The sequence below is a fragment of the Amblyomma maculatum genome, chromosome 3 (assembly GCF_055883805.1).
Source record: "Amblyomma maculatum isolate TAMU_Amacu chromosome 3, ASM5588380v1, whole genome shotgun sequence".
Classification (NCBI taxonomy): Eukaryota; Metazoa; Arthropoda; class Arachnida; order Ixodida; family Ixodidae; genus Amblyomma; species Amblyomma maculatum.
The window spans coordinates 136,028,066-136,098,147 of record NC_139346.1 but is presented as its reverse complement, the minus strand read 5'-3'; the positions used below and the strand labels follow the sequence as shown (position 1 = coordinate 136,098,147).

The 70,082-nt window shown below is 46.7% G+C and overlaps 1 protein-coding gene and 1 pseudogene across 1 annotated transcript; both read right to left on the bottom strand.

Annotated features, from left to right (window-relative positions):
- Nucleotides 1–14,127: 14,127 nt before the first annotated feature.
- On the bottom strand, nucleotides 14,128–32,913 carry LOC146196152 (COMM domain-containing protein 7-like). Its single transcript, XM_084598101.1, has 3 exons — nucleotides 32,676–32,913; nucleotides 28,476–28,646; nucleotides 14,128–14,824 (listed from the first exon to the last, which is right to left on the bottom strand). Exons 1-3 carry the CDS (start codon nucleotides 32,832–32,834, stop codon nucleotides 14,618–14,620), a joined length of 537 nt encoding a protein of 178 aa, XP_084454227.1. The 5' UTR covers nucleotides 32,835–32,913; the 3' UTR covers nucleotides 14,128–14,617.
- An 18,777-nt stretch (nucleotides 32,914–51,690) lies between these two features.
- LOC146196151 (uncharacterized) lies at nucleotides 51,691–63,688 on the bottom strand (annotated as a pseudogene).
- Nucleotides 63,689–70,082: the final 6,394 nt, after the last annotated feature.

Here is a 70,082-nt window from a genome sequence, read left to right as displayed (position 1 = left end):
ATTTGGTGGCAGGCTAGCACCCGCTGCAAGCGGCGGTGACCTGCCTGCCCCAGCCCTATCAGGGGAGACCTTTTGAATCCTCTGTCTCAGCGGTGGTGGTGGTAGTGGTTGGTATGAAGACGAAGGGGGAGTGCACTGGCCGGTTGACTGCCGACGGTGTCGACACCGCCACTGCCGAGGTGCAAATCTCAGCGGAGTCTGCCGCTGCTTTTTATACGCTTGTCAGTTCAGAGGGGAAGGGAGAGATTTCGTGTCCGAACAAGACGAGATGACTCAATCGTCGATGGCACGACATAAACCTCCTCCACCTCCAGCAGACGGGCGAGGGCGACGCACTCTCTCTCATGCGCCGGGCTTGGCAAGCGTTTGCACACACACGCACGCACACTCGGCGCGTGCGGACCGCGGGAGGAAGCATTGAGCAGCCGACCGGATGGCACCGAAATGGCCGAAACTCTCGCTGCTTTTCCTGATGCTGCACTGCGGCCTCGTCGGTTGTCGCCCATGGCGGGGGCGAATCGTAAAAATACTTAAGACAGGGGAAGATTGTGTAAGCACCCCGTCCATCACACTGCACAAAAAGAAACTTGCTTACCTCGACGACCTGTTTCATCCTTGATTTCCATCATTTTCGTCACTTTTGACGCCCGCAGTGATTTTTTTTTTAAAGACACAAGAATCATTTTGCTGACAGTTTTAAACTTTTTTCACACGCGCCTATTGTGCGTTAAGGATTCTGCATTAAGGAGTATCTACCTTGAAGCACTCTGATAACAGCCTGACTCGTATTTGTGACTATAAATTCTTTCTGTTCGTAAATAAATATCATTTCCTAGTCAGCGCCTGTGTCGCGTGGTCTCGTCTTTGTTTTCGCTGTTTTTTTTATTAACTCCCGTTGTTTTACATATTGGCCGTTTCGTATTCATGATGAGTCATACCTTGTCATTGATTGTAATCAGTATCACTCATCGCTGTTTTACGCGTTTCCATTCAGTTGCGGCCATTGAAGTCGTCGTTTGACCTATTGGGCCTTTCGTAGTCATGAGGAGTCATACTTAGTCATTGTAGTCATTACCACTCAAAGCTAAGCATTTTTACTCATTTCAAATCAGTTGCGGTCATTTCAGGTTGCTGTTTTACATATTGTTTCTTAGTCATGATGAGTCATACCTATCACTGTAGTCATTACGTCATAATTAAGAATTTTTACTGATATCCAATCAGTCGCGGTCAATACAAGTCATCGCTTGTCATATTGGTCGTTTCGTAGTCATTAGCAGTCATGATGAGTCATGCCTAGTCATTTTACTCATTTTGAATCAGTTCCGATCATTTCAAGTCTTTGTTTGACATTTGTTGTTCCCTAGTCATGATGAGTCATACCTACTCATTGTAGTCATTACCACTCATAGCTAAGCATTTTACTCGTTTGCAATCAGCTGTGGGCATTATAGGTCATGGCTTTGACATACTGGTCATTTTGTAGTGATTAGCAGTCATGATGAGCAATGCCTAGTCATTGTATATTCATTACCATTTATAGCTAAGCATTTTTACTCATTTCCAATCCGTTGCGATCATTACAAGTTGAGTTTGACATAATAGTCATTACAAGTCATTATTAACCATCATTATTAGTCATTAGCGTTAGTCATTAACTATACCGATGTCTATAGCCTTTATTCATTCCCTGAGACCATCAATCGTTTTCATTCTTACTCTCCCTCCTCACAAGTCCGCTATTTGTGAGCGGCCCATTAGCGCACAGATCGTGCGCACACTTCACTAAACGAGTTAGCCTAGAAAGGATTTCGCCTTAAAAATCTTTACAAAAGACTCATGGAGGTTGCTGCAGTCGAAGGGGCTGTAGCCCAGCAATCTGCAGCTAAGTACTTCTTACAAGAAAAAAAAAACCGAGCAACAAAACCCAGACGCGGCGTCGACGCTGTTACTGTTTGGAAGCTTGATGGCGAAAGCGGGCCGCAGCGCACCACGTGACCCATACTGTCCAATCGGCGGCGCAGCGACGCAGGGAAAAAGAATCGCGGTACAAAATATAAAGAGAGGACACAGGGCTGAAACTGGCCTCAGGAAGTACGTCACAACTACGCAGGCGTCTAGCTAATATTCTCACCCAACGCCAGAGGGCACAAACGGGTAAAAATGTTTTTAAATTCAAATGTAAACATTCTTGTTGTTAAATGCTTATGATTTAAGTCCACTATTTTAACATACATATGAATATGTAACTTATTGAAGAAACATGCAAGACTGCAAGTCGTCCGCTCTGTCAGCTCGGTATTGCTGTGGTGCACTAAACGACTTTTCGCTTGCTCGACGAAAAATGAGACGTTTTTTTCTGCTTGAAAACACCGACAAAAACATACAGCAGATGCTAGTGTTGTGTTTTTACATCGCAGTGGGTTGTGTTCATAAGGCGCAGTACGGCATTTAAAGCGCGGCGCCCATGCAGGTTTGATTACAAAAGTAAGAGGATGGGATGAGAGCAATGAGGGGCCAGAGCGCACTTATTTCGCGGTGCAGCTTAAGGGCAAAGTCGTGCGCATTTATGAAACCCTGAGCCTGTTTGTTACTCTGACAATTCCGGGCAGATTGTTTTATGCAGGCGCTGAATTGGCGCGTATTTCAAATCCCGAAAGGGCTCATATTGGTATATTTCGGGTATGCTTCATCTGGGGGCACTTGTCAACTCCTATTTAGAGTCAAATCAGTGAAAACCCATTACGTGTGTCGTTGTGCCAGCGTTTCTGTATGTTGGAGCACTTTTCTACTGTGTTCAAAACAATTTTTAACGTAGTTATGACTTGCGAATATGGTTAGGTAATTCAGAGTAACACGTGCGTGCATTGACATTTTTCAGACCATTCTGCTATGCCGTCCGGCGGCCCTTCCTACGGCAGCTGCTGTTCTGTATTAAATAGTTTAAGGGCGCCAAAACAACTATCCCAGCAGCAAGTGCTTTTAGACTACATTTTCTGCGTCGTGGTGCCAGAACAACGGCAGAACGCATAAGAAGCCAGGAATTGGTTTATTCCGCATACCATGGGACAGCAGGGCAGTGAGGAATACAGTTCCTTTCTCTTCATATGTGAACTGCTGACGATGATTGACTGGTCACACAATACTCAAACTTGACAAAGTGGTGCATAAAAAAGGGAAACGGGCTGCCGACATTGGAGCAGCGTTTATTGTCCATCTTTGTGACAGCTCAGCTGCAAAGCATTACCTGTACTTCTGAGCATGTCCACCTCGTCTTAATTTTTTTTCTGCAAACACTAGCGATGTGCTGACTTTTTTGTAATTGTGATCTCTCTGTTATTATATCTATTCAGATTTGCTCATGTTAAGAAACACAGTTGCATTTCTATTAAGCCTTTCTCCGCCATGCTGGTCTTGGTTTGTGCCCAGATTTTGTGCTAATTTTTCCCTTTGCCCCGAAATAAAAAGGTTCCTCGACACTCCGTCTCTTCATTAAACATTGCATGCTGAATCACTACTTGCACCAAACAGTTTTTGTACATCTCCAATGTTTCTAATATTCGAAATAATTTCGGGACAACGAAATTAGCAAAAGGGATTAAATGAGACGTGCATTCACCTCAGGCCAGACAAACTTGAGTAACGCGCAATTTAAAATTTGCGCCAGTGAAACCGAAACAGGGAGCATCCGAAAGTGCGTGGGAAGGGGGGGGGGGGGGGGCAGTTGTTCTCACCCACCGCTAGGCGCGCCAGAGTCGATTGGCATGTAATTGGGATGGGAGTGTCCTCTCTTATTCTTTCTTTCTCTACGGCGGTACTCTGAAAATTATCGAGTGACTATACTTGACCGCCGTGACAGTCGCCGACTAGTAACAGGCTGGGAAGAGATTAACCACTATGGCATTTACTTAATTAACCACTTGGCTGCCATCACCCACATTTTTACCGACGAGAACGCCCAAGAGGAGTTCTTACGGGTAAAGCCCCTCAGTCGGATTCGCGCCACAGTCGTCAGCAGTGCGGCCTCAGCCGTCCACAAGCACCGCAGGTCGCCTGTCAACATCTGAGTTTTGGGGCACCTGCGGTCAACTTGGATTTAATGACGCGCTACCAGGCTGCACGGGACAAGTCGCGACCATCTACAGAAAATCAGGCAAGAGCAAGCGGCCCCAATTGCATTGCAACCGTTGTCGCAAGCAACTTGCATGGGAAAACTGCATTGCACGACGCAGCTGCATTGAGCGGGCAGTCGGGGCAACCAAGCTTCTTTGCGTTCGAAGTCTAGGTCGTCCCGATGTGAAAATGTCCACCGCTCAAGTGCTTTTCCTAACCTGGTGCATGACGAAGCCTATGACGCCGACCGTCATGGGATTTTTGCGGAAGGGATTGTTCAAACTGTCGCAGACAAGAACCGACTGCACCAATTTCACCCGGGAGCTAGGTGGCCGCCGCCGCACTCCTGCTGCAGCCTTCGATGGCTGGACCTGGCGAATAAATCCAAATTGATGAATGTCGTCATTTTCGGGATGACATGTCTTCACGCACGAGCTGCGTCTTTGTTGGGCCACGTACGCGCAAGTTGGGCCCCATTGATTGATTAAAACTTTATTTTCCACCGATTTAGGAGGCCCCCTACTCCACGCTCCTGGCACGCAGGCCTGAGGAATGGTGGCTGGAACCTACGCGACTAAGGATTGGCGAATATACATTGGTTATTCGCGGCCTCAGCCGCCAGCCGGACGCCTTTTTGCTGGTCAGCGGGGACGTCGCTTCGCAGCAGGGTTACCCAGGCTTTTCTACTTTTAATGTTGTCCCTAGCGCCCGGAGACTCATCATCGCCGCCAACGCCAAGCCAGGGACTATGGTCGCCTACAACTGTATGCCGCACCTGACGGACGCCAACGGAGTTGGTATGACTTTGGTTCATAAAACTGAGAACCATTCTGCCTATTTTGTTGATCCGGTCACCGGGGCCCACACCCAGAATATTGAAAGTGCCTCGCAGAACGCCAAGCATCGGCTAATCAGAAGCGCCAGAGCTGACTCAGTCCTACCTTGCATGGATTTGGTGAGAATCCATCAACGGTCCACGGTGCTGCGGGGACCTTTTCCTACGACTCATGGAAGCCATCGCTCGCCAATATCCACTTTGAGCGACGCCGTCGGGCAGTCTCTACTGCTTTACGTCGATGTTATCTCCTGCCCCAAAAGGCAAAGCTGCTTTGGCAGCTTCTTTTTTTCTGGTCCCTTTCGGGGACAACAAATGCTTGCTTTGGCAGAACTCGAAGGGCGCATGCCAACGTGCCTTCGTACCCCACCTCCCTCTCAAAATACCTTGATTCACAAAAGTGAAACAAACTGCTACAGTTCCTTACTTCCGCTGTCCGGTCAGCTGAAGCAACAACTCTTCTTTTATTTGATGTTCTCGTGGTTTTAATTTTGAACCAATAACTTCACTACACCATGTACGCCAAGGCCACCGTGCAGGGTGCAGGCCATTGTTTATCAAATAATATTAGGCACATACCCATGCAGGTGGATTGGCTAGGAAGTGGGCAGCAGAGAAATTTTTATGTACACTTACACGTCTAAAAAGGAATGATTGGAGGGCGTAGATGACAAGAAACGAAAACATGAAGAAATTCAATTAAGAATGAAAAGTCATAACGCGCACGGGAGATGAACACTGGGATTTGTAGAACAAGATATATTAGAAAAAAATAGCTAGGCAAACGATTTGATTGTAGCAAAAAAAACAATTGCATTGCAGTAAAAACAGACCTGTGTCTTTGGCCAAGGATGGTGGTGCCAAATGATATCGGCTACTTAAACGGAGGCCAAGCTGTTTCAATGGCTCTTCCGACGGGGTTTTCTATTCCCATGCAGTTTTCCAAAGGCGTTAATCTCCCCCCTTTCCACTCCCCACTTTTTCAAATTCCCTTTGTCAATCTTCCATTGCCAAAAACCCCTCCTAACGACACCCACATCCCCCCGCCCTTCTCGACTCCTTAATCCCCATGTCGTGACGTCCCGCATTGTAACGCCAGACAGGAGTGTGGGGGTGCGACGGCGGCGGGAGACTGGCATGTGACGCACTTTTTGTGAATACTCGTTTATTTCTGACCGCACACGCCGCCGTTGTAGAACTCCTGCGCCAAAGAGAAGGCGCAGAACTTGAAAAAGTTACGCTTGCCGCAGTAGCTCCATCCGCTGTTTTCTCTGCATGCGTCCTCTTAGTGAAGCTGTTTGATGTTGCCGGTGTGATATAACACTGAAGAAAGTAAATATCACACAGAATAAATAAATAAACAAAAACAATTTACTTCTGTTTGAGAAAACAGTTCATAAAAGCTAAACCTACTTTGCGTAAATGTCAGGATTAAAGCTCTCTATTAAAATGTTCAAAGAATGCATCATCAAATATCACAGGGAAAGCATATATGAAAATAGAAAAAAAAAAAAGTGTTGCTAATTTGTTATCCTGTCGCGGTGCCTGGAATATAATGTGGATGAGTTTGAAATGCCTAGAGGTCTGAGATACCTAATGATGTGCCATGGCAGAATCACATATCTGGCATCATATGAAAAAAAGGAAAGTGAAAGGGACCCCTGCCTTTAGCATTACAAAAAAACTGATGAAACATAACCAGCAGTTACAGCATGATAAGGCAAAGGTGAGTAGCCTGAAGAGAGGTTTTGTGAGGATGAAAGATGAAAATGGTGCCATTTCATTTTCAAAAATAAAAGAAAGGCTCCCTGAACTATTTGAAAAGTTGCAAGAACAAGTGCGAGCATGCTTCAAAGCATCAAACAGGAAGCGAACACAAATTACGTGATACTGTCAAGAGTGAATACTTGAGTGTATTTTGATGCGGCTGAAAACTATGAGCATATCTGGAAACACAGAATAAGTGCTTCCCAGCAAGGGCACGCTGGCTGAAATACATGACAAACTATAGGAGTGGCTTTGGTTTCAGTGAAAATGTGCTTGCCACAGTTCTGGAAAAACAAAAGTATGGATGAATTTGGGATGCATGAAGGAATCCTTATAGAAAACGGAGCTCTCAGAAAACCGTGAAGGTCACTAACAGTGGGTTCATTGAGAGCTTTGTTGATTTGAGGGCCTACACTTCTCCCGACTAAACCATGAAGAGATGCGACCATGGCTTAGTTGTACTTTTCCAGTAATTTTCTGGCCGGTTCTAGCAAATACTGGGTGTATTTGGTTCTCACAGCGATGTGAAGGTAGATGTGCTTTCAAAGATCCTTCTGGGTGCAACATTAGCTGCAGAGAAAGCTGGCCTGTTGGTTGACTATCACAAAAGATGGTGCTTCATGTAACCGAAGTATGGCGGCAGTTAGGCGTCAAAGAAGGCCAGAAAAAGTGAGTGCAAAGTGAAACACCCAGTAGATGACAGTAGAACCTTACACTTCCTTTCAGATTTTCCTCACTTGGTGAAATGTGTTGTGAAGACGGGCCTTCAGATACCGGAAGGAAGGGTGAGGCTTGATGCGTTAAGACGTGGAAGTGTGACAACAGAAACGTTGTTAGACTTCAAGTAACACCTCACGTGACAAGGGCTGTCATAGAACCCAATGGGTTTGTAAAAATGAAAGTGAATTATGCCTTCACTTTCTTCAGTGATGAAGTCCTCAGGGGGTTGTCAGCATACAAAAATGACACTGAAAATATGTGTGGCAAAGCAAAGGCTGCAGTGAAGCAATAGTATCCTTTATACGTAGGATGTCTAAAGTCATCTCTGCTATGACATCAAGGTGCGTGCTCAAAATTGCAAAACTCCCGGCAAGGTGGAGAATTTTCTTTGCTGCCTAAATGCTTGGGAAGCAGAAGCAAGGCTAGGCTTCATCAGTCAAGCAACAGTAGAAGGGCTACAAAGGGAAAGGCGCCGTATCTGTCACACTTGTTTTCTGTGGACCCCTGAACTGCGCCGCAAGGTGGGAGTTAAAGTGGAAAGAGGAGCCGTAGTGGAGGGCTACGGAGTAATTTCGATCACCTAGGGATCTTTAAGGTGCATTGACATCGCACAGCACACGGACGCCTCTTCGTTTCGCCTCTATCGAAATGCAGCCGCTGAGGTCGGGTTTGAACCCGGGTATTCCGGACAGTAGTCAGGCATCTTACCACTGCACCACGCTGGTGGGGCTTATAAATATTTGCTAACAGCACGTTTGAACCAAGACCCACTTGAAAATACTTTTCGGATTTTAAGACAAATATCAGGAAGCAACGACACCTGACCCCCACACAATTCCTGCTTTCAGTGAACTGTCTCTTTTTGCTGTTTAGCAACACCACCAGGCAACGGAAATGTATCGCCAGCCTTAATCAAAAGCCTCTTAGGGAAATCCGAGTGCCCAGAAGAAGACCAGTCAAAGCTCGATCAGTTGATGTACATTGGATGTTTTAACGAGGTGCATGAACTCCTTGAGTCATGTGATATGCTTCCTGACCACAGTTCTGCAGCAAATTAGCAAGATGTTTGGCAAGAAAAAATGTGAGTACGCAAGAGCACTGCTGCTCCCTACTGGGTGTGAGGCACCTAAAGAAGCCTGCCTCACAAAGGAAGTTGACAAGGGACTTCACCCCTCTGAAGACCTCCACTTCTTGCAGATTGAGGTCTCTGTTACTTATTGCTTTAGTTCCAACAAGCTAAAAGTAAACAGTTACCTTGATCTCATTTCTTGCCTCACACGAAACAGCTTAAACTTTGTCGGTTATCCCTACCAACACAGACAAAATGTCATAGTTTCATCAAGTTCCATACATTAACAAGGCTGCATTTTCTTGTGAAAGCTCAACACCGGGCAATGCAGGCAAGGAGGCAGAGGCTGCATTTCTTCAAGATGCACCGCGTAACTTGAGCTTGTGTCATACTTATCTGTTGCTTGTTTGCAAAATCTGCACAGGTTTGCCAGATGTTTGCTAGATTGAAATAAACACTAATTGTTTTCTGCCTAAATGCGATGCTCATTTGTTTCTTTTTTTCCTGCCCCCGAAAACTTAGAAGCCTCAAACATATTGTGCTGCCCATTACGCTCAACTTTGATTAGAATCGACAATGCTAATGGGAGCACTGCAAGTTGGTCATAGCAGTCTGTACCAAATAACATTAACCTATTTTCGACAGAGCAAACGTTTCAGATCCATTCTGGCACATCTGATATAAGGGCACAGAGCCCCACTATACAGCTAATTAGAATCATCTTAGAGCTAACAATGATGTTGCAAGTTCAATCCTCGCCATGGCGGCAACATAACGGTGGTAACAATATGGATGCTCCCTAATCGGTTATCTGCAGTCATCCACAACGGCGCACGTAGCCCATATTAGCTACCATGGAATATGTCATTTTGCCTGAATTTACAATGAATATTTTTAAACAGTCATCTGCCACTCATTTTCGAGTGAACTATAATACGCTCCTTTCTCCCATGGACAAATGTGTTCGGCAGCGCACATGGTCACTCCAGCCGGCCTGCCATGCGGGCAAAGCGACTTAAGTTATGACAGCAGTGCCGCTGCTGCTGGCTTGATTGCCAGCTTCGCTCTTCAGCAACCAATGTTCTCCCCTCCCGCTCTTTCTTAGAACCATGGCAGTGAGCGCATAGGGTGCCTGGTGCACGCATCAAGGCACCCTAGGAGTGCGCCACCTGTTGCTCTATCTGAGGCAGTACAGGTGAGGTTCACAAACATAGCAATTGAGTTTAACAAAACTTGAAGTTGGGCTAGATGGTGCATTGCAACTTGACTGAAGATAAAGCGCACAGGAAGACACAGAACACGCGCATGTCCTGTGTCTTCTTCTCTCGTGTGTGTCTTCCTGTGCACTTTATCTTCAATCAAAATAGTAATTGAGGAAAACCACTAGGTGGAATGAGCATCTGCATAACACGCAGCCAGCAAGACGAGACGCACCTCTATCAAAGTATCAAGATCGGTTACTACCCTGCCCAAAATGGATGCTGAATGCAGTGTGGCGGCTGTACTCAAAGGGACTTGCGCTGTAATTACTGTGTCTATCTATAATGCTCGATAAAGAAATGAAGGCTAGGCACACCCATCCTCCTGACAACCTGTTTCCACTCGGACGCTGTTCACGCGGGTGAACAAAAAACACGCACACTTGTGCTTATAGTGCGAAGTGACGATCATCCTGAAATGGGTTTCAGATCATCAGGTGTGATAGAGGGCACCACTGTCACAGACTTGGAGAAAGCAAAGCGAAAAAGCCATCGTGGCCCACCACCAACCGCCTTACTTTCCTGGCTCCCACAAAGCAGCAGTGTATGAACGTGCAGTCGAATCGGCAACCTGATCGGGAAGTTGATATTCAGGTGGGCAGCTGATGGTCAAACCAGATTATATACATCTGCGTTGTCCTCATTACGCACATAAAACCAATTTCCACAACAATTATAGACTTTCCATCTGAATGGTCTCTGATATATGCAGGGTTTTCTGCGTGCAAGACAACAAATATTGATTTTGTGAAATAGAGGGTTTACAAAAGTAAGTCTGGCAACCATGAGCGGCGCGCTGATACTGCGCTGGCAGCCATATTTTGTTCACTTTGTGTCCCTCCGTAAGCGCCCGCCGTTCTGTCCGCGCTTTTCACGTTGTAACCTAGTGTGCTGTGCTAGGACCTCTCTTTTGTCCCTGGTGGTGTCTGTTAGCGACGCCAAGAACCGTATTTTGACAGTCGAGGCATAGCGGGGCCCACCGGCCGCGCTGCCGAGCGCACTTACAAACTGCTCGAGTCGTGCATGGGCCCCTCGTCGATCCGCGCAGCGTCATCCCTATCCAAGTACATTATCCAGAGTTCTGTAATGTGCAGAATTTTTTTTATTGCCTGTATGCCTTTGCTATTTACTGGAACGACTATGAGAGATGATCGCGAGTTCGTTTGCTTGGTTTGCGCATTACCGTCGCTCATCCCACTGGTAGGTACTTGTTGAAATGAGCGAAGATGCAATTTATTTTGAGATGAAAGAATTTTGCGAAATTTGACGTAAATTGGAATGAAGCTTAGCACTTTCCTGCCTATACCGTCGACGCAGTAGTTGGCAAGGGTCTCGGAAATGAGCGGAGGCTGCGTAAAAAAAAAATGTTTCATGGTAATTTCTGCTTCCAGTGAGTGATGATTGATTGGTGTGCGATAGGCGATGATGAGTTATAAAATATTTGTAATTAATTGATCAATTGATGAAATAAAAAAATAAAATTTAGGATTTAAAGGTGTCAAAATGCTAGAATGAAAAACCAGTGCTTGGCAGTGCTAATGAAGAAAATTTAGAATGTGTAATTGATTAATTGAAATAATTGAAGAATGTGTTCAGAGGTGTCAAATTACTCAGAGTGGAAAGGAGATTGTTGCTGACCCTGAGTATTGGTGTATAAAAATATAAAACATTAAATAAAATAAAGACTCAAATGATAGAAATGTAAAATAAATAAAAGCTAAAAATTTAAAACCTGAAGAAAGAAAACGTGTGTGTGTGTGTGAAAGAGACGCTTGCGTAATACCCTTAACGGTGGAGCTTAAATGTACCCCCAATTTTTTATTACAGTATTATATAATATAAATCTGACTTTATGAACACAGCCAGTTGCACCAAGCACAGACACTTCGCAATAATGTGAGTTGACTTTTCAAATTTATTTTCGTTTCAGCCGAGTTCCTCTTCCTCCGAGTTCCTCGAAGCTTCCCATGACAGCGCTTTCATATGAGATTAAGGCTTCAAATGTCTACTATCTGACAGAGGGAATAAACAAAAAATCGGCATATATACAAAATCAACTGAATTTCAGGTGGCTGTCAATTAGCGAACCATCGGGTGACTCGACAAAACTCGACAAAAGTGAAGCGCACGCTTCGTTATTTTATCGGCAGCGCTGGCAGGTATGAAGGCACAGAACGCAATTCTGAGCTGCGCGCTCTGGAGACGGACCGGACTTCGCCTGCATTATCACGTGATAACATCTTTCGAAACGGGCTGGACGTGAGCATATTACAACACACTAGTGGGATGTCATCTTTTCCTACTTTACTAGATGCCGCGGGTTTGGCAGTGGCTTTTGCAGCATGAAACACGCACCTCGGGCGCACTAGAAAACCGTATTGCTCTCTGCACCAAGCACTACCATTTCGTACGACTGTGAAAAGCAGTTTCGGTAATCATACCCTTGTCATCAAATACACAATGGTAAATGCAACCTATGTACAAAAGGTTTCAAAGAACGTGTTTGAACTATAGCGTTCGTTATACATGCATTGCTCCTTCTCCCGTGTCCTCCATCGAAGCATAACTTATCCTTCAAGTTAACAAGGCTCCATAGCACGCAAAACAACCTTGCTGTTTTAGGTGATAGCACGCTCTATGAGCTAGCTCCCAGTCAGAGGGACGTGGAGTAATGCTTTACATGATGCAAGTGACACTTGTAAAGCTGATTAGGATTGCAAACGAGCGGTCGCATACACGCGTATACCTTGTTTCAGTGCGTGTCTACGACAGTGCGCTTGCCGCAGAAGGGTACGCAGCAACATGCTGGCATCATTCCGAATAGAGCTTGGTGCAAGCAGCGACTGCTGTGATGTTAAAAAATGAAACAATCGCTTGTGATCATTCCAATGCACCTTGCGGTGCAAGCACGGATTCCACGAAGGCGCACGTTGACAGCGTACTCGATGGGAAGCGCGGGCGGACTGAGCAAAATATGGCCGCCACGCACAGTTTCTGTCTCTTTCACTAGATCGCGCTAACTTTTGTAAAGCCTCTATTTCAGTTTAAGAAAGCAAACGGCAGATTTTAATGACTTCGGTATATTGTGGCTTAACTGTAAATGGTTATAGGCGGCCTTTAGCTGCCTAGAAACAAGAGAAAAGGAAGAAGGTAAAGCAGGAAAGACCAAAGAGGGTACAGAAATTTAAAAATTAACAGCAGGATAAGGAAATGCAACCACTAAGACCTACCCACAGATACGCATCAGTGCGCTTTCCATAAAAATCTGGCTACAAAGTGGAGAGACCAAAGCGATGCTTGATAAAGATGTTTAAATACTTGGTGTTGGTTGAGCCATCAGGGCTCCCTCATCACAAAGCAAGGCTAGATCTGCACATCCTAGGGTCACATGTGCCCACTTATTTTTTGTGTTGCAATGCACCAAACCACCACAAGCAAGACCTTTGACAATCGACAATGCCTGCACTGCAGCTGTCACATATAAGAGGCCAAAAAGAAGAAATAAAAAGGCTTGAAGGAGAGAAGAAGACAATAATTTTCTGTATCCTAATTGAAGGATAAAGAATAGAAAATATTCAGCAACATGGTACGAAGTGACCGATGAAGAAGTGAAGATGATGACGACGACAAGGATGACGTGCAATCAATGTCAAGGTTATAAAGCGTGCATGACGTGGGGGTGGAACGAGAGAAGCGGAGTCTCCGGGAGGTCAGGGACGCCTTGGCTGGGAGAGTGACCTCAGCTGCCGCTTCAGTGGTCTCATGTTCTACGGCACCATACCATGGATTCCCTGCTATTTAATCGTAGAACGTTACTCCATGCCATGGTCTAGACCCATGCACTGAGCCATCGGCACCGAACTGTGAGCATAAACTCCGAATGCATGTAGCCTAATACTGATGCAGTCTCGCATGTACATTAGATTTTGGGTTCTGGTGTTAGCGCTTGTAAACTAGGTTTTGTGAGTTAGTGTCTGTGTGGTGTAAGGTGTATTAAATGAGTGTCCATGCAGGTACAGCTAGCGTGTCGTCCACAGCAGCCCACGTTTCATTTACTGCAAAGGACATTGCGACCAGCTCTGACCTTGCTGCACTGTGAGCCAATATTTATTTCAGTCCGCCTTAGATTGAGAAGTCTGAGCCTTGGTGAAAAACAGAAATATTTATATACACTACAAAATACATATACATATGACGACCTCTTTCCTTAAATAAGACCGTTGTATGCATGCTAGAACAGAAAGGAATGCATAAAAAATAAGAGGAGATTGGCCACCAGGCAGAGTTCATGTTTAAATGGTTAGTCCATAACAGCTGGCATTACACCTGTGCAAAAAAAAAATTCAAGTGGAATACAAGAGATTAAAAAAAAACACGATTAGACAACAGCTGATAGTTTTCAGGTAATATGCTCATTAACAGCCTGCCTACGTAGCTTTACTTTTCCACATAACCACTCTGCACTAACATGAGCCCTTTCTCCCCTGCAATTTGCTCTCTCCGAGGTTACAATGGTTGAAAACCAACTTGTGGCCTGTACTACATATACGCAATTTCTGTTGCCAACAGCTGTAAACACACACCTGCCACTTTACATGATCTCCAATTGGCATCTCTCTGAACTGAACCCCTAACTAAACCTGAACCCCTACAAGCATTTCTTCCCAACCAGTTTCTCAATGTAATGGCCATCCTTTGAAGGACTGCCTAGAGGCTGCCACATCTTACAGATAAAGACTGGTTCTAGCATTTAAGACATAGTACCTTCTGAAAAATATCCCTTTCTTGCTGACCATATTGCAGCGTTCGAGTGCTCTGCACAGGCCTGATGCCAAATAGGATAGAGAGGGATGCTCAGCGGAGGGCCTCTAGCGTGAGCTTGGCCTGCTCCATCTCGTGGCAGAGTGAGTAGAACTGGGCCAGGTTCATCTCAACATGCACGTCCTGTCCGTTGGCCAGTGCCAACCGGAGCTGCACAAAGCTGCCACGGGGCTCCTGGGACGAGCTGGCCACTGTCACTCCAAAGCGCCACTCCACATCTCGCAGCTGCCAGGGCCGCACCTGACAAATGAAGCCCAATAGGCAAAGTCAACGAAGTGATAAACATAAATGAAATGAAAAACAAAAAAAACCAATGAAAAGAGGACAAACGAAATGCGGACGCTCCTGTTCATTCTTTTTTACATCCTCGTCCTGTGCATAACGAATAGCAGTGGCCAACCAAGCCTGAGAGTATAGTACTTGATTGAAGCAAGTGAGCTGGGATGAGGACGCAAGACGCTGTCAACCTTACTGCCGGTCTGAAGTTAGGACCTTCTGTTGGTTGATGGCATTTATTACCATGGGTCAACACATAAGTAGATGTACTATGCACAAATTTCACTGATGTAAGACAAGCACGCCATTACTTGGAGGTTATACTTGAAAGAAATCGGCAATCCAGCCACTATTCTGAGCCTCTTCTGCTGTCATGCACAGTGCATTGTGCATAAGCATATCACTAATTAACAGTAAAAAATACTCCAAAAACCCTTTAACTCTATCATCTTCCTTCTGCCTGCCTTTAACATTAAGCATTGTAGTCTAAGATAGCACTGGTCCGTAATGAAGCAAGTTTCATGCACAAAACGAAACAGTAAACATGGAATTTGATACAGATAACCACTAGCACTTCCTACTCTTTTTTTTTTCATTTGCAAGCACTGAAATTGTCCCATTGTCCATGTCATCTTCTTAGTGTCTAATTTCAACTGAGCAACACTCCCTTAATTTGCCAGCTTTGTCAAAGTGGTACAGCACTGCACATCACACACTGAGGCTGTGGCTGTGATTGCCAAGCTGAGGTGTTTTTTTTTCGTCCCCTCACTTTGCCTAGCAATAGAAAACAAACTAGGAATGCACTTCAGCTCAGGACAACTTTCACATCGCTGCATAAGCAATGTTCAGCTGAAAAATACACCACCAGCTTTAAATGCACATGCTCGAAGCTTGAGGAACAAAAGCAGAGTTGGAAATTTGTACAGAACGCTCAAAAGATAAGGTGCATAAGGCAAAATAAATTCCAGAAAATTTTCTCAAACTGCACTGCCTAATAGCTACATCAGACCAATGATTCCATTACCTGCAACAAACAAGGTCACTGCCAAGGTTACAGTGGACGCCCAATAAACGAAACTCGGTTAAATGAAAATTTTGGATTTTCATTTAACCGAGTTAATGGAATTAAGTAGCGTTATTTGGTTGGATTCCTATGCCAACACAGTAAAATTATTCGGTTAATTGAAACATCGCTTATTTGTTACCCTCGCTTAAACAGCACAAACGCTGAACATTCGGAATCTGGCCAGCGAATATGTTCTCGCACACTGCAACGGTAATCTCACAACCATGAACAAATACTTCACAGCCAGAACTACAGCCGAGGCAAGCCAATCCAGTAGCCATTGTTGTTGCCGCTGTGCCGCATCGTCGTTTCGTGTGTCGTCCCGTTGCTCTGCGTTAGGCCTACGCGAGGTCGATGTTTCGTATTGATGGAGAACGTTCAGAAACGACCACACAAAGCTCTCGCTTGAGAAGAAATTGCAAGTTCTTCAGGAGCTTGAGCGAAGCGGCCTGTTGAAAACATAAGTTGTGAAGAAGTTCGACATCCCGAAGTCAACGCTGTCGCGGATATTGATGAACAAGGCCGCTATACAAGGCGCTGTGAAGACTGGGACTTTTGCTTCAAGCCGAATGCAGATGAGGACAACGCCGCATGAGGAATTAGAAAAGGTTCCTTTTTATGGTTTAAGCATGCGTGGAGCGCTAATTTTTCGATAAGCGGTCCCATTCTGGAGCAAAAGGCGCGGGAGATAGCCCTGCAACTACGAGCCGACAACTTCAGCGCCAGTGATGGATGGCTCAGCCGTTTTAAAAAGCGCTATGGCCTAGTCTTTAAGACAATCTCCGGTGAAAGTGCTTCCGTGGACTAAGACTTGTGCACCGACTGGCAACAGGGGCCACTGCAGGATATTTTAAGCAGCTATGGGCCACGAGACGTGTTCAACATTGATGAGATGGGCCTTTTCTTTAAAGCACTTCCATCTAAGACACTGGCCTACAAAGGCGAAGCCTGCTCTGGTGGGAAGCGCAATAAGGAGCGCATTACGGTGCTTGTGGGTGCGAACATGGCAGGGGACGAGAAACTGAAACTGCTGATAGTCGGGAAGGCAAAGCATCCACGTTGCTTCAAAGGAACGCAAAGTCTTCCTGTGACGTACACTGCCAATAGTAAAGGGTGGATGAGAATGGCAATTTTTAAGAACTGGCTGCAAGAGGAAGACTCAAGGTTTACTAAGCAGGGCAGGAAAGTTGTTTTCATTGTCGATAATTGCCCTGCCCATGGCCAAGTGGAAGGACTGAAGTCCATCAGCCTCGAGTTTCTGCCTGCCAATGCAACTGCATTGGTACAACCTATGGATCAGGGGCGATACAGAACATCAAAGTGCATTACCGCCGCCAGCTGCTCCACCGCATGCTGCTTTGTGCCGACAGTGGCAAGGACTACAGCATTGACTTGCTGTCGGCGATACACAAGTGCAGGCGACAACAGTGCAGAGGTGCCTCCACCATGCAGGCTTCAAAGCTCGTGAACCATTACCTCATGAAGAGGCTAGTGCTACCGATACAGAAGCTCTAGAAGCCGACACTATATTCAGGCAGGTAGTGCCCTCTGCTCCTTTCTCGCGACAGGACTATGAGGCTGTGGATGCCCACGTGCGCACCTGTCGTGAGGAAAGTCTTCAAGAAATGATAGCCGAGGTGCAAGCCGACGACCAGTCCTCTTCCTCCAGTGACGAGTGTGAGGACCCTGAGCTAAGTGCAGTGCCAGACAGTGCAGCTAAAGATGCTGTTGCACTTTTGCAACACTACTTTGAACCTGAGGGGTGCGTTGAATTTCTGCCAAGCTTGTCGAGTATGCACACTTACTTCATTAAAAAGAAATTGAAGAATGTTAAGCAAACTAAGATTGATTCATTTTTTTCTTCGCACGCATAACAGTAAGGCTTGGAACAATTTGAATAAAGTTTTGCATCACGAAATATGTGTACTTTGCTTAAATGGAACTTCTGATAAATGGAACACTTTCTGAATCCCCTTCAAGTTCCGTTTATGAGGAGTCCACTGTATATACATTTTGTGTCTTGCCAAAAAATAAAAAAAAAATAATTATTGTCTACTTTTTCAGAAGCGACTAATACCACTTTATGAAGACACCCAAATGTATTTACCCACTCCTCATTCCCTACCCAAGCTCTACACAAATTCAATGCTCAAAAAGCGCATAAAGGTTTGCGTTCAATGTTAATAAAATTTAAATGATAAAAGTTGTTGAGTGTAGCCTGACCACAAGATTTGGTGAAACCTCATTCCATGCTACATTCACATAGGGATTAACAACACAGTATGTTTTAACGCACTGAAAACACACCAAGTGTATATGCAACAGTGAAGCACTTTGACCTCACATAATTTCTGCCCTACTTCATGCAGAATTAGTAATCAATCCTTTGAGCATAAAACAATGAAAACCTTTGGCAGACGATGTGGAATATCGGTAGTCAATAGTGCTGAATCCATTAAAGTGAATACCTTTCACAACCTTTCAGCACTCATGATAATGTGCTGCTGATTACAAATTCTCAGGACGAATCAGTGGCTGCAGAAACTGTGTTCCACCAGAGTGGCTAGGTACGTGCATTTAGCACCGAGATACGCAACCATGTCACAGAGCCTTAAGCTACCAAATTTTTGCAGCAGTCCTTGAGAGTATATTGGGCTTTATAGCCAAGGTGTCGACTTAAAACCTGAGAGTAGATTGGTATTTATCACGCAAAATATATTGGCAAACCTGTCTGCTGAGGATAGTTTATGGCCTACCTGACATCAAATTTGTGACTGAATTTTCACATAACACTGGAGATACAGCACCTCCCTGAAAAAGTGGTCCTCCTGAGATCATGTTCGAGACAATTTGACTGATGAGGTTCAACATCCCAAGGCAAATCATGTTATGAGGGTGGCTGCAATGGAGGACTCCAGATAATTTCAACCATTCTTAACATACACTGACATCGCAAAGTACTGGGGCACCTTTCAGCTAACTTGAAATGTGGCTGCCAAGGCTGGAAATCAACCTGACACTCCTGGCCCAGTAGTTGAGCACGCTAACCACTAAGATAGGGCTATTTTTGAGATTTTCGATTTGTAGTACGAGACCTCTTTAAATCCACCCTGCAACTCAACCTCGTGTCGCTGCATCACCTGATGCGGCCAAAGTACACCATCCATACTTATATACACTTTTCAATATATTCTACGCTCCAATCACTTGATCACGCATGTTAACAATCTTCAATTTCTGAGCAATGGCAAGTTCACACACCCACACAAAAAAAGTTGTGGACCTTTTAAGGGGAGAGCCGGGTCTTGAAGACGAAAAAATTGCGAAAAAAAAACGATTTTTCAATTTTATTATTTTTGGATTCCTTATGCTTTCCTGCATATATTACCGAAAATTAGGCCCCCAAAGATGTGTTATAACTGAAATAGTGACTATAATATAGCTCCAATGACGAGCATCGCGCGCATGCAATGCACCAAATTCGCCCGTTTTGTAGCGTCCGCGGTTTCAAAACCTCGCGGCGGATCGCGGCCATCTTGGTCTCATTCGAAGGAGCATCCTTTCGGCTTGCTTTCCCGCCAAGCAAAGGCATCCCAGACTGCCCAGCAAGCAAAATACAAAGCAAAAAAGAAAAGCAGCATAGAGCTACTCCATTGGTCCCTGCATGGCGCGAATTCAAACGGCCGCATCTCATTGGTCGGCAGCTGTTTCCGGCTACTCCATGCCGGAACACGGACGACGCCATTTTGTCAAGGCTTGGGTAGTCGCGATGCCTCGAAAGTTTCACACCATGAACAAATTTGGCAAAAAACGTAAGAAACGTGCCGAAAAGCGTCGAAAAGTGCCTCTGTCTTCAGCGGCAACCGCCGCGGACCCTTCGCGAACGTCGGAGTGCACAGCAACAGCGGAACACGGCTCGGCAAGTACGGCGACCTCGGACCCGCCGCGAACGCCCGAACGCGGTCCAGCGAGTGTGGCGGCCACCTCGGCAGTTCCTGAAATGGATGTTTCGGCTAGCTTCAGCTTGCAACCGGAACGCACAAGAGTGAACGCGCACTTCTTGTCAAGCGAAGAGTGCGAAGTTCTGACGCAGCGAGCGGCGGAGAGAACGGCTGAGTTGGCATCAGTTTCGGCGACGAAGCGAAAAATGGAACTTCTGGCAACGGCGCCTAGTGCGCCAGGCGTTTCGTCGACGGCGTTCACGATTCTTGACCTCGATGCAGTGAACTGTTTACTGCGTTCTACTGGGTGCCTTGCGTGTTGCGGGACCGTGAAAATCACGAAGGACAATGCTGAGTATGGACTAGCTGCAAAGCTAAGAATGAAATGCATCAACTGTGGTGAAATTGGTGCTGAATGGAGCTCGCCTCAGGTCGCAGGGCAGTCGGAGGCAAATTGCAGGCCTTTCGAAATAAATTTGCTCGCGGCGCGTGCTGTTCAAAGCACCGGACTGGCACAAGCAGCTCTGAACGATCTTTTCGCAAATCTGGGAGTGTCGCATAGAGGCCTTCATAAAAAGACCTATCAGGGCTACCTGAAACAGAAACTGAACCCGGCAGCAACACTAGCGTGCAGCAAGAGCCTGGATGAGTGTGCCAAAAGAGTGAAGGACCTCTACAAAGAACTGAACTTTGGAAATCCAGGGAACATTGCTGTAAGCTTTGATGGAACCTGGCACACACGAGGGCACTCATCTCACATTGGAGTAGCTGCAGTCATCGAACTTTTTTCGGGATATGTGCTGGATTATGTTGTTTTGTCGAATTTCTGCCTGGGATGTTCATGTGCACCAGGAACTGACAGCCAGGAGTATCCTCAATGGAAGGAAAAACATGAGTGCCAGAAAAACACTAGCAGCAAGGCAGGTCAAATGGAGGCTGAGGCAGCCCTCATTCTGTTTCAAAGGTCACTTTCTCGCCACAGCCTGAGGTACACCACAATGCTGTCCGATGGTGACAGCAGGTCGTACCTCGCTGTGCAAGAGGCCCAAGTGTATGGATTTATTTCAGTTGACAAAGAGGACTGTGTAAATCACGTCCAAAAACGAATGGGCACAGCACTTAGAAACCTCGTTTCAAAAAAGTCCGACGAGCGCATCGGTGGCAAGGGTCGGCTCACTGGAGACCTCATTTCAAAGCTGACCAAATACTATGGATGGGCACTGAAGTCAAATATAGGAGATATTGACAGGATGCAGAGGGCAGTCATGGCAACGTATCATCATGTAACATCAAATGATGAGAAGCATAACCACACCCTCTGCCCAAGTGGTGCTGAATCTTGGTGCAAGCACAATGCAGCCATAGCCAGAAATGAACTCCCACCCAAACACAGGTACAGTCTGCCTCAAAATGTGTGCCAGGCATTGCTTCCAGTGTATGAGCGCCTTGCTGACAAAAGCCTTTTACAGCGATGCCAACGTGGCAAAATGCAGAACTCTAACGAGGCCCTTCACTCTCTCATCTGGAACCTCGCACCTAAAGACAAAAATGTGTCCCTTTTTGCAGTGCAGAACGCTGTAGCAGAAGCTGTCATGCATTTTAACTTTGGCACACAGTATGCCAGCTCTAGCATACTGAGGGAGCTGCAGTTGGAACCAAGTGACAACAGTAGTTCTAGAGCTGCCGAGAAAGATAGGGTTCGTGCTGTGAAGTCCGAGAAAAAGCGTGCTGCGTAGGCAGCTTTCCAGACTTCCGTAAAGAAAAGGAAGCGTGGAAAACCTGATGAAGACTATTGCCCTGGGGCTTTCTAAGCCTTCACATTACATAACCGAATGCTTTCCTCCTCAATAAATCCTCTCATCTCATCGTAATTAGTTTTTTGCGTTTTTCTCAAGAACAAAATTTTGGTACACTCAAATTCTGTGAGAGGTGGGGCTTCACAACTGCTCAATAGATTTTCATCATTCTTGTTTTATTTGAATCCTCTATGTGTGAAGTTTGCAATAAAAGCACAGTGCAACTAATATTTGACTTAGAACATTTCAAAATTTTATAGCTATTGCAAAAAGGCAGCTTTCAGTTATTGACTTGAAAGTTTGAACTTCCATAACTTTGTACAGATTGAACACAAAATGATGAAACAAGTCTTATTTCAAACCTTAGGCTTCCAGGGACACGCTTATATTAGTTTTAGCCATTGCTATAAAGCAGTTTTTTCTATTGTTTTCATAACAATCAGACATAGTAATTAGCATATAATATGATCTATACACTACAGAGTAAATCTGACTGCATATTTGAAATCAGCATGCAAAACTACATAATTCTGGAAAGTTTCAGGTTGGTAGCTCTAAAAGTAAAAATTTTTTACTCAAGACCAGGCTCCCCCCTTAAGGGCCAGGAACCTTCCTCTGGTTGAAAATATGTTCTAGCCCTGTGGTTATGAGGCATCTTCCCGGGATCATGCCCATTCAAACAGTTCTTCAAAAGACTCAATAATAGTAGAGTTACAGTCACACTAATAAATATACTGTATATTGCCCCGCATAAGTCGACCTCTTTTTTTTTAAATGTCCTTCCAAAAGTTGGGCGGTAGACTTATAATTGGAGTCGACGTATATGCGGAGTCTTAAAGTCAGCTCGTCATAAGCAATTTCGACCGAGTCGCGGATAGTATCACGCCCAGTGTGCTTGTAATTCCATAAAAGTTGTCAGACACAATGCGAAAGTGAATCTGCTTTAAAAAAAAAAAACTTGAATTTAATTGAGATATGCACCAAAGGTTTACTTTAATATGATAGCAACTTGTTATCGATAAACCGTGGGCGTTCCACGAAAAAACGGCCAAAGTCGGGTGGGCTGGCAATGTTTGATACAAATGAGACAGCTACAAATCCAATCCAATCCAAAACGACCACACGTGACCAGTCACATGAGCCGAGAAGCATTTTCCAAGGCCCATTTTTGCATGTTGTGCAACGTTGTGTGCCTTTCCCCATTTCTTCTCGTCGCACCGCCTGGACTCTAGCCGACGTGACAGCTAACAGCGGTGTATGTGGTTTGTGTCACTCGACGAATGCCTTGCAAGATGCCGCCGCAACCTCAGCAACAGTACAGCGCTGCTTTCAAGCAGCAAGTCATCCTTTACGCCGAGTCGGAAAACAACGTCGAAGCAGGGCAGAAGTTCGACGTCTCAAAAAAGTGCGTGAGAGGCTGGAGAAAACAAAGAAGTAAGCTTTTTGCGTGTCCTGCTACATGCCGTTCCTTTTGCGGGCCGAAGTCCGGACAATACCCTGCCGTTGAGGAGGCGGTTCGAGTTTGGGTTCACAACCAGAGAAGCAAGAGCCTGAGTGTTCGACAGTGACATTGAAACAAAGGCGCGCGCTGTCGCGGAGGAGATGTGCATACCGCGTACCGAGTTTAAAGTGTCTAAGAAGTGGGTGACAAATTTCATGAAGAGGAACGGCCTAGGCTTGAGGCGATGAACGACCGTATGCCAACGGTTGCCCGAAGCCCACGAAGAAAAACGAAGCGCCTTTCTGCGCTACGTGAATGACCTGCGGGCAACACAATCATTCCTGCTTGGTCAAATAGGCAACGGTGACTCCAGTCTGGTTTGATATGCATAGCAATAGGACCGTGTCCGCAAAAGGGGAGCGCCAGATCCGCCTACTGACAACGGGCAACACGCACAACCGTTTCACGGTCATGTTATGCTGTATGGCAGATGGGCACAAGTTGCCGCCATTTCTTCTGTTCAAGAGGAAAACAATCCCGACGAAGGAAAAGTTCCCGCCAAAAGTCATCGTGCGGGTGAATGAGAAGGGATTTTTTAATGATGAAATTGTCCTCGAATGATTTCGTCTCGTGTGGTGCAGGCGTCCGGGGGCACTGCTGAAGCCCCGCAGCATGCTCATCCTGGACTCTTTCCACGGCCACATAACAGACCGTGTGAAAAAAGTGGTAGCGGACGCGGGATGCGATGCTCATCCTTGACTCTTTCCGCGGCCACATAACCGACCGTGTGAAAAAAGTGGTAGCGGATGCGGGATGTGACCTGGTCATCATTCCGGGCGGATTGACACCTATTCTTCAGCCACTGGATGTGGCGCTGAACAAGCTATTCAAAGACTGCATAGGTGCATTCTACAACGAGTGGCTCCACCAAAAAAACCCAAAGACACCAACAGGTAGGCTGAAGCGAGCTTCTTTGAGCAAAGTGGCTCAATGGGTCAACGATGTCTGGTATGGACTTCTGGTATGGCGGCGTTCTCCACGTGTGGCATCTCGGCACCGCTTCCGACGACCAGCGGCAGCAGTGGCTCATAAGATGATGATCGTGACTGTGTCCTCACAAGCGACGACAGATGTCTCGTGAACGAATAAATGTTTCTTTATGACTCGGCCTTCTAAATACTTTTTGGGCGAGCTAGGATCGCAGGGTGCGGCAGCGTTGACCAAGTCAAACTTTTTTTTGGCCAAAGGGGGTCGCGAGTTGGGGGTCGACTTATAATCGGCAGTATACGGTATTTTGCACTGCTTCTTTCCTGTTCCATCTCCAAAGTTCTCTCTTCCCACTGGTCAACTCACCTCTGCAAGCGAAACTAGAAATCCCCTACTGATTTTAGCGGGAGGCACACAGCTTGGCAGGGTGTGCTCCAAATGTTACGTCATGGCTCGCCTTGGCAAGCTTTTTCTTCTGCTACTGGAGTACTTTCACAAGGCTCTTGTTTGTGTTTCCGTATCTTTTTTGTTTGTTTTTGTTTTTGTTTTGTTTTTTTGCTATGTTTTTCCCACACCTGAGAATACAGCCTGATCATCCAGGGCGGCAACCATCTCACCATGTTAGCGAGCACTCCTCAGTAGTCTGTTTCTGCCAGTGTCATTCCTCGAGCCTTGAGGCAGTTTTTGGTAGGATGCTTCTTTAGCCCCTCCACAAAGGGCCAAAGCACAGACCTGGGAACCTTTTAGCATTTCTTAGAAGACAAGTCTCAGAGTATTACATGAACTAAGACAAAGACAGAAAATCGTGCTTCTGTACACGTGCATGTGTGTGCAAAAACAAAAAGACACGATGGAATAGTGAGCATGCAACAAGCAACCAACATGGCGCGTTGCTTATGCCCATTTTTCGTCCGTCAGTAAGAAAGATAGGCCAGTAAAATTCCTTTCACAAAAATGACATCTTCAAGCCTCAAGCCGAGGCTCTGACTCCAGCGTAGAGGATGAAGAGGTTGGCTTGCTGAAAAGGAGTGCAACATATCTGTATAATCTGACCTTCTGCTGCTTTTTAGGGCAAGCATGGCTCCAGGCTCGCAGTACCTTTTTGTTTTGGAAAGAACAGCACAGAACTGCGGAACAATACAAACAATAAGTGACGTCTTTTTTTTTCCCTTGGTTGCTGTTACATCACAAATGAAAACCAGAACAGTGGCTTGCACATATTGGTTAAAGTATTTTGCAAAGGTTATCTATGTTTGGTTGACACTTAATGTCCAAATCCAAATAAGACAGACTATGATGGACGCCACTGAGGAAGGCTGCAGAAATACAGATCACTTGGAGTTCCCCAACTCTTTCTGAACTGCCCCACAGGCCGTCGCTCATTTCTCAACTATGATCTTTGAAGCGCTGCCAAACAAACTTCCTTGTGTTGGAAGACATAATGCCATCTAGACAGGTAATATAAGAACAGTAGTTTGGTTTCCATGTGATTAACTTTTTTCATCAGGCAGCGAGGTAGACAAAATACTAAATCAAAGTAGGCTGGTCTGAAGTGTCAACAAAAATGGCATTGAGCTCATGTCATGCTATGAATCTGGCGCCATTTGCGTAAGTCTGCTGCTCCTACTGCGGATTTAAAGGCGAAAGGTTCATGGAACGAAATTCTATGCGCGAGAGTTGCGCGCCAAATCTGTCATATTCCGCGGGATTAGTTCTTGTCTAGAATTTCTGCCATCTGCTATGCCACACTTGAACACACGCCAAGGAACGCCACCCGATAGGAGCGGTACCTCCCAAACACACTTGCCAGGGAAAGTGTGACAGATACTGAGCCTTTACCTTCCTGTAAATGAATTATAATTAAATGTAGCACTGCAACAAATGCCGATAAGAGGCAAACGATGAGAGGTAAATGATAGGAGAGGAAGCGTAGGCTGTCACCATTCTCCTCTTAAGAGACATCTAAGAGACCTCCTAATTTTTTTTTTTTTGATGACTGCAGTAACGAAGGTTCTAAAGATGACTTCATGAGCTCTGACTTAGCTTGAATGATGAACCAAGCAAGTATCAGCCTGGAACTTCAACTAGTGGCCAAAGCAAAGCATACTTTCAATTTCAGGTTGCTCTCCACCTGTATGCTCACTATGTGTACATGCTGCTTTATTTAATTCATTTGATTTGTGGCTGCAGACGCTGTCTGCTAGAAGGTGTGCCGCGTCTTTGTGAAGACTGCGCCCAGAGGTATCTGCCGCTAGAAGCAAGCTGATGCTTGCTAGGTTTCCTCCTTATGAAGTAAATTATTTGATCCTTTGTAAATTTTTCAGTGAGACCAAATTTTGCACTTCTCTGAGAAATTCAAGTGTTGTCACATGACAAGAAAATTTTTTTTTGCCAAAGTTCTTAAGCGTATTTACTTCAGCCAGTCCATCAACCCTTTGACTTTTTGCCGTAACGGGTACTGCGCTAAACGCATAGCATTTAAAAAATTTCGACACTGGGGGTGAGTTTTTTTTTTGAATATTCGACAGTCAAAAGAGCCACAAATTTTCTTGACAAGATCAGAGGGGGCCGAGCGCAAAGTCTGATAGGTTTGGCATGAAATTACCTTTCTGGGGTTCTTTTGACATGCGCTGCTACCACAAAATATATGGACACATTGTTTTTCAACTCCGCTAAAAAAAGCTGCTGCCGCAACTGGGATCGAAACATGCCCCAGGCTTAGTAACAGAGCGGCCTAACCACTGAATCACCAAGGATACCTCATTCATTCAAGAACTGCTGTCTACAAAAAGGCCCAGTAAACTAAGGCTCCTGCAGCACGTAAAAACAGAAATGAAATCGGGATAGTAATTTTCGAATTCCCCATTGTCCTTAGTCTGTGCTCACGGACACGAACATGCCGCCTCAGTAGCTGGTATCAGAGTGTTTAGCAATCAAGCCGAACTGTGCAAAGATACTGACATATCAATGTTCGTTGACCAATGCATTTCAAGAATAGGTGCTAAAGTTATGCATGCCAAGTTTTGTGGACCAAATTAAGGGAGCTGATGAGAAAGTACAGGAGATGCAAGCTCCTCTCCCAGCCAAAGAAAACAAAGATAATGGCACGTGCAGAAAGGAAAGATGCAATTACTAATGTTAATGTGCTCCTTGAAAAGGAAGTTTTCAGGAATGTAAAATCGACATGCATATACTATGTATATCTGATACGCTTGCTATACTACAAAAAAAAAGCACACCATGTGCCTTCATTTTTCATCACTTGACTTCAGGGACATGGAAGAGAAGCTAAATTTCACTCATGCTGAAATAAAAAAATGCATGCAATTCAGCAATGACTGAGCCTTTTGCAGCAAGGTATCCATACCATGAAGTCAATATTTAGTTAGAAAAAGCTATAGTAATCCAGTCAAACTCAGACTCTCCTTTTTATCACTCAGCTGAAAGGCAGCCAGTTCCTCACAAATAAGATGAGGACATTTGCGTCAAGCAGAAGATAGCTCACAAAAGACATTTTGACACCTGCTTTACCAAAGAAAAAAGCAGCATTTCAGAGTCATCGACATCAAAACAACCTCATACGAGGCTGTTGATAACTGTAACCATACCTGAACAAATAAATTAGTTAAGCTAGTCAATCAACTACTACCAGAAATTTAGACTCAAAGAGATTAAAAATTGGCCCCATTAGTGCCCTCCATGTTGGTAAAACCATCATTATGAATGAATCGGTAGATGGAATTAAGGGAGTATGAACTTAAGACTGCACACCCTCGATAAGCTTTTGTGGGACCAAATATTTGGGCTGCAGCTAGTAAAACTACATTTGTACATTTTGATGTGGCATTGTGTTTTGAAATACTGCGAATATGATATTGTTACGGTACAGTCACGGAGACGACGGCGAAGTTCTGGACTAGAGAAGAACGACAACGCTGAAGCTAGGCTCTGGTTGTCCTGCGAGTGTGTCCCTGACTGCAAATTGTTGTGGCTATGACGGAGTGTGCTTCATAACAATATGAACGCCACCAAAGGTGAGCCTGTCTTCATGAAAGTGGTCCCCAGCCAGCATTAGGGGACATGTGGCATCACACATGCAGAGGGCTCCAGTACCATTCTGGTCACTCGGCCTATTTAATGAGCAAAGAAATGTCTCCAGATGAACATTTTCACAGTTCATCCTTTTGAACATCTTCTAGTGACTACAACCGGGCATCATGCATTTCTTTAAAAGAAAACAGACCATTTGCACCACAGTGTAATGGGCCTAGGCTATACCATACCTTAGCACAGAACTTTCTACAGAACTTCAATGACAAAATCTCCAACTCAGTGAGACCACACATGAAGTAATGACGCTGCCGGTATGAAGCAAGGTGCCCACCTGTGGTGTCACTGCAGAAGATGCCGACCACTGTTCAGCCAGTCTGGCTGCCCTGGTGCCCTCCAGGCCCAAGCTCTCAAGGCTCTGGCGCAACTGAGGGCCGTCCAGGCCCCGCCGTGACGCCTCGGACAGCAAGAGGGTGAGGGTTTCACTGCAGTGTCCACTGCTGGCCTGCAAGTGTGGATGATGTAAGGATGCCACACAGTTTGTGCCACTGGTGCAGATAGCTCGACACCACATCAGCTATGAAAACTGCAACAGCACAAAAGACAGCACTATTCAGGCCCTGTGCTGGGGACGTCAAACAAGCAAGTCACCATGAACTTGGTGACAAACACATAAAGGCAAAGAGCAAAGATAGGCTTATGACAACAGTAGCTCAGCACAATTGGTGGATGCAATTCAGGTTAAATGGGATGGATGGTAAGTGAGGTTCAATACGCCAAAGCTGGATGTCTGATGCTGCAGCGGGAGCTCCAAAGTGTTTGTAGTTAATGAGGTTTATCCAATGCACACTGATGTGGCACAATGAATCAGCGGAACACATTTTACTTTTACAAAAAGAAAAAATGTCTGATAGTTAAGCTTCGTCTTTATTAGTATGATGCAACAGCATTAATGGCTCTTATGCATGTGTGGCTCCCCTCGAAAATACTCATTCACGCACTTCCAGGGGTGGAAGCAGGCTCGAGGATTTCGGAGCAGCTCAGGCAGCAGTAAATAAGCCAGTTTGGAGCAACTCTGGAGCAGTAAAACAAGAATTTTAGAGCATTCAAATTTTGTTTTGGAGCATGTTTTTCGGATCGAATGCTTTCAATAATTGCAATTTTCTATTCCTAACATACGAAAAAATCCATTTTGATTTCTTGTGTAATTAACGGTCAATGCTTTCCTGACCACATACAATAACAAGACAAGACAAATGGCCAAAATAATATGTACGGATGTTTAAAATAACCGCAGATGACATGAGCAACAATTTGGAACAGACTAGCAGCAAATGGAATGTTTGCTTCTACATTTCATAACTGGATGTCAAAGCTTTTGACTATTTTGACTTGATAAGATTCAAACGTGGAGCCTACCACTTTGGTGCAGTCAAGCACCATCACTGGTTTGGATTGGAGTTCACATCAATGAGCAGCATATTTATACCATCTTGTCGATATCACTTTCCGTCCTATGCTTGTGCTGATAAATTTCTGGGCCCTGGTTGTTATAGTGTCTTCATGGACAGGTGGCACTGAAGGGATAGCCTTTTCTTCTTCCAGCTTCTTTACCTAAGCGCATTCTGCAAGTGGCTCCTCACGCTACCGCCTGAGCAACGTTGGGGCTTCCTTATTTCACCATGCTGGTAATGCTTCAAGTATGCTATTGTAGGCTTGAAATGCTTGTTATTGACAAAAGGCTCAATGATGAAGTAGCTGGCTGCTTGTTTTCACAACGAAAGCATTAGAACAACTCGTGCAACTATTTGTAGCCCGACTAGTTTCCTAATGCAGTTTGTGATGTCTCTCCCGACTCGGGATTAAAAAGGCTGAGAAAAGGAGGTATGTCATATGCACAGAATATTATTTTCAAATGCATTTCAATACTTGTGGCTCACTTTAAATTTGATTGCAAACAAATATTTATTATGCTCTGTGCTTTTCCAGTTAAAGAAAACCAGTTAAAGAAAATTTTATTTATATTAGCCCGAGAGCGATATGCATCATACTTCTTCCATCAATGTGCTAGTACCATAATTGCGACTATGGCGACCCCTACACAGCTTATTCACGTGACGTCATTGCAGCTTTACTGGCCACCATGGCACACACAACGCAACATCGAGGAGGGGGAAAGAAAGAGATAGAGGACCTTCAACGAATCATGAAACGGTGTCGGTGAAATCCGAGCTCTGGTTGGACGGAGTTCCAAACGGCGTCTCAAGTGTCGACCGGCGCCAAAGCTCCGGAGACATTTTTTTGTGTGCTTATAGTTTCGAACCGCCCAACGTTATGGCGTCTCCACAATACAAGGTTGCCACAACTGCCGCCAGCTAAACCTGATAGTGAATAGGGCATATAGTGCCAGCATGCAACCCACAACAGGCCAGCAACCTGTTGTTTCTCAGGTCATTTGATCAGATTGAGTCGCATCACATTTTTTGTTGGCAATACCATTAATGCTCACTATGTGACAAAAACCACTGCTCTGCAAAATATGACGGCAAAACAAAGAAGCAGCTAGGTGTTTGGAGCAGCTCTAGCAGGATGAAGCAATGAAAGCCGTTTGAGACAGAATGGAGCCGCACTTCCACCCTGTTTAATTATTACTCGCTTAATCACACTAATCCTTTCATTTACGCCAAGCAGTATGGTGTCGGGCGATTTATGCCTCTATTATCTCACATACTCATCAGCATACAGTCATAAGCCAACATATTATGTAAAGGACCCCCTAATAAACACAAAGCTCCACTTTAACCACTCCATACAAACCTGCCTGTACAGTTTAGGAGAAGCATGCCTGACTCTACATCCACTGGACCTGAAGGCTTCGATTCCAATCTCAAAAGAGTTGCCCGAGTTGGCAATTCCTACGGACCCTACAATGCCATGTGGCCTTGCCATGCCACACAATCCGCTGGCCAATCAATGTGCGGCCATGTATGTTACAGACAACTTCTTGTCAGAAGCATGCTTGTGATGTTTTGCTCGCAATGCAGACGCTGCATTTTCTGAAGAATGGGGGTCTTAACACTATCGCTGTAAAACGCAGCCACCATGGCCAAGGTCAATGCAGTGACAGCAGGTTCAGGAGCCTATCGCCACAACAACCATGATTGATTCTAAATGAAATGGGTGTCCACTATGTGGCCTTTTATTCATACTGAGAGAGCATAATAGACAACAGGCTAATCTAATTTTTGACCACCATTATCATTAACAACAAGGTTGATTCAACTGCAGGAGAAGGCCTGCTCCTGTTACTTCTAGTTAGCATCGTGTTTTGCCACCAAAAGCTTGACCCTCCAACGAAATTTCACAACATAGTCACTTGACTTGCTAGTTTGCCACCACCCTCGATATTTTCTTTCATGCAATATCAAATATATTATGCTAATGTACCATTAATTACTAATCATGCACCTTATAAGCTGCACATTTGCAATGATCCAAACTACACTTTTTAAACATGAGCTTGTTTGCACAGTCACACTTTTTTGGGGCTTGGTAATGCCTACCACATTCCTTCTCCAAGTATCTATCCCACAGGCATACACTTCATTGCTTGCTGCCCTTTACTTTGCAAACTTCTGATTCATTGTGGAAGAAGGCTTTATGGGGCCAATTGGTTCATTCTCAAAATTAATGCAGTGAGAAAACAGACAAAAGGTGAGGAACGAAGGCGATATTGGCACCAACATTATGCATGAATCTGATATGAATGTGCATAGCAAATATAGTCATTAAACTAATTTTAAAACTTCGTGGCATACTGTAAAACACTGCTTTCTAGTGAAAGCTGCTGAGGATATTAGTTTCACTAATGCTAACTCTTTTATAACCAAGATTCCGTCTTGCCGAACTAGACACCTCTTCGAAGCATATCGTGCGGCTAGTTATTATAAATAGTTTTAACTGTAACGTCCCGCTTCCTTGCGAATTTGCACCGACACATCAATGAAAGAGGGATTTCGGTACTTCGGCTGCAATGCTGAAGTATTAGAATCCGCCACCGAAGCAAGGGGTAGGCGATGATAGCATTTTCCAATCTCTCCTCGCGACGTTCCTACGGAAATGCAACCAACAGAATACGCCACAACCAAGCACAGATGCGAAAACTATTACAGTAGCAAAACGTTTTGAAGGCAACCAATACGATGGCGAGACACAGGCACGCAGAAAAACACAACACATTCGTAGCATTTACAGAACAAGCCTTGCGATGACAACACCACTCGAGATTCTCTAGGGAGGCAGTGCAATAAAGTGCGCAAACTTGATGCCAAAGAGTGTCACGCAAACTTGATTCTCATGCACCCAAAGCCTCCTAGGAATCAACTGTGATCATCAATCATACACCATCCACTCAACGCAAACTTCGGGGTTGCACTGCATAAATAATACCTCATTAAACCGCTGTAGCTGGCTGATAGCAAATCAAGAAGTCACTTATCCGCAGTTGTGTTAATGCTCACAATACACGACTCACATCGCCGCTCGATGCTGGAGCCGGTCTCGTTGATGGGCGGCAAACAGCGTCGACCAATTCGGAGAACTGCTCGGCACTCAGCGCGTTCACTGCCTGTATGTCCGCCAGTACGACGCCACTGGGCTTCCCACCAGAAAGCTTCACTTCTTGCGGTTTCATCTTCAGGCAACAAACTTCGGGGGAACTAGGAACAACCACTGAGTTCGCAACTGCCGAGCGAGCACACTCCAAGGCACACTCCCCCAACGACACCTGCTATTATCAAAAGCCTTCGCTCAAGCGGCTCAATGCGCTCGCTCATGCATCGACGTGTTTGCATCAAAGCCACCAGAGGGGAGCACATACTTCAACAAAAAGCTTAGGCGCGAGTTTTTAAAACCTTACGTGATAGCACAGTTCTGGCGCAACTTAATTCGGAGTATAGGCTCCGTACAGTGAACAGGGGGCGCTGCGGAGGAGCGCCGCACTCAGAGCCGCCGTGGCGAATTTCGCGTTACTGAGCAGGCCGAGGCACGGTCGATTTCTAGGGGAGCGCGCTCCCCCTCGAGAAAGGCCGTGGCCGATGATACAGGGAAGACGATAGGCAGCCAGTGTCCACCCAACGTCGTTTGTTCTCAACCAGAGGGTGCGATTGTGTGTTAATGACATGCACTAGCTTTTTTATTGTGGCTAGTGACAATCTGTAAGCTTCGAGCCATTAAGGGAATACAACAGGGGTCTAAAACTCGTATTTACTGTGCGGGCCGCATTGAACAAGTTTTGTCCCTCGCAGGCCAGGAGACGGAAAATAACAAGAAAATAAGAAAAGAACAACAACGAAAAAACAACAGGAAACAGTACAATAAATAACAATAAAATGAAAAAAACCCTTCTCGTTCCCATAACACGCCTTAATGGAAAAGAAAAGCGACGCGATTCTCCGGTTTGCTTCCGCATCTCTCGGTGAAATGTATTAATGGTACATTGGTTAATAAGTAGTATACTTACCCTCAACACAAAAAAAATGCACAGTTAGAAATGAAATAAAGAACGGGCAGTATGGTGCATTGCTCTTTGCATAAAGCTAGTACACAAACTCTTTGTATTAGCTCTTTGTATTCACTCGTATTTGTATTCAAAGACTTGTATTGAAGTCTTCGTATTAGCTCTATGGCTCTTTAAGGCAGAGTGATGTACCATTGAAAGTTCATGCCGATTAAGCGGTGAATGCCTGTTGTCATTCGAAAACAAAACAAAAAAAACTTTTGCTGTCTGGGTCCAAAGCCTTTGAGTTTCTTTTAGTTGCAGATCAAGGCTGGTGGTACCGCTTTCGGAACGTAGGCTAAAATGTTTAGAGCCGCCGGTCTGCAGAACGCAGCTTCACGGCCCGCGATTCGCGAGTTCGAGATCCCTGGCAAAAAGTCGGATAATCTCTGATGAGCAGAAAAAGTGTGCGACGCTTGATATATATGTGGTTACGGGACGGGTGTTAAAAAAAAAAAAAAAAACTTTATTTCAGGTCTAATCTCGACTGACCGAGTCGCGTGGTAGTGCTACTAGCGGACAAAAAGAACCTCTCTTAATTCTGACGTATTTCAGATGCTTGCGTAACTCGGACGTAAATAAGATTTTCAGCACGATGTTACCTAGTTGCTTATTGACAAGCATTTTGCGGTGTAATGGCTAAGGAAATAATTTTTTTTTTGTCATGGAATCTAGAAGGTAGAGTTCAGATGTAAAAAGATAGCAAGTTTTGTGCTTTCCAATTAGAGTTCCCGAAAATTGTGCTCCATCTACAGCCTTAATTCTGCTATGTACCTACATATTTTTGTTCAGCTAACAATCACCCGTACTTGATAGGAAAGAACCTACTGAAAACAGTGCCGGTCTCTCTACGGCCTGCCTGGGAATCAAGAATTCAATGCCCAACTACCCTTCGCACCTATGGCAATCCATGGCGTATCAATACTGACGATTTCTTTTTGTTCTGCTCGAATATTTTTTGCCGAGACCACCACTACCATTACTTGCCGCCGTTGAACTGCGTGTGAAAGCGTGCGCTGGAGCCGCAGCCCCGCAGCGCCTTCTCAGAGTTTCGTTGGAACTGCGGTAGGTGGCACAAGCGTCGCCCGCAAACTTCACTGTACGGAGCCTATCTCTTTACGAGTCTTTATCTATTCGATGGCTTTGAGAAGTCAGTCAGCACGTAGGCACGCTGGCCGCAGAGGTACTTGGAGAGGGCAAGGAGCCCGACTTCTCCGCGATGCTTTTTGCAGCCATTCAGGAGATGTCAGCCACCAGAGGGGAGCACATACTTCAACAAAATAGCTTAGGCGCGAGTTTTCAAAACCATGCGTGATAGCACAGTTCTGGCGCAACTTAATTCACAGTATCTCTTTACCAGTCTTTACCTATTCGATGGCTTTGAGATGTCAGTCAGCACGTAAGCACGCAAGCTGCAGACGCGCTTGGAGAGGGCAAGAGGCCCGGCTTCTCGCAATGTTTTTTGCAGCCATTCAGGAGATGTCGGCACCCTCTGAGCAATTAGCTGAAATAATCTATCCTTTTTATATTGGTTTATATCACATGCTCCGTAGATGTTCACTTCCTCTTCGAACTCGATCTCTCCGATTAAGCAAAAAAAAAAGAATATGGCCAATTTGAATAGTTAATCAAATACGAAGTAGGTGCGTAGCACCGTTATACCTTTCATTCATTACCACACGCATCTGCGATTTACACTGTCTCTAATATCTTCCCTGAGCTCACGCAAGAGGGGACCAGCAGTCACCAATACAAACAGCGCCGACTGTTGCGCTTCCAAAACGCACAACATATAAAACTAAGGTCCAAATATTCCGTTCGCTGCCCTTCGTCGGTTGCGCGCGGGCGGTGGTTTCAAAGGGACATATGTCCAGGCGTCTTCCCGAGAAGACGCTGACAGCAGCTCTCTCTGCCACGCATTCTCCCCAGCCCGCGTTTCGCCCGATTTATGGCCTCCGCGCCCTTTCCCCTCAAACCGAGAGACAGAGCAGTTATCGTCAAACCCACAACCACTGCCCTTAGGCTGTGCTTTTTAACTGCTCTGGTTTGCCTCCTTCGCGGCATGGTCAAGGCGCGACGTTTCCGAGAATCGGAACGGACTGAACCGATGGCGTCGCCCGTTTCCATGTGTTCCTATGCCACTTCCGAAGAGCGGCCGCCTGCGCGACCGTCATAAATAAACTGGCGTCAAGCTGCCACTTGACCTTGGCCGCCCCTTCGGAATCTCCCCCGCGGCAGTGGACCCGATGTGAGCCCTTCGTTTCTGGGAGAATCCTAACTCCTCTTTGGAATGGAAATTCTTCGGAGCCGACGAAGGTGATCTATGCTCGTTCGCTGTCAGCTTGCTGCCAGCCTTGCTTGAACGTCCTAACGGCCGCGTCTCCGCCGACTGTCGATTTATTGGCCTCCGGCTTTCCGGTTCTGCTTTCGTTACCATTGTACTTCAGCACGTCGAGCACGGTGAACCTGCGCCGCAGTGCTAGATGGCCTGGCTTCGTACATTTCGACGCGAAGCAAATGCACACACGCTTGTGCAACGCTTCCCAGCGACGGCCACCACGTCCGCAACTGACACGCCCCTCTCTCACTGTGAAATGGGTGCATCATACGGTCGCTCCGCCCCCTCAGTGTTAAGTCACGTGATGCTGCGGCATCGCCACTTTCCCTTCCTCCTTTTCAAGTTCACGGAGAGATGGATGGACAGAGAGAAAGAGAGAGGGGCTTCTACTACAGCTCTGCGGCCGCTCAATGCTGAGCCGCGAGACGCGCGCGTCGCCACCTTAACTGATTTATTTATAGGAAAGGAAAGGCCAGGTAACTGTCTCACTTGTTTTCTGTAGACAAGGGAGGAAGGTGAGAGTGAAAGTGGAAAGAGAGAAAGAGGAGTCGTAGTGGAGGGCTACGGAGTAATTTCGACCACCTGGGGATCTTTAACGTGCGCTGACATCGCACAGCAGACGGACGCCTCTTCGAGTCGGGCGTCTTACCACCCCGGCGGGGCGCGTCGCCACCTTTACTGATTTATTTATAGGAAGGGAAAGGCGCAGTAACTGTCTCACTTGTTTTTCTGTGGACACCGCAACCGCGCCGTAAGGGAAGGGAAGAAGATGGGAGTGAAAGTGGAAAGAGAGTAAGAGGAGCCGTAGTGGAGGGCTACGGAGTAATTTCGATCACCTGGGGATCTTTAACGTGCGCTGACATCGCACAGCACACGACGCCTCTTCGTTTCGCCTCCATCGAAACGCAGCCGCCGAGGTCGGGTTCAAACCCGGGTACTCCGGCACAGTAGTCGGGCGTCTTACCACTGCACCACCCCGGCGTCGCCACCTTCTCCACTTCAAGTTCACGAAGAGAGAGAGAGTGAGCGGCTTCGGACAAACATCGGCAAAATCTGTGATTGCGGCTAGTTAGTAGTGCTACGCACTAAAAAAACATGAGCGATTGAAGGCACTTATAAAAAACGCCGACGATAGCACCAGCATCAAGCGCCCCCCCCCCCCCCCCCCCCTCCCGCTGCCGCCCCTTCCGGCGACAGCGTACATCACCGCAGCGAGGTTTCGGAGAAACGTTCTATTAAATATGAAAAATTGACATCTTTTAAGATCTGATGACTACCTGCATCTATATTATTCTTGGAATAGAAAATCATGTCATTCACGGCAACTTGAGATTTCTCTAACAAGGCTGCGATGCCGTATCCCACCTTTAAATTTCTATCTGCACAGGTCTGGTTTGGCACTGTCTCCCGTCTGCGCATATTGCGGTGAACAAGAAACATTAGATCAGTTTTTATTGCTTTGCCGCCGCTTTACTACGTTGAGAAAACAGTTGATGGAAAGGCCATTGCAACAGCTTGGTTAATTATCATTTGGCGCCACCTTCCTTGGACACAGTCACAGGCCTGTTTTTACCGCCATGCAAAATTTTTTACTGGACTCAAATCGTTTGCCTTGCTAAATATTTAAACATCACTTGTTCTACAATTGTAGTGTCAATCTCCCGTGAGTGTTACCACCTTTCATTTTATATTTCACTTATTTCCAGTTTTGTGTCCTTTCCTCTACCCCTCAAATCATTTTTTATGCAAGTATACTTAAAAAATAAAAAAATGATAAAAATAAAAAGAAGAAAAAAATTCTTTGCTACCAAATTCTTGGCCGATCCCCCTCTGTGGTTACGTGCCATAAGTTATTTGGACAACAACAACAACAACAACAACTGCCGCTTATAGGGCCCTTCACGTGGCTGTAATGTATGCGACAAGATAGTGTTACGGGGATGTACTTAGTGTAACGGCACTGCGATGGGCTGAACTCGACGCTAAGACTTCAGTAGCCGTGCAGTATTCACTCTGTCAGCGTCGTCCTCTTTCTCAACGCTTCGTCGTGCCCGCATTCCTCGGTCGTCGTCTTTGTCAGTGAGCACATCACTTCGGTCCCGCGTTTCCCGGTAACACTACCCCCCTCGGCAAAAGGCAACGTCCCGGTGCGTATTAGGCGTGCGGTGTGGAGGGGGAGTAATATGGCTTGAGGCGGGCGACATGTACGATTTCGGAAGTGGGTGTAGCAGTCGGTGACTTTGGGTGGAGCGGTGTGATCTCATAGGTCACGTCGGTCTCTGGGCGTAGTACACGGTTAGGACCTGTGTAGTGGGGCAGAAGTTTTTGACACAACCCCACACGACGGCACGGAAGCCAAAGCAACACCAAAGATCCGGGAGGATAGTGCACATCGCGGTGGTGAGCGTCGTAGCGGCGTTTTTGAGCTTCTTGAGAGATCGTGAGATTGTGACGAGCAATCTGGCGAGCAGCGTCGGCTCGGGCGATGGTATCGCGGGCATAGGTTGTGACGGGGCCTGCGGCGGGAAGCAAAGTGTCGAAGGGCAGTAAGGGGTCTCTTCCAAAGAGAAGATAGAATGGAGAGTACCCAGCAGTGTCATGACGCGAAGAGTTATGTGCGAAGGTGACAAATGGCAGACTTATATCCCAGTCGCGATGACTGTCGGATACGTACATTGCGAGCATGTCTGTGAGTATACGCTCCGTAAGACCGTTCGTCTGAGGGTGATACGCAGTGGTGAACTTGTGCCGAACGGAGCAAGAACGAAGTATTTCCTCAACAACTCGGGAAAGGACACAGCGGCCACGGTCGGTAAGTAGTTGACGGGGAGCACCATGGTGAAGTATGACGTCGTACAAAAGGAAGTCAGCAACGTCTGTGGCGCATCTGGTTGGAATGGCGCGAGTGATCACGTACCGCGTGGCATAATCGTTGGCCACGGCGATCCATTTGTTTTCTGACAAGGACTCAGGGAAGGGCCCTAGGAGGTCAAGGCCAACACGAGAAAATGGCTCAGTCGGGATAGCAATCGGCTGCAGGTGTCCAGGTGGTAGCACATGGGGTTTCTTCCGGCGTTGACAGAGGTCGCAAGCGGCTACATAACGTTGGACAGAGCGGTAAAGTCCATCGGGTGTGACAAAAGCTGTCTTCTCGCGGTCTTGTTCATCGACAGAGATCCGCCAGTAGCCGCTACGAAGGTCGATGGAGGAAAAGTAGCGGGCTCCATGTAAACAGTCCAAGGCATCGTCTATTCGCGGCAACGGGTAAACATCTTTCCTTGTAATCTTGTTCAGATGTCGATAGTGGACGCAAAAGCGCCAACTGTTGTCTTTCTTTCTAACGAGCACGACAGGAGATGCCCAAGGGCTGTTCGAAGGTTCGATGATATCGTTGCCCAACATCTTGTCGACCTCCTGCTGGATGACTTGGCGCTCAGAAATGGATACACGATAAGGCCTCCGATGTACAGGTTTTGCATCGCCGGTGTCAATGCGGTGAGTCACAACTGATTAGTTTGGTAAACTTTATTTCCCACAGTAGAGGTCCTGGAGGACACTCGGCTAGGCGCCAGGTGTAGAGGGCAGCTACCACGTCGGCACAGAGAGCCCGAAGCTCTCCGCCGCCGCGCGCGCCTCCTGGACAGCCCGAAGCTGATCATGTAGTGAAGCACTTTTTAACACTTTGTCCCAACGTTCCTTGTTCTTGGCGTAGGCGTCGCTCGATGCACATCCACACAGCATATGGTTTAAGTTTACATGGTCACTGCACCGTTCACACACATGTTGTCCGTCGTAGTCTGGGTCGATGTGCTTCATGCGCCAGGGGTTGGGGTATGAGTTCGTTTGGAGCAAGCGTAACGTGACTGATTCGCTGCGGGTTAATTTCTTATCCGGGAGGGGAAATGCTCGTCCGCCTAGATAAAAGTGCTTAGTGAGCTCGTTGTACGTGAATAATTGATCTCTGTACTCGATACGTGGAGTAGCAGCGGAAACCTCGGACGCGGTCGATGAGTCCTCGCACCGCCTCGTGTGCTATCTCATTGAGATTCCGCAGGCCGCCCCCTAAGCTGCCCATGTGTGCCGGGAACCATACGATGGAGTGATCGGTGATGTTACTTCCGCCTAAGATCCGTAGCGTCGTCTTGTCTATCCCGCCCTTGGCGAAAGCTCGAGTGGCTGCTCTAGAGTCGCTGTATACAGTTGTGAAGTTCGAGTCTTTTAGAGCTAGTGCCATCGCTTCTTGTTCAGCTACCTCTGGCTTCTTGGTGTAAAGTGTGAGCGAGTTGCGCGTACGCCCGTGTCCGTCGACTACTGCTACCGAGTAGGCATGCTTTCCCGGTATGTACGCTGCATCCACGAAAGCTGTCTGGTCGGGAAACTGTGCCGCGTCCGCAGCGAGGGCTTTGGCGCGGGCGAGCCTTCTTCCTTGATTGTGGATCGGGTGTACGTTTCTTGGGAAGGGGGACACTTTAATTGCTTCTCGCACGACTTTAGGTAACTGCAGAACGTTGTCCTTTTCTACTATGGTGTTCAGGCCGAGCTTAACGAGAATCTCTCTGCCCGCTTTGGTGCTTGATAGGCGTGCAATCTGTGCCGTGTGCTGTGCCTCGATGATTTCGGCAAGGGTATTGTGCACTCCTAGCTGTAAGAGTAGTTCAGTGGAGGCATTATCGGGGAGCCCCAACGCTGTCTTGAAATCTCGGCGTATGTGTACTTCAAGCCTTCTCTGATGTTCCTTTTTCCAGTTGAGCATTGCAGCCACGTATGTGATGTGACAGAGTACAAAAGCATGAACCATTTGAATAGCATCCTCGCTCAGTCCCCTGTGCCTATTCATGATGCGCCGAAACATCCGGATCGCGTTTGCAATCTTGATCGTGATGCTGTCAAGCATCGCCCAGTTGGACCCGTTGCTTTGGATGATTAATCTTAGAATTCGTATTTTATCGACCGTAGGTATGCGATTTCCATCCCTGTCGTGTAACTCTATTCATGGTGTGTGGTGTCGGCGCCAGTCGTTGGACGGGAGCCCTGGCCTTCGGGGGTGGTAGATGAGTAGCTAGGATTTTCTAGAAGAGCAGCGAAGTCCCATTGGGGCAAAATGGGCCTCGGTAACCGTGATGGCTTCTTGCATGCGCGCTTCCAATTCCGCATCGCTGCCACCGGTGCTCCAGATGGTAACATCGTCTGCCTATTGGTGTGCTCCACATCAGCAATTTCACCCAATGCGCGAGAAAGCTTTGTCATCGCCAAGTTAAATAAGAATGGTGAAAGTACTGAGCCTTGTGTTGTTCCCTTATCGCCCAGATTAAAGCTCTCCGAGACGTGTTCGCCTATCCGGATAGTGGCCGTTCGATCCTGCAGAAACGCCTTGACGTAGTGTTAGAAGCGTGTTCCGAGATTGTGGTCAGATATGGCTTTGAGAATGGCTTGATGTTGGATTTTGTCAAAAGCTTGCTCCACGTCGAGTCCCAGTAGCGCCTTGGTGTCTCGTGTGGGGCGATCCAACAGACTTTTCTTGATGCGTAGCATAGCGTCTTGCGTTGAGAGACCTGGCCTGAAGCCAATCATATTGTAAGGGAAGTACTCCTTTTCTTCTACGTATTCCAATAGCCATTTTCTCGAAAGGGCGTGCTCGCCACCATGATGTTCTGCGTAATATTGGGACCTATTATGTCCTCCGTGGTCTGCTGTGGATCAAGATTACCTGCTGCCATTATGGCTTTGCTCACTCAGGTAGGTCCGATCTTTTGCAAGTTCAAGCCGCCCTTTGGGCGAAGCACTATCTTGATGTTGTCTTGCGGCAGGGGTGGCATGCGTGAGGCTCTTATCACCCGGTTCTTAATGTTAGGAGACTTGCGAGAAGAGCTCACATGCCCGTCGCTTGCATGTTGTGCTTGCTGTGAAAGTTGCGCAGCCTTCTTCGTTCTCCGGCTGGTCACCACTTTCCAACCCGTGTCGTGTTCTGTAGTCGACGCGTGTGGTAAATCCTCCGCAGAGCTATCCATTTCATCGGTTGCCATTCTCTTCGTGCTGCGCCCAGCGCGAAGGGCGGCTGGCGTCTCGCCGAGCTAGCGCGTTTCTGGCTAGCGCTAGCGTCTGGCGTGCACGCCTAGGCTTAGTTCGGCGGCGGCGTTCACGTGGTAGAAAAGTACTTGTAGATTCTTGAAAAATGAAGACCCACCTCAAAATCATGTATCCACGAATTCTCTGCCACTTCACGAAACTGCTGGTGCAAGAACTTCGGTGAAAATCGACAAAAATCACTGCGGAATAATGTGAAGATGACGGAGCCGATGGGATCGCGTCCACACATCTCGGCGACCGCAGCGCCATTCGTCACAACTGATGTTTGGCACAGAGAACCGGCAGCAAAGTCAATAGGTTTTCATTTCGTGTCTGTGAGGAGTTTGCCTCAAATTGTGTAGAATGGGCCCATTCACTAAGTGAATGACAAAATCGGAAGTCGCTTCAAATAATCGTATTATAGAATCCGAGACAAGACCGAGTACCTGGTTGTGTGCTGAGGCTAACGAACAAGCCATCTTACACAGAGGCAACAGCGTGTGAACAAGGTAATATTCTGAAGCGATTGATCATATTACGAAAAAATCGCTACGTAGCGAATGATTAGGTGAATTAGATGCAATGAAACTGTGACAGTTGAAGAAAGCAGGGGTTCGCGTAAGCGCAAGTAGTTGAATTGAAGGGCATGTGGATGAGAGGAAAAGTAATTTCAGCAGAGAAAGCTTCAGTACAAGCCGTCGACGGTAGGCGGCAAACAGCCGGGCTAGCAATTAACTCAACTGAAAACAACTCTGCGGAAGCAATAGTAACAAATGCAAGCAGATGGCTTCAGTTGGTTATGAAGGCCCACTGTTATCGGAGGTACGATATTTAAAGGGCAAAAAAGGAATTTTCAAGACGACGTTCCTAAACCTACGAACGGTGTCTCAAATACCGTCGGAGATGTCAGGCGTCGACACGACCTCCTACAAGTGAGGCACAAATTTAAAGATGCATGATTAAACTAATACACGAACGAGGATACGTGGGCGGATCCCGGGATGCTGTCATCTAGTACATCTAATTAAAGGCGAAGCTTGTTTCGCGACTCTTTTCTTGAATGAGCGATGACATAATAGAGGTCACTCGACCATGGAGGGCTAATGAGAAAGCACCAGCAACTGCAAATCAAATTCTAAAATAGCCTGAATTCGCTTACTGATAGTGATGGTGTCATAAGAGCTACGTGGCAGCGAATGGCAAATCAGAGCACCACCCACACGATTCGAATTTATAAGAACCCCCTGAAGAATGAACTACCGTGTTCCTCGAAGAAAAACTCTTCGTCCAACCACCACTGTACGTCATTTAATCGGCTGAGGACTGCAGCTTGTACGCCAAGATCTTGGTAACACATGTATACCAGCACAGCTGTATTGGTTGCGTGGTTCGAAGCGCGGATTTCATGCTTCACTATGCTGGCTCCAGCGCGAAACGGGGATGGTTTGCAGTGAGGAGTTTTTACCGCAGCCACCGATATCCGCCTGACCATGGGCTCAGTGCCGCTGGGATTGCTTTAACGCTGGTCCTTCCTAAAGAGTGAGTGCGCCCAGGTTGGCCTGATGCGGTCACCGAGCACAGACACAGAGCAGAGACCCCTTTCATGTCATATACGCGTGCTGCTTCAAAAAAGTGCGCCTCACTTTTAAATTGCCTCTGCAAAATAAAATAACTGATCATTAAAACATCTAAGGCATAAATCGCAGCTGGAATAGCCATTTGTTCACATGCTTTCTTTTGCGATGCCTTCGGGTTCGCGCTACGCTACCCAGCCTCCTACTGCATGTACTCCTACGCCGACTGCGCCGGAGCGATCCTGCAATATTTTCACCGCTTGCTGGGCGATCGCGCCGGCCCCTGTCGAATGCCTGTTCCCTGTACTCTACATCAGCTATGTAGTGATATATGACTCGATGTTGTCGCATTTTTAATAGCAGGTAATTATAAATTATGTTTGATTAAGACTTGCAATTAACCCAGTGCTAATGTACTCGACATAGGTTACGCAAGTAACTATTATAAGGTTGATAGGCTTGACTCAAACATTTGACTTTGAGGTAGAGGTGTGACTTTTGCACTGAGTAGAGCTAAAAATGCCCCAGAACTCGGATATCGTCAAGGTCTAAAAATACAGGTGGTTCAAATCGATTCGGAGACGTCCAGTATGGCTCATCTGATATAGCCCACAATATTGCATCAGAATTTAAAAATTCTTTAAACACTTGGAACACACTGACAACGTCGGTGAACAGCGCTCTGAAGCATTTCTCATGGCCGCTTTTTGCCCCCCTCAAGATGGCCGCCACAGGCTTCACCCTAGCCCATTAGCCGGTATAGGCGACTTCCACTCCAGCAGTTTTTTTTTTTTTTTCCTTTTTTTATAACCTCCTTGGTTGAAATCCGGAAGGCCAAACGGTCGGCCACTGATGGCTGGGGCGAGGTTGAGAAGGTATAAGTTAGTTGTATGGAGTTTTATGGCGAAAAGCAATCAACTTTAGCTATAATGCGCCAGACACAAGGTTAGATGATTTGTTATGTGAAGTGCCTAGAGCTATGGCACTAATATTGGATATAAAATATTAGGTTTGTTAAGAAATGTACAAAGAAGAAAAAAATCGACGAATGCTTGTTCATATAAAAGCAATGCAGGATGAAATGGAATGTGTTCGTTATAAGATACTGTAAAATATATTTTCCAAGATCCTCAAGTCGCCGGCATGAGTTTAAAATGTGGTTGACTGTGAGCTCATCGCCGCACATTTCACACTGTCTTTTTTTTTTTTTTTGTCAAGAGGAAACAATGGGTGATGCGTGCGTGTCCTATGCATAGACGGCATAAAATAACTTCCATAAAATGTTCTTGATGTCGGCACAATTTCAATTCCCCTAAAAACGCTTTACAGAATGTACAGCGGTGGTCAAAAGTTCCCAGGCCACAGGGTCTGCTTCTGAGTAGTATAGTCAAGCAACTACGACGGCCCCAAATCTCAAAATACATGTGGAGGGTAGAAGAAGCATTATTCTAGCCTCTGAGATCATTTATAGCTTTAATAGGATCTCACGTGTCAGAATATGCTGACCAGAAGCAAAACCTATGGCCTGGGAACTTTTGACTTCCCCTGTACCTTTTTGTTTTCTGTATTTTCACAAGCAGCTTGCCACCTCGCTCTTAGCTTGCTTCGAATCTACTTTATGCAGTCCCTGTGGGATATTTTCTCACGTTTTATTTATCTGGATCTGCATTGTGCAGCACAAATGTCCGCTACTCTAACTTCTAACTTCGGCTATTAAATTATTACCTCTCGAGAAGAACTCAACATCTGGTCCCAGCTTCCCGCTGACCTCATGTCGTGATCCGAGCGAGAAAACTACCAGGGCACTTAAGTCTCCTTTTGTGCTGCTAATGAACGGCAATATGTTCTACTGTTCCGCTTCCATAGCGTGTTTTTCTAACCGACGTATATAATCGTTAGGTCGGTTAACGCGCGGTTTTATAAGTTTGAAATGGTTCTTGAGTGGTTTAGCGCTCGATTTTGGATTAAGTTCGTCCAGGGCTTTTCAACAATATATAACTCCATGTTGCAGCCAAAAGTTATTTACAACATGATTAATCCCATTTAAGCAAATAGGAGTTATTAAGAAATAATTACGATTAGGGTAGTGCAGTCGTACTCAATATAAGCTATCCAATGATATATGACTTGATGCTGAGCGTAGCTTTCAAATAAGTTATAGGAATTAACGGTAATTAATTAAGATTTGCAATTACTTCAGTGCAACTGTACTCGGCATAAGGTATCCAGCGATATATGATTTACTGATATAGCATATAGAATCATAATACTAATAAACTATTTAACGGCAAATAATTGAGACCTAAAGTTAGCAAAGGGCAATTATACTTAACATAAGCTATCAAGCAATATAAAACGTGTGGTTATTATATCAGCATATGCTATACAGCCACTGCAGACACAATCTGTTCACACACATTCCAAAAATGGCGCACATAAACCAAGCAAGGCTGCACATTAATAAAAACTACGAAGCTGGTACCCTCACTTTGTTTCTCTGGTTATTCATAGCTTCTTTTTGCGTACATTAAGGTCCGCGGCAATATTTGTGTACCTTAAACGACGATAAATACCAAGTTGCGCATTGCTATCCTGTACTGGTGCAGTACAGCTGCGGAATCCAGAATCCCCCAACATACATGGTGCAAACGTGCGCGGTCAGCGCAAAGGGGCGCCAGTTTTTTGTATAAGGTTTGTAGCCAGTGAGCTGGGAAAAAATTCATGCTTTATAATGCAGTGCTTCGGTAAAATCAATGCTTCAATACTGAACCCGCGAGAAATGCTTTCCGGCGAGCAAGAGTCCATATTTAATTTAAGGGGCAACCCCCACTTGTTGCTTCAGTAATTCACCTGTCATCTCACCCTCCATAGCAGGCCAGGACACTAGCATTCTTGAACCAAAACCTACCGAATCAAATATTTTTAACTTTACGGACAAACGCGTCAACTGAGAGAGTGCGCGGGTCCAGTGCAGCTTCCCTTCTACTCTCAGCTCGGCATGAAGGGTGTTTAAGTGTAAATGCCAGTAACAGAATGTAAAAAAACTGAAATAAAATACGAAAAAAAAGAAGGAGGTCTTTACGTACGTGCGCGCACTATTGGCGCTGCAGCCGTCAACCTGAAACGCCCGCCGCGCTTGTCCTCAGCAGCATCGGCGGCTCGCCGCCAGGGGAGGCGCGGTACTTGTGTCGCGCGACGAAACCTCAGCTACTATACATTTCCACTTGAATTCATTCACGCCAAGGCGTGAGCAGAGGCATTTTGTTTTATATTATTTTGGGCAGCCTCACCATAATATATGTCCAAGTTGTCAGGAGCGACATAGTAATGCGGTTATTCCTGAAATAACGTTTCAAAGGGAGCTAGACGCTGAAGTCGCCTTCTAGTCCCAGCGTGCCAGCCCCAAGTGTCGGAGCTGAGACCCCGAACCCGCGGTGCGAGAAGTCGCCACTGCGGCGAGTTCGGGCCAGAAGGAACAGACACCGCGTTGCGTGCTCAAGCAGGCTTTATTCTTCACGAATAAACTGCAAAATGCAGCACTCAAACACAACCACCGTAGCGAGCGACCGTCCCCCTCGCGTACGGGGGTGAAATAAAAACCCACAAGAAGGGGGAAGCTCATGCGAAAAGGAGAGAGGAGCGTTCTGCTCACCAAGCGTGGCTTCGCGGTCACGAGCAGCAGCGGTCAGTGCGTACAATGCCCAGGCGATTCTTGGTGACAGCGGCGATCTCCTCAGCGGAATGTCTTGATCCGCGCGCGTGCGCGATCAACAGAAGATTCCACAGAAAATCCGATCCGAGAAAATCGCAAGAGGCGCACTTGTCTCGGGCGGAGAAGAGATTCCCGGATTACGCCGGGAAAAGGGAGAGATAGGCGTTGCTGCGGGGGACTGGGAGGCAGTGGGGTTGGAGAGGGGGGGGGGGGGGGGTCGGTGTGCCCTTCCTCTCACCATCCTTTCTAACAGCGCGCGTAAACGCGCGTAATAATTATGTGCGACTGGTAAACTCACGTGATAATTACGTACGGCCGTTATAATGAGACAGGATCCATTTGTATCCCCACATCCCTCCTGCTTAAAGCCGCCGTACGGCTAAAAGTAACCGCGTTCACCAATGGATATACCGAGAGAGGCCGGCTGAAATCTGTTTGACTTTTAAACCTATTTAAGGAAAGTGCCAACATACAAACGTTGCAGACAGCTCACAGCCACCAGCGCCGCTGGAAAGGTCCATGGCTGCCCGACAGGAAGGCAGGGCCGACGACCACCGGAGACGACCTTGGAGCCAGGCGCACACGCACGATGACCGCAGCAACCAGACGTCCCGCTCCTTCACCGTCAGTCGGCGAGGGTAGCGTGCTAGGGGAGAAAAGGCGGCGAGCAGGCCAAAGGCAATTGCGCACTCCGTCGTCTCGTAGCGTAGCTTACGGCAGGCCTGAGTTGGTGTAGCAGCACGCTGTTCGCTTACCTCTTTTCCCTCTGTCACCGACATAGACGAGGGCGACTGCAGCAGGGTGCCGAGCTGCTCCCACTGGTGAAGCCGTGGCCGCGTGTCCCGTGTGGCGCCAAGGCGGCCTCATTGCTGCATCTTTTACCTTGGTACTCAAAGACCCCCGTTTCTCGAACTCCAGCTCGCTTGCTTCGTGGTCGTCCGGAAACCGTTTTTCTGGGTGACCTGCTTGATGATGAAATCAAGGTCTGGGTCCAAGAATACGGCCACTCTTCGAACGCCTTGGCTTTCGATGCCGCAACGGTCGTCGTTGTGTCCTCTGGCTCCCTTCCCGGCCGGCTGCCTTTTTCCTAGTTCCTTCTTGCCCCTTACATTATCAGTTTTTATTGCGAAGGCAATACTGCTTTCACTTCTCAGCCCTTCGTTTAGCGAGGCGGTAGCTACAATTGACCTTTAGCGTGACCTTTGGCGCGCCGCCAAACACAGCTGGGCAAAAATAGGGGCCCCAACTCGCGCCGTCAACTCGCGAGGCGGTAGCAACCAAACGCGGCCTAACTCCCACTCCCTCCGTGAGGGAGCGCTACAGCCGGAGTGACGTCATCCCATATGCCGCAAAAACAGGGGCCCCAACTCGCGCCGTCAACTTGCGAGGCGGTAGCTACCAACCGCGGCCTAACTCCCGCTCCTTCTACGAGGGGCGCTACAGCCGGAGTGACGTCATCCCATCTGCGGCAAAAACAGGGGCCCCAACTCGCGCCGTCGGCTCGCGAGGCGGTAGCTACTAACCGCGGTTCGTCAGTTGTACATTCTGCCTTAACCTCATCGACAACCAAGTATATCGTTGCAGTCACGGCACTCCTTGCCTCGCTACTAGTTATACATAGAATAACCAGGTAGCACTCCGCAATAAACAATAGATTAACCATATGCCGTGGCCAGAGTGAATCACTGCATAACCATAAGCATAACCACAAGCATTACAACTAGCTACACTACCAGCTGAACCTAGGCGTAGCCATAGCTATTGCTTTCGCAATTACCAGGCTTAACCAAGCTAAGCCACTGCCAATTTTTATAATCTACCCCTACTCGGTCTTTTCGAAAGAGACAGCGCTTGTTTGCTCCGGAAGCAAAATGCACTGAATATCGACAGGTCCATATTCACCACAAGAAATCACTCCCTGCGCGTTGGTCAGAGTTACGTCTGCGTGAGCGCAAGTTGTAACGAGGCGCGATGCTCGAATGTCAAGCCTGGCCTCTCGCTGCAGCTGCCTGCTGGAGGGGGAGTGCGTCCACCTCGGACCGCGCAGCAGGGCTCGGTTTCCGGTGCGCTTTGTGTAAAGCCTCCACCATCTTCGCATGCATCTCTGTCAGGCAGCCAGCGTGTGCACGACGCAGCAATCGTCGAATTGTTGCGAACTTATAGATTAAGTTCTACACATTAGACAACTTCACCATACACATCACTAGGCAGCAATATGGTGCAACTTGAAGCAAGTCTTAGGACTGCTCGCATGCTCAGCGATGGACATGTCGCGCGGTACAGCTCGTCTCAGTGTGGCATCACCAATCTTGAAGGACGCATGTGCATCCTTCACGTGGAAAAAAAATGATTGCGCAAAAGCTATCAGAGTACAGCAGGCAGGGATTCAAAGCGCTCACAATACAAGTGTGTTGTAGCGCCCGCACAGGCAGCATGTCATCATGTGGGCCACGGCCGCGCCGCTCGACGCCCAGGGCGCGCTGAATACTTGTCGACAAAAAAGAAAAAGGATCCTACCGCTGTTCCTCCTAAACCTCTCTTCGGCTGCCTAGGCTCCCCACTGCACTGATGCAATTGGAATTGTTACCACTTGCGCCCAAAGAAGCCGGGTAGCGCGCCCCTTCTCTGAAGCTGCTTGCTGCGAGCTATCGCGACGAAATGGCGAATGGACGCGGCAGAACGGACAATAACGTTACTTCTCATGTCATCATCACTGCAGGGTTCGGAAATCATCCCTGCTCACTGTAATGACTAGTTGGGTGTCAGCATTCGTATACACACAGACACTAGATTTTTCACACCCCTGCTCCACGTTGGGCGCCAAGAATACGGGGGTTACTTTTGAAAAACCCAGCAATGGGGGTCACACGCAGAAGTCACCTTCTAACCCCACCTTGTCAGCTTAAACAATCAAGGCTGTGACCCCAACACGTGGCTCGAGAAGTCGACACTGTGGCGGGTTCGGGCCAGAAGGGACAAACACGAGTTGCGTACTCAAATAGGCTTTATTCCGCCCGAGTACACGGCAAAATGCAGCCAACAAATACAACCGCCATGCGAGCGAACGTAAGGGCTGAAATAAATGTCCACCAAAAGGGGGAAGCACACGCGAAAAGAAGAGGAACGTTCTGCTCACTACGCGTGGCTTCGCGCTCTCGGCCCGCAGCGCTCAATGCGTACGATGACTGGGCGATGCTAGGTGACGGCGGCGGTCTCCCCGGCAGAAAATTAACCGCGTGCGTGCGCGATCAACCACCGAAAGACACGAGAGTCGCGAGAGGCACACTCGTCTCGGAATGTGGAGAGGAGGTATCCGTGTTACGCCAGGAGGAAAGACAGAAACCTCACAGCGGCGTCGCTGCGGGAGAGTGAAGGTCAGTGGGGGTAAAACTCCTTGATAGTTTAAGTGGGGAGGTGGGGGGGGGAGTGACCTTTGTGCCCTCCCCTCACCATCCTTCCTAAAAGCGCGCGTAAACTCGTGTGATTAGGCGCAGCCGTTATAATCGGTCAGGAGATTCACGTGTATCCCCGCAATAGCTATAACAAAGTTATGGGGGACAAAGGAGCGTTTGACAACGTCAAGGACTCCACAATCCTCAACAACCTCCAGAGCACGAACTTTAGCTAGCGAGACTACTCGTAAATTTACGTCAACATCAGCATAGACACAAAACGAACCATGCAAGTGAAGATGGGCATGAGAGGCACGCCACAAGGAGCAGTATTATCCGCACTTCTGTTCAACATTGCACTTCGAACTCTCCCATACCTTCTAAATCAGATACAGGGCATACGCCGCTGATGATAAAACCATCTGGATAACCACGGGAATTATGGGAATTATTTAAGAACAACCTACAAACAGCGGCAACTACAGTTCAGGATTATGCTCAAGCGCGTGGACTAACCTGCTCTCCCCAGAAATGTGAACTACTAATTTTCCGTGAGCACAAAAGTCAGGCCACCATCGATATCAACATTGACAACTCGCCCGTCAAGGAAGTTGAGACCCTCAGGACACTGGGTCTGCACATAAATAACAAGGGTAACAACCCCCTCACCATCCAGAAACTGCACCTCGTGAGAGAGTCAGTCGCCAGGATGATCGCCAGAAAAACACACGGAAATCAGGGATGCGAGAAGATACTCTTCGACTAGTGCAGGTTTTCCTCGTAAGCTGCATTCTCAGCACACTACCTGCGCCTCAAGAAGCTTGATATCAAGAACCTCGACGTCATGATCAGAACAGCCTACAAGAAGGCCCTGGACCTCCCTCTTACGACATCGCAGGATCGGCTTTTACTACTGGGTGTCCACAGCATGATAGACGAGCTGATGGAGGCACACCTCACGAAGCAGGTAGTACGGCTCTCCACGACTTGGCCTGGCCGGCAAGTCTTGAACAATTTGATCATCAGTTGGCCCCGACAGCTAGACTCCAAAAGCAACATCCGAGCCTCATGGAGAGGACAATTCAAAGCAACTCCATTACCAAGGGATATGCACCCCGATTTTCACCAGTTAAGATGACAAGCACGAGCGGAAGCTATAAAAAGGCACTATGGTGGGCGTGAGGGTATGTCGCTGCTGCGGGTCTCGAGCAGGGAGTGATGGCCGAAAATAAAACAGTGGACGGACTAAACTGACTAGCCAAGACACACTGGCCGCGGAAGCAGTGGCGAGTGCCCTGGCTGCAACACACTACCTCCCCCCCCCCCCCCCCCCAGAATACATTCTTACAAATTCACAGACAGCATATCGCAATTACCTAAGGGGCAGGATTGCTCCGCTAGCAGCTAAAATTATTAAAATTATAATTAGCGGCTACCACCCCACATATAAACGCTAAAGATGGGTACCAAGTCACCAGGGCATCCCAGGGAACGAGAGCTCGCACGCCTCAGCCCGAGCCTTTCTACCCTGATACCCAGTACGGATCTCGTGGAAACTCCTACCCCATTACTAGCTTACACTGAAATATTTCACCACTTAAGATTATGTTGCCGGGTCTACCCTCCACCGGCACTGAACAAAAGGGAGGAGCTATACCTCCGCAACCTACAGACCAACGCTTTCAAATACCCACGAAGACTACACGCAATAGATCCAGTCATTTATCTTACAATGCGAATTCTGCGGAAAGAAGGCGGACCTGTACCACATGGTGTGGGCCTGCCAATAAAATCAGACTGCCACTATTAATAACTATCCAACGCAGGAGGGGTGGCAGGCAGCTCTGTCAAAAAGACGTCGAAAGAGCGCAGTCTGCAGCCTAACGGCAATGGTGTCCGGACTGCGCTATTCCGTTCGCTTGTAGACACAGCAGGGCGACGGCGATAGTCAAGCGAGTTGCGCGTCGTTGTACTTGTACAACATGTACACCGGCGCCATTTGCACAAGCGCGCCCTTCGTTGCCATGACAACGGAAACTGCGTTGTAACGTTTTCTTCCTAAAAGCTGTTTGCTTTTGCTTAGAAAGTTTACGCGTAGAAGTAATTTGCAATAGTCGTAACGTTTTATTTATAAACCCAACAACGCACCGGATGTGACGGCACCGAGAGCGCAGCCAATCGCGCGTCGCCCTGCTGTGTCTACAAGCGAACGGAATAGCGCCGGGACTGAGGACTCTTTTTTTATTGCGCAAGTCCGCCCTTCGGCATAAAGGTTTAAACATATTGATACAGGCCTGTGGCAGCAATGAATGCCAACAGCTCTCGGTGGTGTGGGCCATGTGTCCGTACCCTTGTGTCGGGCGGTCCTGTAGGGTGGTAAAAGTGGCCTCTAAGGTGTTCTTTGCGGTCCACGCGAAGACCAGGACAAGTTGTTAGGACGTGGTCTAGTGTGGCCTCCATAGCAGGGGCTGGGCAGAAAGGACAGTTCATGGGAGCAGTCTGGCTGGTCCAAGATTTTACAGCAGGCGTTAACGCAGCACCCACGCGGATTCTTCTCAGCGCCACCTCCTCACGGCGAGTTAAATCACCGGGAAGGTTTGATCCACACGGTGGAATTAAAGCACACGTGGAGCGGCGAAGACATTCTTTTGCAGGCACTATATATACGGCATCTCATGAAGACTCCAACCGCCGCTATAACCTCCTAAACATTATCATTGAAATATTTTCATCACCATTGATGGAGGTGAAACGGAGTGGCGTCCGTGTGCTGTGCGATATCTGTGAACGATAAAGAGCCCCGGGTGGTCGAAATTGCTCAGTAGCCCTGCACTAGAGCTCCTCCTTCTGTCTTTCCGCTTTAATTACCACATTTTTTCATTCACCTACGGCGCGGGTTCAGGTGTCCACGGAACAAGTGTTACAAATGCAGCTCCTTTCCTGTGAAACAATTCTCATTATTATTATTATTATTCGGTTACGATGACGGCAACGATTTTTGACCAAACGAGCTGTATATGTCAGTCTAGCTTTAACTAAGCCGTAGTAATGTGCCTGCAAAGCCAAGTTGTAGCATCAAAAGTCCTGGAAGGCTGGATTTCGATCTCACCCTATGTTGCAGCCCGAGTTAGCAGCGCCTGCCAGATCCGCCATGTGGCGTGGTGACCCCAAAGCCAGACGATCAATCAGTGCTCGCCCACGTCACCCGCCAAACACTACCTTTTGAAGTCGTATCGTGCTTTTCGGAGAACGGGGAATTTAAAACTCCAGCATAAAAAATGGGACTGCTTCCGCCTCCTCCACTCTCATCTCAACCACTCCCCAGCCACCAGCTGCGACCGTACAGCCTGCCGGTTTTCAACCACTGTGTGCCCAGCGACCGCATCAGGCCAACCTGGGCGCACTCGCTCCTTAGGAACGACCGGCGTTAACGCATATCCCACCGGCAGTGGGCCCGTGGTCCGGCGGGGATGGGAGGATGCCGTAAGAAAGCCTCTGGTAAACACTCTCACAGCAAACCAAGCCACCCTCGTCTCGGACTGGAACCCACCACCTACCGCAGCATGAAACCAGTGTCTCGAGCCACGCAGCCATTACAGCGGTGCTAGTATAGTGTTTAAAGGGGCTTAAAAATCTTGAAGGTGTTGGCGTACATTGCTGGAGTGCACATCACATCACCGGTGTCCACTGCTGGATCACAAATAAAACGCAATTTTTGCAGAAGTGGCAGAAGGAACCTTTTTAGCTCGATTGCGTGTGTATACCCACCTGTCAAAGAAGTAACCGCCGATGACTTCGGCGTGGACTCTAAATCTCGCAGCCTTGAAAAATCACGAACATGTCCCAGGAAGGCCTCGTATACACTAGATTTCTATGAGATCATACAAATATCATTAACATTTTTTCATTGGGGGAAGGGATGGAAGGCTGTGTGGCAATGTGTCGGACAAATGTTTTATATTTGTACCAGTACGAATGGAGATTTCCCAGGTGTGTGAAGAAGCAGGTGTGCACTTTGAGGAAGAAGCGAAGCTGCAGAATAAGAGGAAGAAAGCGCTTCCTGCTGCGCGCGCCATAAATGAGAAGAAGAAGTAGGCGGCGCGGAGGGCGCGCGTTATGATCTATAAACTTTATGTGCTCCCTATTCTCGAATTCGGCTGCGTCTTGCTTACAGGCAAGCATTGCGGCTTTGCCTGGGCCTTCCGAGTTTTGTGGCAATAATGTCTTGTACTCTGAGGTTAGGGTACTTCCTTTGGATTCCCGTTTAGAGCAACTTACGGTACAGTCCATTCTAAATTTATATGATTCTTACCTATCGTGTTCACAAACAATTTTCATTACGTCACCTATTTTTTTTTTTTCGTACGCATTGGTCTCACTATCAAATACCGCAGGTTGTATATGTGCAGTCGCTATTAACTCCGTTGACAGTAGATGTGTGCTATCTTTCACAAGCCAGTTATCATTTACCTATAGTTAATTTAGTCTATGATGACATTTATTCCAATCATGCCAACTCCTTGCCAGTGTCTACCTTGGTTTATATATTTAATGACCATCTGCAACGTTTCCATTCATATCTTGTAATTACCACTGATGCTACACAGAGCAAGAAAAAAGCGGGTGTTGGGATTTTTTCTTCTCAACTTATTTGGGCCTTTTTACTCCGCCTTCCTATTTATTGCGGAATATTTAGCTATTATTTTAGCCACTTCGAGAGTTTTTTTGATCACCGCGAAGGTATTGTAGAGACGGACGCTCTGCCTTGACTTCTTCGACTGCATCGTCTTTGCGTCGCCAGTTTTATGACCTTGCGCCGTCTCATATCCGCAAAATTAGACTTGTGTGGGTTCCTGGCCATTGTGCATTTTCAATGAATGAATCCGCGAATTCCTTTCATCCACTTCTTTGAATGGACCTATCCTGTCATTCATTCCAGACTTCTCTTTATGGTTGGCGGCGCGTTTCAAACAATTTCTTTGGATGAAATCCTCAAATTCGACCTTTTTATCTTTTGACGACTTCTGGTATTTGATGTATAAATGGAATCCGGGACAGTGCCTTTCCCGACAGTGCGAGGTGTGTTTGACAAATTTCAGGTGTAGGATTCCTCCCCTTAACTTTTATCTTCATAGACCGGGTTGTTCAGATTAGCGGCTACAGCTGAAGAAGACCAAAGATGCTCGACAACCGTTGTGGATCGGCCTCTTTAACTATCGATTACCGCCTTTGGAAGATGGGCGAAGCACAGCTGAACTACTAATGGGAGGACGACTACGCGGACGCATCCGTGATTTTAGCGTTCAGCCTGCAGCCGGGATCAAGAAGCACGTTCAAAGACCTATAGGCCAGCTAGGTCACTTCCTAACCTATCAAATGGGAGCAAAGTAGACATTCAAGATGACTCCGGGTGGAATACAAAGGCAACAGTTCAAGATCAAGTAGCTCCGCGATCATATCTGCTCAGAACAGAAGACGTGCGCACCCTGCGGTGAAATTAGCAACACATAAAAAAGCTTTCCCAGATCACTGCAGATATCTGCACGGGAGAAATGCGTAAGTCTGAGCTTTGCTGCTGCGCACGGTATATCGCCCGCTCACTATAGAGATTTCACACTGCGGAAATTATGACCGCATCTGCGTCGTTTACAGTTTGTAGCAAACTGCGCATGTTCCATTATTTTTTAAGGCGAAATCATTTCCACGCTCATCGTTAAAATCTCGCGTCGGCGAGATTTGTCTGCGAGATGTGACATCGAGATTCCGCGAATGAGATATACTGCGCATTTCCTTTCCTGTAAACCAATTATAGAACGCCAGTGAACAGTGATTCGTTTAACGGAACGCTGATTGTGTTCGACAATGGCATCGCGATGTACCTGTGCGCAGTTGGGAAACGAATCGAAAACCGGAAACGAACCCGGATTTTCGCCCGGAACTGGAAGCAAACCAAACCCAAATTTTTCCCGCCAACTTGGAAATGAACCCGAACCGGAAAAAAAGAAAATGAGGAACCATTCCGAACCGGCTCGCGGTACGGTTTCGGCCAACTTTTGCTGGCAAGTTGCTTTCGTTTTTCTTTTATCGCTGCCTGTAAAGAGCCTTTTCACTTATTTCCAAGCGCCACTGCACACTGCTACCATCACAACCATGTTGAAAAATCGTCCCTTTTAAAAGATGGCAAGAACAAATAAAATATATTGCCACATGCATAACTCCAGTTTCTAGTGTCGGGCTATTGTTTCATCCCGAACACGGGTGGCTGCTCCACTGTGCTTGGCGCAATGACTAGGCAGTAAAATAATAGCATATAATTCGTACGTTGAGCTACATATTTAGATAAATGATTATATAACCATGTCCAACTCGAAAACGAAATGACGATTATGTTAAAAAATGTTAAAAAAAATATGTTAAAAAAAATGTCCACGACATCGCAATGCGTCATATGACACGTGGATAGGAATCGTATGCGATGCAACGTCAGCAGATGCAATTTGTAGAGGGGCTGGGACAGGTGGGTCACCGCCGCTTGCGGCGGGGGCTGGCACCCTTCACCGTTTGGTAGTGGACGGCGGTTGTTGTTGCGGCGCGCGTCTTTCTTTCCCTCTTTCTTTTCTTTCTTCTTTATATTCTCTCCTGTCTGCACAAGGTAGCGGAGGTGGCTCAGCTACAGAGCCAGTAGTAGGCCTGTGCATTTTTTTTCCTTCTTCCTACAGCCACAACAACAACAACAACATGCAATTTGGTTGACCGAGACTTCAGAAGGATATGCGGACGCTGATGACGGGAAGGCCGCCTTGGGCAGCAATTTACTTATCTATTCTTGAGTTGTATTTGAACTTAGCAAAAACATAAGTCGATTTCACCTTTTGTCTTCTCTTCCATCTGTCCCTTGCGATGCATGCTTGTTTTGTTTCCTTGGCTATAGTTAAATTATGCCAGGAGTGAAGTTCAGATGTTCAAATGTTAAGGCTGGGTGGAGGAAGGAATTGAGTGAAAACACTGGTACATACACCTATTGCGTCGAAAAAAAAAAGTGCATTTCATCTCTTTATCCACCATCATTAATGCGAATACCTAAGAGAGTCTAGAAAGATGGTACTGAAAGCTAGAATTGCACTATTGAGAGAAAACGTAGCTAATGAGGAGCCTGGTCTACAGGTTGCGCGGTGACGAGGGAGGACGTGTCAAAAACCTTAAAAAGCAGGGAGAGCGACGAGCTCAAGCGGACCGAAGGAACCTGCCCTAAGGAAAATAATCATATAGGAGGGAACGGCAGTAAGTGTGCAATCGGTGAACGGCACCATGAGATCCTCGATAACACATTATGTTGACTAGCCAGGAAAGGTGCCGAACAAAACAACATATGGTCACCACATGGACGCGACTTCATAGGATCGCCTTCGGCGATCAAGTACCGCTGCAGGAGGGGACCGAATCTCCTCCTAAGAGCGCACAAGCTGAGGACGAGCTTGAAGCCTTTCTTATGGAAAGAGGAGACTGTCTGCAAAGACTCCGGGACAGCGGCAGATCTTTTAAATTTGAAGTAAAGAGCCTGCTACACGCATTTGAAAAAATGCTCAGAAAAAGCAGGCTAATTGGTTCACAGAAAAGGAAAGACGCAGTATCTGTCACACGTTCTGCGGACACCTGAACCGCGCCATGTGGGAAGGGGGGAAGATTGGGGCGAAAGCAGAAAGAGAGAAAGGGGTGCCATAGTGGAGTGCTCCGGGGAAATTTAGATCACCTGGGGATCTTTAACGTGCACTGACATAGCACAGCAGCGTAATTCCGTCTTCTCAACGGTAGGGCCCCACAACTTTTCTCGTCACTGGTTGCCTCTGAGCGGGTTAAACGGCGATTGTTACTGAGAGGTGTGTCTGAACGCCAGGTAACATACACTCACTAAAGGCAGGAAATGATTACGTTGAAAATTATTAAATAGTGTAAGCGTTGTCATTGTGTTGTCTCACGGCTGTGTTCACGGCAGGTTTTGTGACTATTACGAATTAAAAACATCACATGATACAACTTAAAGGGGAACACCCTCCAGAAAGATATGCTTATTTTAATGTTGCAAATAAAAAAAAAACAAGTTTGGGAAAACACTTAAACGCAGGATTCGAATATACATTTTATTCGCTAAGTGCTCAGGTAAGTAATGTTAATCCATTGCGCCTCTGAGGCACTTTTTTTTTTCAGCATGGTATTTATTACATGCTTTTAAATTCAGCGTAGAGTTATAAACATTATTTACAGAGTAATCAACCAGTACGCGAAAAGTCCAACTGGAACATACAACACAACACCACACAACTAGAATACGACTTAGCACATCTTCACTAAAACGGTGGCAAGGAAAGACATCAACAATGGCAGCCAGTCCGGTTGATAGTCACTATCTTCGTAAGTGTCTCTAAGCTGGTGTACCATCTGGCCGAAATGAGTAGCGGGGGAGACTAGAGGTTCAGCATTCCGGTCCAACATACACGTTTTCCACTGGCTGTGCAGTCCAAGGAGGAAAATCATGTCAAAGGATTCGTGGTCATGTTCAATGGTTATCAAGTAACGTACACTGTGGGAATTCAAAATAAAGTCTTTCTTCACTCTTCTTTGCAGAACGTCCCAAAATAATATTGCATCTTTGCAGGCAATAAAACAGTGTTCGATGGTTTTCAGGTGTATCACATAACCGGCAATTAACAGAAGAAACGAAAATATTTTTTTTTTCTGAAGCCACACTTTAACAGGCAAAATCTCGGCATGAAGTTTAAAGAAAAACGTTTTAGTAGAAGGCGAGATCGGCATTTTGCGCACCCTTTTTAACATATCATGCCCCATATAATTGGAATAGAGTGAACGATATAAGGGAGGCGGGAACAACATAGATATCAAATCTTCGTATAAAATTTTTCCGTGAAACAGAATAAGTAGTCATAAGAGAAGCGAGCTGCCAGAAAACGCACTGAATCGTAAACTTCTTTCATAAAACCAAATAATAAGGGCCGATCGGTAAAATTGGAAGAGACCACTAAGTTTGGAAGAAGGTTCACTATAGGTTAGTTTGCAGGGATGCTCTGGTACCCTGCTTCACGGATGATCGAATTGGCACAGGCTATGAGAGGTGACCGTAAACAATCAAGCGAGTGGAACAGTTGTCGTAACAAAGTTGCACCCCTTTCAGTACAGTTGATCCAACATTTGCACGCTCGAGAAGAGAAAATAGAAACGAATGCCGGACACGATCAAATGCCTTCGCAAGGTCAATCGGGAGTAGAGCAAGCTGCTCATAAGAGCCAGAGCAAGATTAGAGAATTGGTTTAAAAGAACTTTTAGACGGGCTAGATGGTTTTCAGCTTCAGACGGCATTCTTAGCGCAAAAAAACACACACGCACACAAGAGAAAAGGAGGGACACGGGACAAGCGCTACCTGGATCTAAGGCAAAACATAGAACTCGTAACATGTCTTGACAGCGTCGCCCCTGCCGCCAAAGTTCAGATTTCAAGCACCTGCAAACACGCCTGAGTAGTCCTAGTGGCGGTCTCAAAAAGCCAAACTGTGTGAAGTTTCCTCGTCGTTGTCTGTTCGTGTTGCTCTTGGTTGCATCAACGTGCCGCGCAAGGTACATCGCATTCTGCCTTCGAAAGGGTCTTGTACCACCGGACGTGAATGCCTTGTTTGGTTTTTTGAGACCGCCATAGGACTACTCAGGCGTGTTTGCAGGTGCTTGAAATCTGAACTTTGGCGGCAGGTGCGACGCTGTCAAGACATGTTACGAGTTCTATGTTTTGCCTTAATCCAGGTAGCGCTTGTCCCATGTCCCTCCTTTTCTCTCGTGTGCGTGTGTTTTTTTTTTCGCTAAGAATGCCGTCTGATGATTCGAGAATTGTACGTGCAATATGTATGTTATTTTGTATGGAGTGTCCTCTCAAGCCACACGTCTGATTAGGGCCAATGAGAACCGTCATGGCATACTCTAAACGATTTTATAGTACTTTCGCAAAAATTTTGTAGTCCACATTTGCCAACGTGATTGGCCTGTAGCCATCCACTGAGAGCAATTTTTCTTTATCCGTACTCTTTGGAATTAAGACTATGATTCCTAGTAAAGGACTGAGGAAGGACCCCCAACTTAAAGCGAAGATCTGCAGCAAGACAGGGCTCAGCAAAGGTTTAAAAGTTTTGTAAAACTCGCGCGATATGCCATGAGGGCCAGGTGTTTTAGAGAGGGGTAATTGGTCAATTGCGTGTTCTATTTCTTCCAACGTGAAAAGACCGTTGATAAGAGCACAGTCTTTATCTGATAAAGGCGTTATAAGAGCTTTAAAGTTAGCTAGTAGATCCGAATTAGAAGTAGCAGAAGCGTTACTGAACAGTGTCGTGTAATAGCTCACAAACACAGAGATGATGTCACACGTTTTCGTTACTAGGGTGCCATTTGGACATCATTCCCGGTATCAATTTGGCCGTAGCATTACGGTGCTCATCAAGTAGAGCTTGTCGCGTAGGGGTTTCAGAGTGCAAAGCACGATTTGTACGGGATCGAACTCGGGCACCCCTGTCTCTTTCAGCATCCTGTTTTTGTAGGTCACACTTTACCCTAGCAATTTCGTCTAAATATACTCCAGGTACCTCACATTCTAATTCGTAGAGGTTATACAAACTCTTATGCAATGTCCTCTCTTGAAATTTCCTGTAAAATGACCTAACAGACCCAATTTCAATAGCTATCGCTCGCACCTCCTGTTTAAACAGCTCCCATGCAGCAAATATTGGCATGGCACCTGTCAAACATACTTGTAGCTGGGAGCATATCCGAAAGACAAACTCCTGATCATTCACAAGTGAAGAATTTAGCTTCCAAAGCTCCCATTGCAGCCTAAATTTTGAACAGTAAGTTCTCCCGAGCCGAGCAACCACCATATAATGATCTGAAAAGGAAACCGGTTCAGTTTCACACAACAAATCACGGGAAATCAGCGTGGAAGAAATATAAATCCTGTCTAGACGCGCGTGGTACCTTCCCTGGATATGCGTGAATAGTGTAGTTGCATGACATGAGGCCCCTGTATCAATGAGTCCTGAGTCTTCTAAACACGTGACAACACTTCACCACTTCTTTCTCTGTGTACACTAGGCCCAGCACGATCATTCAGGTAACATACACAATTAAAGTCTCCCATTAGCACAACATTCTTATCACAATCTAGGAGGTTAGCCATGGCTTCAAACATATCAAGACGCTCAGCTGCACTATTAAACGCTTATTAGCTTATTAGCCGCCCTTCAGAGTCAGTATAGTAATATAACGCAGAATAAGGGAGAGCCTTTCGCATAAACAAGAAGCAACCCGCCAAAAACCAATAGCATGCGTCACAATAACATTGTAATCAGACAAAAAGGGTCCTAGTGCCCCCTCTGTATCCTGCTCACTCTCAATCTTCGTTTCCTAGACGGCGACAAATTCAATTGCCACCTGCTGCTGAAAAGTCGACGAAGTTGCACCTGGTTCTGATGAGACCGAAGGCCTCTCACATTCAGCGTTGCAAACACTAGCTCCACAGGGGTCGCCATGGTGACCACACAAGTGCTAACTAGGCTTGCATTTGTCTCTCCGGAGACGGCGACGTCGCCTCCGGACCTCCACCACGACTGCGGGAACGCGAACGTCGGCACTTCCCCTTGTGTTTCGACGTGCGCCGGAGGCGGCAATGCTTCACGCTTACCAGATCATCATCTTCACTCGAGACAGATGCGCATTTTCCTCGGCGCTTATGAAGATGCTCTTCAACAGGAGGGACGGCCTCAGCTGCAGGTAGAGTGGCCTGACCTGCAAGCTCTTCCTCGGCGTTGACCTCAGTGGCTGGAATAACCGTGGCGGCATCTTTGGCAGGCTGGGAACAGGTGGCAGGCTCCCTATCATGTGCCGGATTCTGCGCCTCATATCGAGGCAGCGTCGCACATTCCTTGGAGTCACCTTGAGGAACAACCGTTGTATTAACTGTGGAAGCCGTGTCCGAAGTAGCGGCTGAGAGGACACCAGCCGCGTCAAGCACTTCTGTGGCGTCCATAATATGCTCTTGTAGAGCGTCGTCCGGTGGCCGCACACGATGCCGCAGCTTGTCCGCATAGGTAACGATGCACTCTTCTGCGGTCTGACCGAAGCGTCGGCAGTCGCCACAACGCGGCGCACGGCAGTGCCTACGAATGCGGCCAACACGGTTGCATCGTAGGCATAGCGGTGGCCTGCCTGGTATTAAAACAAGGCTCTGTATACCACAAATAGTACATGTGGGACGTCGCCGACGCCGACTCCTTCAGCGAGAGACACAACAACATCCCGGTTCAGCGTTCTCAAATCTTCCATTTCCGCCACTTTCCAGTTTTCCGTCGAAATCGAAGTCACCTTCCCGTAGGCCTGCAGTGCCTCACGTATGAATTGTCTTCCAAGAGTTCGGGAAGCCACAGAAGCTTCAATTTCATCACTTTTGGTTCTGAGTCCACGACGACACAACGGCGGCCCTTAACGACGAGATCACCGCAAGCCACCAATTTCTCTTTCGATTGTGCCGATTTGCAGGTGACCATTCATACATGAGACATTTGAAATTGGCCAATTGAACTAATTTTCTTGAGGTCCACAATATTCCGAAGTGAGTCTCTGAAGTCTTGTGCCCGGTACGGGCGTCCGGCAAGGTCTGCATGCAAGAAAACGGAGTCAGCGACAAGCTTACCAGTTGGGAGACGGGGCAAAACAATCCGGTATTCATTACTGCTGGCATTAGCCTGAGCAGTACCTCGGCCAGAGGCCGATTGTAGCCTTTGAGTGGAGAGCATCGAGAAAGGCAACCGCTTGGAACAGCGCCTTCGTCTTTCTCCGCGCCACAGAGGCGCGTCACTGAGGCAACGAGTACGGCAGGCTTTAAATGTGCTCTTATTCATTTTTACAATATTTCTGCTGTATGTCGCCAGGTGACGCTGGTCAGAGGACCGTTGAGAGAACGGAATCACGCCGCACAGCACACGGATGCTACTTCGTTTCGCCTAGACCGATGGTGGCTGTTCCTGACCCTACGGCGCAGGGACGGTAGGTCAGCGCTGCTTGCGGCGGAGGCTAGCCAGTTACCGAATTTTTATCTGTTGTAGGCCGTTATTGCACCCGCCACCACTTAGGTGGTGGACGACGGCTGTTGTGGCGCGCCTCTTTTTCTCCCTCTACTTTCTCTTTCTTCTCTACTTTTTCTCTTCTGTCCGCACAAGGCAGCGGAGGTGGCTCAGCTACAGAGCCAGTAGCAGGCCGGCCCGTGCATTTCCTTCTTCCTACAGCCACAACAACAACAACGTCGTTTCGCCTTCATAAAAACGCAGCCGCCGGCGGTCGAGATCAAACTCGGGTACTCCGACGCAGTAGTCGGGCTTCTTACCACTGCACCATCGCTGCCGTTTTGAAATTTCGGGAGGAGAAGTTGCGGTGTCCAGAATTGTACTCATTATCTATAGTATATCACTTGCTATGCCATGTACACAAGTCAGCGTCGAGAGATCATTTTCTGGAGTAAAGAAGCTCAGATGCCATCAATAACCCTCGACAATGACCTGTTTCTTCGATCTTTTTATAGTAGCAAATCAAAAAGTTGGCAGCATTCACTGAGAACATAAAATATTTGCGGGCAGCCATGATTTCATGTGATGCTCGGTGTAAATTATGCAGCTAGATATACCAATCTAGCCTCAAAGTGGTTCTAGAAGAAGGCATATATAATGCGCCTATGCAGACAACCATGACGAGGAATAAGAAGGTGGCTACATCGTGTCGCGGCCACAGGAGCGAGACAGTCCGGCTATAGTGCTCTTCGGCAAATACGACAATGACTCCAACCCCAATACGTGGCGGAAAGGACGTTTCAGCGCCTTTCAGACCACAACACTGGGATGTCTTTGCCTTTCACCTCAGAAACGCGAAATGTAAACGCGCCCGCGTCTGTGCAGAATATAGTCACACCATATATACATCTTTAGTTTTGGGGTGTGTACGTATTCGACCTTGATCTGATTTCAGTTATTTATTTTTTATTTATATAGAGCACCTACAACGCCCTCACTGGGGCATTATTAATAACATAAAGAGACATATAGTACAGAATAAGCTGATACAATGTGATGGCGAGTGAAGGAAACATTGTTGTACATGCAGTAGTGAAGGTTTCACTCAATAAAGTTTATGTGAAATTCTGTGTACCTGAAAAGCGCCGCAAGAAACATGATCTTCTTTTACTTTCTTTTGGCAAGTGAAAGCTTTATTTGGTTATGTGCCAATTAAAATAATTATTTTCCCTAATCCTGCTTTAATCGTCGCTCACTCATAAACATTTGCTGAGGTCTATAGAGCCAGTGGAGCCCGTCACATCTGAAGACAAAGCAATAGACGGACTACTATATGAATATTCCGATTTTATTATATACTGGAACGAGAAAGAAAACTCAGCAATAAAACAAATGACTAGAAAACACCTGTATTTTTTTCTGGATCCGTTTGAACTGGTTCGGGCAAGGTCAAACCGGTTCGAACCGGAACAGAATGTACAGCGGTAATCAAAAGTTCCCAGGCCACAGGTTCTGCTTCTGGTCGGCATATTTTAGCGATTAAGATCCCATTAAAGCAATCATTTATCTAGGAGGTTAGAATAGTGCTTTTTGTACCCTGCACAGCTATTTTGAGACTTCGGACGGTCGTAGCTGTCTCACTATACTGCTAAGAAAATGACCATGTGGCCCGGGAACTTTTGACTACCCCTGTACACCCGGAGCCGGAACCGAACCAGAACTCGAGAGTCCTGAATTCGAACGTAACTCGAAAAAAATTCCGGTTCGACACCCTAGTGCCACAGCAAAGCTCAGGCATTTCTCGGAACGTTTTTATAAAGTTACGGCCACCGTGTGCTGATGACCTTCAAGCAGCTTCAAGGTCAAATAATTGGTAAGGCGCAGTATCTGTCACACTTCTGCTGTGGAAACCTGAACCGCGACGTAAAGAAAGGGCGCAAGGCGGGAGAGAAAGGAAAGCTCTTGCTCTTTAAAATAACAGCTTGAGGGGCAAGTTGGTGCATCATCGTATTCAGATATGTGGCGCAAATAAACACAAACACAGGAGAAGATACACAGCACACGCGCACACTACCAACTGTAAGAAGAACCGGAAAACACTTCCTCTTCTACACTCAGGCACGTCTCAACTTCCTCTTCTTCTCATTTTCCTCTTCTTTGCCCAGGGGGAAAATGGCACTCACTTCCTCGCAGACCTTAACCTTGTCCAAACATGGCGGTGACCAATCTCTTCTTCCTCTTCTTCTATTCTTCCTCTTCTTTCCCAAGGGAATATTGACACTTTCTTCCTCTCAGCCCGAAAACATCAACCAATCATGACAGTCACAAAATCTATACCGTCTTGTAAATCCACACCTCTGCTTTGCCCAGCAGCTCCTACCACGCTGGACAGGCAAATATCACCACAAAGTCACAAGTCATTCACTAAAAACAACACCACACATATACAGTAGGACATGTCCATCTACACCCCATAAACTTAAGTAGTCCCTGTATAATGAGCAACTTTATCTTGCCAACATCTAAGAAGCCACGAGGCCCATGTACTTGAGGGGAAAAATTCAGTAAACTCCCATGGCCCCAAAACGTAAAATGAGTCCAAGAATAACAACTTTAGGCCAAGATTAACAGCTAGAGGCCCGATAATAATCTCATTCTTTGCATAACTCAGGAGGATTGCTCAATAAAATTAAATTCTTTTCTACGTAAACTCAACGAAGCTTCACTAATGCATCTCTCATCTTTCTTCTGTATCCAATACGCCTCTAAAATTTCGCGTGCCATCTTATCCCGCCCAAGATTCCAGCTTGTGAGCTTCTGTCCTTGAACAGAAAGATAGCGGATAAAGCTGGTGAAGATCGGGACCGATGCTTACTGGATGGGCTTGATAGTATTATGAGGACGTCCTGGAACAAGGGCAAGGTACCAAAGGAATGTACTGCAGAAGTGGTGAAGTTTTTTGAAAGGAATGACCTTCGATTACTTCAAACGGACAAAGAAGGGGGTTTTGCTGTGATACCGGCTGGACTCTTTGAAGAGAAGGCGACAATTGCAATTGAGAAAAATTTTGTTAAAGTGAAGAAGAAAGTTTGTAGAACAAGAGCTATTGCGTTATGTAATGATATGAAGCTAACCAGGTTGGCAAAAGGGATCAGTGAATGCAAGAAGGCCTGTTTGGATGTGTTCTTCACTGTTAAGACTCATAAACCGGACTCGCCTTTCAGATGTATTGTGTCTGAACGTGATGCGTGGCAGCATCAGATCAGCCGGTATCTTCTTAAACATTTAAAAGGTTTGGAGGTTCATGATCCCTTTGCTACTAAGAATTCTTTTGAAGTGATCAATTTTTTAAATGATCAAACCAATCTTGGGTACTTTTTTCTATTGATGTAGAGGATTTGTTCTATTCGGTCCCACATTTTGAATTGTTTGAATCGGTGCGGAAATGCATTGAAAGTAATGGGACTATAGACTTTCAGAACTCTGCTGGTGTCAATGTGGACAATTTTCTCGCCTTACTTGAGTTTTACCTTAAGTCCACTGTTGTATCGTTTGGGTCTGATTTGTATGTGCAGAGAAGGGGCATTTGTATAGGGTCATGTGTTGCCCCAGTTCTATGTAACATCTTTTTATCCTGTGTTGATAGAGCAATTTATACAGCCCTTAATGGATCAGGTTTTAAAATATTTAGATATGTTGACGATTTCTTAGTCATTGTGGATAAGGGCGCTGCAGTGAGTCATAGTGTGGAAAGTTTGCTTTCTATTTTTAAGATACAAGGAAAAGGGCTACGTTTACTCATGAGCTACCGGTGGACAACAAATTGCAGTTTCTTGATTTAAATATGAAAATTTGTAATGGGGAAGTGTGTTGGAAATATTTTCCCAGGGCTAAAAAAGAGCTACTTCCATATGGATCAGCCCATTCAAAGACTATAAAAAGAGGGATAGCTTCCCTTTGTTTGGAGTCGGCCTTGTTAAAATCATGTATACATATGGCAGAGGAAAGCTTTAATAATCAATTACAAAGACTTGATGCGGCTGGTTTCCCGGGTATGATTATATGTGGGGTGGCAGAGTCTTTGCTTCAAAAAATGAAAGGGAAAAAAAGATCGCCAGATAGGTTGAGGAATAAACGTCCACAAGTGATCCCCTATATACATAGAGTTGCACACTGCCTGAAAAAGGTGGCTAGTAGGTTTGAGGTGCCAGTTGTGTTTTCTGCACCCAATAAACTGGGTGCAGAAAACACTATTATGTGAAATAATAGGAAGAAAAAACAAAGGGCAATGCGATAAGAAGCATGCTAAGAGTTTTATTGGATGTCGGGTGGGGGTGATTTATGAGGTTCCTCTGACGTGCGGTAATCTATATATTGGGCAAACAGGAAGATGTATTAATGATAGAATGAGGGAACATGAGAAGTCCATAGAAAATGGCAAAGGGTCAAATTTAGCCTTGCACTGCCAAAAGTGCAAGTGTGAGCCGTTGTTCAGCAGGCTTAACATATTAGGCAAGAGTCGGGATAAGATGGCACGCGAAATTTTAGAGGCGTATTGGATACAGAAGAAAGGTGAGAGATGCATTAGTGAAGCTTCGTTGAGTTTACGTAGAAAAGAATTTAATTTTATTGAGCAATCCTCCTGAGTTATGCAAAGAATGAGATTATTATCGGGCCTCTAGCTGTTAATCTTGGCCTAAAGTTGTTATTCTTGGACTCATTTTACGTTTTGGGGCCATGGGAGTTTACTGAATTTTTCCCCTCAAGTACATGGGCCTCGTGGCTTCTTAGATGTTGGCAAGATAAAGTTGCTCATTATATAGGGACTACTTAAGTTTATGGGGTGTAGATGGACATGTCCTACTGTATATGTGTGGTGTTGTTTTTAGTGAATGACTTGTGACTTTGTGGTGATATTTGCCTGTCCAGCGTGGTAGGAGCTGCTGGGCAAAGCAGAGGTGTGGATTTACAAGACGGTATAGATTTTGTGACTGTCATGATTGGTTGATGTTTTCGGGCTGAGAGGAAGAAAGTGTCAATATTCCCTTGGGAAAGAAGAGGAAGAATAGAAGAAGAGGAAGAAGAGATTGGTCACCGCCATGTTTGGACAAGGTTAAGGTCTGCGAGGAAGTGAGTGCCATTTTCCCCCTGGGCAAAGAAGAGGAAAATGAGAAGAAGAGGAAGTTGAGACGTGCCTGAGTGTAGAAGAGGAAGTGTTTTCCGGTTCTTCTTACAGTTGGTAGTGTGCGCGTGTGCTGTGTATCTTCTCCTGTGTTTGTGTTTATTTGCGCCACATATCTGAATACGATCTTGCTCTTTCTCCTTTGGCTCCTACTCCTTTAAAGCGCGGCTCAGGTGTCCAGTGAGAAATGTGACAGATACATACGTATTGCCTTCCTCTTAACTAATTTAGCAATTTGTCGCCTCGGCCTCCGGAAGTTATTCCCCCGTTACGGTGCCAATGACCAGATGTCGTCGGTGCGACGCCCTCACACATTTTAAATCTTGACTCGACTAACAGTTTTGTGTGCATTAACCCAACGAACCGTTCAACACCGGCCCGAATCTCGGGCAATCAGCGATTAGACCACAATACTGAAAACAATTGCCCACACTATCTTGAATTTTGGGCAGCTGAAAGGCCAACAGAAATTGCCAAAAAATGAAAACTGAAGGTTACTCTTAGCCCCGCCGGGGTGGTGCAGTGGTAAGACGCCCGACTACTGTGCCGGTGGTGGTGGTGGTGGTAATAACTTTATTAAAACAGAGGAGTTTGGGGCATGCATGCCCCTGGGCCCCCGCACGGCCCCACTACACTCAAACGTTCATGTTTCTATGGTTCATGACGTCGGCAGCCCAGTCTGTGGCGATCTTCTGCCGAACCGGGTCCTCAGAGTGCAGCAGGGTTTCCCAGTCCTCCCAGGTGGTAAGGTGCTCTAGACCCCGCGGGGGAGGATCCGCCGGGCATTGGAACAGGATGTGGGCGAGGGTGGCGTTGGGGTTATTACAAAGGGTACAGGAGGGATTGGTGAGGGTGTGGTGGTGGCGAGACGCACTATAAGGAGACGGGAGGGTGCGCGTTTGTAGTCGTCGCCAGAGCGTCTGGTGTACCGGAGTTCCCGGGTTCGAACCCGACCGCGGCGGCTGCGTTTCGATGGAGGCGAAACGAAGAGGCGTCGTGTGCTGTGCGATG

Bases quoted from the DNA above. Each gene is read 5' to 3' on its own strand.
- LOC146196152 (XM_084598101.1), bottom strand. From the start codon at position 32,834: ATGAAACCGCAAGAAGTGAAGCTTTCTGGTGGGAAGCCCAGTGGCGTC. The intron at 28,647-32,675 runs GTGAGTCGTGTA...CCACACTTGCAG, and splicing joins CTCCAGCATCGAGCGGCGAT to GCCAGCAGTGGACACTGCAG. The intron at 14,825-28,475 runs GTGGGCACCTTG...TTCATTTGTCAG, and splicing joins CTTCTGCAGTGACACCACAG to GTGCGGCCCTGGCAGCTGCG.